The 72,089-nt window shown below is 44.1% G+C and overlaps 1 protein-coding gene across 1 annotated transcript; it reads right to left on the bottom strand.

Moving 5' to 3' along the window:
- Positions 1-17,062: 17,062 nt before the first annotated feature.
- On the bottom strand, positions 17,063-62,766 carry ONECUT1 (one cut homeobox 1). The gene is made up of 2 exons (XM_055319591.1): positions 61,481-62,766; positions 17,063-24,681 (listed from the first exon to the last, which is right to left on the bottom strand). Exons 1-2 carry the CDS (start codon positions 62,583-62,585, stop codon positions 24,389-24,391), a joined length of 1,398 nt encoding a protein of 465 aa, XP_055175566.1. The 5' UTR covers positions 62,586-62,766; the 3' UTR covers positions 17,063-24,388.
- Positions 62,767-72,089: the final 9,323 nt, after the last annotated feature.

The following is a 72,089-nucleotide window of genomic DNA, read 5'->3' as shown; positions in this document are numbered from 1 at the left end:
ATCATTTCCTTGTAATTCCTTCTTTGAAAGTTTAAAAAAACTTGCAAGCCATCCTCTGTTGCTCTTTGACAGTGTGGCGGGCATTAGCGCCCAGTGGCAGCAGTGCCCCAGGCTGGGGACGGGGGCAGGGTGGGGGGTAGGGCGGGGTGGATAATTTGGCTCCAAGCCTTACCTCACTGTTTACCAATTCTTTCCTCCCCGCCTCATCACTTAAATGCCCATAAAAATGGCATCTCCCTATAGTGACTGTACCTCTAAATAATGACAGTGTTACCTTCGGCTCCCGGGTTGGGGATGTCTCATTGTTCCACCTCCCTCGTAGCCACCTCAGGCTTCTTCTGGAGTTTTGCTGAAGAGAACCTGGTTGCGTGCTGCCACCTCCTGGCCAAAGTGTGTATAAGTAAGGAACTGTGACCAGGAAAATGTCAAAACCTGAGGTTTCCAAGACCATGCGCGGCGATGTCACCGTGTTGCTGCTTTTCACGTTATTCTGTTACCAACCTGTAAAGCCAAGAAATCATTCATAACTGACTTGCAGATAAAAATAACTCTAGAAATAGTTGTTTAAATCAGTGTTTAAACTTTTTAGTTGAAATAACTTGAGATTCACAGAAAAGTTGTAAAATAGTACAAAGTTCCATTTACCTTTTACCCAGCTTCCCTTAATTTTAACAGCATAGTGCCATTATTGAAACTAGAGAATTAACATTGACGCGACACTTTTAGCCCTATTATGGACCTAATTTGCTTTTTGAATGCTTTCGCTCAAATGTTCTTTTTTTGTTGTTGTTCTGGGATCCAATTCAGGAGCTCACATTGTCATGTTTCCTTAGTTTTCTCCAAGAGTGATAGGTCCTCAGTCTTTGTTGACCTCCACACTTTTGAAGAGTACTGGTCAGTTATGTTGTATAATGTCCCTTAGTTTCTCGGACACTTTCTAATGAATAGATTGAAGAAATCTATTTTTTGTCAGTTCATCATCATATAAAGGCATACATGATGTTAATATGACTTAGGAACAGTGATGCTAACTTTCTTCTTCTTCTTCTTCTTCTTCTTCTTCTTCTTCTTCTTCTTCTTCTTCTTCTTCTTAAAGAAGCACAAACTTTTTTTTTTTCAAGTAATCTCTACACCCGGCTTGGAGCTCAAACTCTCAACCCCAAGATCTAGAGTCATATGTTCCTCAGATTGAGTCAGCCCAGCAATCTGTCATGATACTAACTTTGACTTCTTACTTAAGGAAGTGTCTGTCAGGTTTCCCTGATGTAGAAGTATTATTTTCCTTTTTAAAATTAATAGGTATCTTGTGCAATATACTTTGAGATTTTGCACATGTCCTGTTTATCATACTTTTACCTACTATTAGCCTTCATCAATGGTTGTCACTTGCAACAACTATTACTGTGATATTTGCCTAGTCCATCTTTCCTACATTTTTAAATTGGAATTCTACTGTAAGGAAGAGCTGTCCCTCCTTCCCTTCCTTTCTTCCTTGTTTCTTCCCTCCCACCTACCTTCCCTTCCCACCCCCTCCTTTTCTTTCTTTCTGCATGGATATCTCATGGATATTTATTTTTTTCTATGGGTTAGAATCCAATGCTATCATTTTTTATTTTATTGTTCATATGGTCCAAGCTTAGGCTTTTGGGAGCTCCTGTGCCCTCCACATGCACCATAATTTTTTAAATAACAACATTATTGAGATATAACTCACATGCCATAAAATTCATGCTTTTTTAAAAAAATGGAGTTCAATTTGCCAACATATAGCATATCACCCAGTGCTCATCCTGTCAAGTGCCCCCCTTTGTGCCTGTCACCCAGTCACCCCAACCCCCCCGCCCACCTCCCTTTCCACTACCCCTTGTTCATTTCCCAGAGTTAGGAGTCTCTCATGTTCAGTCTCCCTCTCTGATATTTCCCACTTATTTTCTCTCCTTTCCCCTTTATTCCCTTTCACTATTTTTTATATTCCCCAAATGAATGAGACCATATAATGTTTGTCCTTCTCCGATTGACTTATTTCACTCAGCATAATACCCTCCAGTTCCATACACATCAAAGCAAATGGTGGGTATTTGTGGTTTCTAATGGCTGAGTAATATTCCATTGTATACATAGACCACAGCTTCTTTATCCATTCATCTTTCAATGGGCACCGAGGCTCTTTCCATAGTTTGGCTATTGTGGACATTGCTGCTAGAAACATCAGGGTGCAGGTGTCCCAGCGTTTCACTGCATCTGTATCTTTGGGGTAAATCCCCAGCAATGCAATTGCTGGGTCATAGGGCAGGTCTATTTTTAACTCTCTGAGGAACCTCCACACAGTTTTCCAGAGTGGCTGCACCAGTTCACATTCCCACCAACGGTGCAAGAGGGTTCCCCTTTCTCCACATCCTCTCCAACATTTGTTGTTTCCTGCCTTGTTAATGTTCACCATTCTCATTGGTGTGAGGTGGTATCTTATTGTGGTTTTGATTTGTATTTCCCTGATGGCCAGTGATGCAGAGCATTTTCTCATGTGCTTGTTGGCCATGTCTATGTCTTCTTTGGTGAAATTTCTGTTCATGTCATTTGCCCATTTCATGATTGGATTGTTTTTTTTCTTTGCTGTTGAGTTTAATAAGTTCTTTATAGATCTTGGAAACTAGCCCTTTATCTGATATGTCATTTGCAAATATCTTTTCCCATTCTGTAGGTTGTCTTTTAGTTTTGTGGGCTGTTTCTTTTGCTGTGCAGAAGCTTTTTATCTTGCTTAATTCCCAATAATTAATTTTTGCTTTTGTTTCCCTTGCCTTCATAGATGTATCTTGCAAGAAGTTGCTGTGGCCAAGTTCAAAAAGGGTGTTGCCTGTGTTCTCCTCTAGGATTTTGATGGATTCTTGTTTCACATTTAGATCTTTCATCCATTTTGAGTTTATCTTTTGTAGGGTGTAAGAGAATGGTCTAGTTTCATTCTTCTGCACGTGGCTGTCCAATTTTTCCCAGCACCATTTATTGAAGAGACTTTTTTTCCAGTGGATAGTCTTTCTGCTTTGTCGAATATTGGTTGACCATAGAGTTGAGGGCCCATTTCTGGGTTCTCTATTCTGTTCCATTGATCTGTGTGTGTGTCTGTTTTTGTGCCAGTACCACACTGTCTTGATGACCACAGTGTTGTAGTACAACCTGAAATCTGGCATTGTGATGCCCCCAGCTATGGTTTTCTTTTTTAATATTCCCCTGGCTATTCGGGGTCTTTTCTGATTCCACACAAATCTTAAGATGATTTGTTCCAACTCTCTGAAGAAAGTCCATGGTATTTTGATAGGGATTGCGTTAAATGTGTAAATTGCCCTGGGTAACATTGACATTTTCACAGTATTAATTCTTGCAATCCATGAACATGGAATATTTCTCCATCTCTCTGTGTCTTCCTCAATTTCTTTCAGAAGTATTCTGTAGTTTTTAGGGTATAGATCCTTTACCTCTTTGGTTAGGTTTATTCCTAGGTATCTTATGCTTTTGGGTGCAATTGTAAATGGGATTGACTTCTTAATTTCTCTTTCTTCAGTCTCATTCTTAGTGTAAAGAAATGCCACTGATTTCTGGGCATTGATTTAGTATCCTGCCACACTGCCGAATTGCTGTATGGGTTCTAGCAATCTTGGGGTGGAGTCTTTTGGGTTTTCTAGGTACAGTATCATGTCTTCTGCAAAGAGGGAGAGTTTGACTTCTTTGCCAGTTTGAATGCCTTTTATTTCTTTTTGTTGTCTGATTGCTGAGGCTAGGACTTCCAGTACTATGTTGAATAGCAGTGGTGAGAGTGGACATCCCTGTCTTGTTCCTGATCTTAGGGGAAAGGTTCCCAGTGTTTCCCCATTGAGAATGATATTTGCTGTGGGCTTTTCGTAGATGGCTTTTAAGATGCTGAGGAATCTTCCCTCTATCCCTTCACTCTGAAGAGTTTTGATCAGGAATGGATGCTGTATTTTGTCAAATGCTTTCTCTGCATCTATTGAAAGGATTATATGGTTCTTGGTTTTTCTCTTGTTGATATGATCTATCACATTGATTGCTTTACGAGTGTTGAACCAGCATCCTGGAGATAAATCCCACGTGGTCATGGTGAATAATCTTCTTAATGTACTATTGGATCCTATTGGCCACTATCTTGTTGAGAATTTTTGCATCTGTGTTTATCAGGGATATTGGTCTATAAATCTCCCCTTTGGTGGGGTGTTTGTCTGGTTTTGAAATTAAGGTGATGCTGGCCTCATAGAACGAGTTTGGAAGTATTCCATCCCTTTCTATCTTTCAGAACAGCTTTAGTAGAATAGGTACTATTTCTTCTTCAAACATTTGATAGAATTCCCCTGGGAAGCCATCTGGCCCTGGACTTTAGTGTCTTGGGAGGTTTTTGATACTGTTTCAATTTCCTCCCTGGTTATTGGCCTGTTCAGGTTTTCTATTTCTTCCTGTTCCAGTTTTGATAATTTGTGGTTTTCCAGAAATGTGTCCATTTCTTCTAGACTGCCCAATATATTGGCATATAGCTGCTCATAATACACTTTAAAAATCATTTGTATTTCCTTGGTATTGGTGGTGATCTCTCCTTTTTCATTGTGATTTTATTAATTTGAGTCTTTTTTGTTTTTAATAAGGCTGGCTAATGATTTATCTATCTTATTAATTCTTTCAAAGAGCCAACTCCCGGTTTTGTTGATCTGTTCCACAGTTCTTCTGGCCTCTGTTTCATTGAGTTCTCCTCGAATCTTTATTATCTCTCTTCTACTGCTGGGTGTAGGTTTTATTTGCTGTTCTTTCTCCAGTTCCTTTAGGTGTGAGGTTAGCTTGTGTATTTGAGTTTTTTCCAATTTTTTGAGGGATCCTTGTATTGATATGTATTTCCCTCTCAGGACTGCTTTTGCTGTATCCCAAAGATTTTGAATGGTTGCATCTTCATTCTCATTAGTTCCCATGAATCTTTTTAATTCTTCTCTAATTTCCTGGTTGACCCATTCATCTTTTAGCAGGATGCTCTTTAACTTCTACATGTTTGAATTTCTTCCAAATTTCTTCTTCTGATTGAGTTCAAGTTTCAAAGCATCATGGTATGAAAATATGCAAGGGAAAATACCAATCTTTTGGTATCAGTTAAGACCTAGTATGTAGTCTATTCTGGAGAAAGTTCCATGTGCACTTGAGAAGGATGTGTATTTAGTTGCGTTTGGATGTAAAGTTCTATAGATATCTGTGAAATCCATCTGGTCCAGTGTATCATTTAAAGCTCCTGTTTCTTTTTTTAAAAAAATTTTTTAATTTATTTATGATAGTCACAGAGAGAGAGAGAGAGAGAGAGAGAGAGAGAGAGAGAGAGGCAGAGACACAGGCAGAGGGAGAAGCAGGCTCCATGCACCGGGAGCCCGACGTGGGACTCGATCCCGGGTCTCCAGGATCACGCCCTGGGCCAAAGGCAGGCGCCAAACCGCTGTGCCACCCAGGGATCCCCCCACTGCGCCACCCAGGGATCCCCTAAAGCTCCTGTTTCTTTGGAGATGTTGTGCTTAGAATATCTGTCATATACAGAAAGCACTGTGTTGAGGTCTCCCAGTATTAGTGTATTATTATCTAAGTATGTCTTAACTTTGGTTATTAATTGATTGATATACTTGGCAGCTCCCACATTAGGGGCATAAATATTCATGGTTGTTAGGTCCTCTTGTTGTTAGATCCTTTAAGTATGATATAGTATCCCTCTTCATCTCGTACTACAGTCTTTGGGATAAACTTTAATTTATCTGATATGAGGATTGCTACCCGCTTCCTTTTGAGGACTATTTGAATGGTAAATGGTTCTCCAACCTTTTATTTTCAGGTTGGAGGTGTCCTTAGGTCTAAAATGAGTCTCTTGTAGACAGAAAATAGATGGGTCTTGTTTTTTTATCCAGTCTGGAACCCTGCACCTTTTGATGGGATCATTAAGCCCATTCACGTTCAGAGTTACTATTGAAAGATATGAATTGTCATCATGATACCTATTCAGTCCCTGTTTTTGTGGATTGTTTCCTTGGACACCCTCTTTCTTTTACAGAGACCCCCTTAATATTTCTTGCAGAGCTGGTTGGGCGGTCACGTATTCTTTCAGTTTCTGCCTATCTTGGAAGTTCTTTATCTCTCCTTCTATTCTGAATGAGAGGCTTGCTGGATAGAGTATTCTTGGCTGCATGGTCTTCTCATTTGGGACCCTGAATATATCCTGCTAGCCCTTTCTGGCCTGCCAGGTCTCTGTGGAGAGGTCTGCTGTTAACCTAATACTTCTCCCCATAAAGGTTAAGGATCTCTCGTGTCTTGCTGCTTTAAGGATCTTCTCTTTATCTTTGGAATTTGCAAGTTTCACTATTAAATGTTGGGGTGTTGAATGGTTTTTATTGATTTTAGGGGGGGATCTATCTCCTGGATCTGAATGCCTGTTTCTCTCCCCAAGTTAGGGAAGTTCTCAGCTATGATTTGTTCAAATACACTCCTCTGTCCCTTTTGGCGCCCTCTGGAACCCCAATTAAACATAGATTTTTCCTTCTGAGGCTGTCATTTATTTCCCTTAACCTTTCCTCATGATCTATTATTGTTTTCCTCTTGTTTCCTCAGCTTCCTTCCTTGCCACCAACTTGTCTTCTATGTTGCTCACTCATTCTTCTACTTCATTAACCCTCATTGTTAGGACCTCCAGTTTGGACTGCATCTCACTTAACTGATTTTTAATTTCTGCCTGGTTAGATCTAAATTCTGTAGTCATGAAGTCTCTTGAATCCTTTATGCATTTTTCCAGAGTCATCAGTAGCTTTATAATTGTGCTTCTGAATTGGCTTTCTGATATCGAATTGTAATCCAAATTCTGTAACTCTGTGGGAGAGAGTACTGTTTCTGATTCTTTCTTCTGTAGTGAGTTCTTCTTTCTAGTCATTTTGCTCAATGCAGAGTGGCTAAAAACAAGTTGTACTGGAAAAAGGAAAGAAAAAAAAAGAAAAAAAAAGGCAAAAAACAAAAACAAGAACAAAAAACAAAATTAAAAAAAAAAAAAAACAAGGAGGGGGATCCTCCGGTTCTATATACTGTAAATCCCTCGACTTCCCCTGGAGCTTTTCCAGTGCTGCTCAGTCCCGAACTTGCTCTTCCCCTGTTCTTCCAGCTGGTCTTCTGGGGAAGGGGCCTGCTGTGCTTATTCTCAGGTGTGTCCACTTGGGGAGCTGCCCCGCCCCCTGCCAGGTGCATGGCTCAGTGTGAGCTGTTTATCCTGTGAGGCCCCTGCTCAGTCCCAGGTACAAGGTGACACCAGGAGGAACACCAGTGGCGGCGGCCAGCTCCCCAGCTCTAGAGTCAGCTCCGCAGTAACTACCGCAGCTCCCAGTCCGCAGAGGCCGGGATGCTCCGGGGGCAGGGGCGCTGATCTGCACAGCTTGGGGGAGCCCGGGGCCAGGAACGTCCTCCCTGTTCTGTGCCCTCCTGGCCTCCGCCTGTCCTGGGGGGCGGGGAGGGCAGGATCCTGATCTGTGTCCCCGGTGCCCTGGGCTCCCGGGCCTGTGCCGCTGGGATTGCTCTCCCAGGGCGCAGCAGCCCCATCTGCCCCAGCCGCCGCCCGAGCTGCTCCTGGCCGCGCCTGGCGCGCACTGCAGCCCTTTACAGCGCTGGGCCCACTGTGTGTGGGACACTCTCCCCCGGGGTGCAGGTCCTCTGTTAGTGACCCCGGGCACCTGGGGGCTCCACTGCCCCTCCTGCGATCCTGCCCGAGCTCCCTGGGAGCACCTTTCTGTCCGGGAAGATTGGTAAAGGTCCTGCTTCTCCGGGGCTGGCCTCCCTTGTCCTGTCATCCCCCGGCCTAGCCCGGCTCCTGGGGGGGCCCCTCCCCCTTGGATGTTTTATTTATTTTTTTCCGTCTTCCTACCTTGTTAGAAGTGCGAACTCTTCTCTCTGTAGCGTTCCAGCTGTTCTCTCTTTAAATCTCAGGCCGACTTTGTAGGTTTTCAGAATGATCTGAAAGTTATCTAGGTAAGTTGGTGAGGACAGGTGACTTGGGGACCCTGCTCCTCTGCCATCTTGCCCCACCTCAAATTCATGCTTTAAAGTGTACAATCCGATGGTTTGTAGTTTATTCATAAGATTGTGCAACCATTACCACTATCTAATCCTAGGACATTTCTATCACTCCCAAAAGGAACATCATACAGATTAGCAGTTACTGCCCATTTCCCTTTCCGTCAGACCCTGGCAACCACTAATATCTGCTTTCTTTTTCTATGGACTTGCCTATTCTCAACATTTTAATTTTTTAAAAGATTTTATTTATTTATTTGACAGAAAGAGAACAAGAGCACACAAGGAAGGGGAGCGGTAGGTGGAAGGAGAGAGAGAAGCAGGTTCCCTGCTGAGCAGGGAGCCTGATGTGGGGGCTTGATCCCAGGACCCTGGGATTATGACCAGAGCTGAAGGCTGATGCTTAACCAACTGAGCCACCCAGATGCCCTGTGCACATTTCATATAGATGGAATTGAAGGGGAGCAGACACCCTAAAATGTGTCACTTTGGCATGTGGATTATTTTGAGCTGAAGTCAATCAAGACTCTGCAGACTCAAGAAAAGCTTTTACCTCTCCCTAAACTACCTAAGAGAATTTAGATAGGAGGCCTGGCCCAGAGAGAGAGAGAGCTATTACCACAAGTCACTTTTTATTTCAAAGACCTATCTATATGGCAGGGTGAACATCTGATTACCAAACATCTGCTCTGTGAAGCCCCCAGTCCATATCCCATTCCTTTGCTCAGGCTGGCATATAAGCCTCAACTACTCCACTTGCCCTTAAGTCTCCTACCTCTGGGGCTCCCATATATATGAAATTAAATTTGTTTTTCTCCTATCAATCTGTTTTATTCAATTTAGTTATTAGACCAAAGAACTTGGAAGAGAAGAATTCGTTCCTCATTCCTTTGTATGGTTGAATCATAGTGTATTATATATAGACATACCACATTTCATTGATCTGATAAACACCTTGTTTCCACTTTTCAGCTATTATGACTAATGCTGTTATGAACATTTGTGCATAGGTTTTTGAGTGAACATGGTTTCAGTTCTTCTGGTTATATACCTACAAATGGTAACTCTATGATTAGCTTTTTGAGGAAATGCCAAATTGTTTTCTGAAGTGGCTGTACCTGTTTACATTCACTTACACCTAGTCATGTGTGAGTGTTTCAATTTCTCTACATCCTCACCAATAGTTGTTATGGTCTTTATCATAGCCATCTCAGTGGGTATAAAGTAATATTTCCTTGTGATTTTTTAAAAAGATTTTATTTATTTATTTATGAGAGACACACACAGAGAGAGAGGCAGAGACACAGGCAGAGGGAGAAGCAGGCTCCATTCAGGGAGCCTGATGTGGGACTCGATCCTAGTACTCCGGGATCACGCCCTGGGGTGAAGGCAGATGCTCAACCACTGAGCCACCCAGGAGTCCCTTATTTGTGGTTTTGGTTTGTATTTCCCTAATAGCTAATGATGTTGAGCATATTTTCACATGCTTATCTTCCATTTGTATACCTTATTTAATTTTAATTTATGTCATTTTAAATCTTTTTCAATAATGAACTGCAGTTTTTAGCATACAGGTCTGGCATTTCTTTTGTTAAATTTGTTAATTTTTTATTCTTTTTGATGCTAATGGAAATGGAAGTTTTTTTGTTAATTTAATTTTCAGATGATTCATTCTAATGTGTAGAAATACAATTGATTTTTGTATAATGATCTTGTATCCTGCAACCTTGCTGAGTTTGTTTATCATTTCTAATATTTTTTTATAGGTCCCTTAGGATTTTCTATATACAAAGTCATGTCATCTGTGAATAAAATTTAACTTCTTTCTTTTCAGTCTGGACCTTTTTACTTCTTATCTCTTCCCTAATTGCCCAGATTAGCACCTTCAATACATTTCAGTATAGACATGTTGATAGTGGACATCCTCATCTTGTCCCTGATCTAAGGAGGAAAGCAGTCAATCTTTTGCTATTAAGTATGATGTTAGCAGTGAAGTTTTTCCTTTTTTTTTTTTAAGATTTTATTTATTCATGAGAGACATAGGCAGAGGAAGAAGCAGATTCCCCACAGGGAGCCAGATGTGGGACTTGATCCTAGGACTAGGATCATACCCTGAGCTGAAGGCAGAAAGAAGCTCAACCGCTGAGCCACCCAGGCGTCCCGAGTTTTTTTCCTTTAAAAAATTTTTTTGTTCTTTATTTTTTTAAAGTAGGCTCCATGCCCAGTGTGGAGCCCAATGTGGGGTTTGAACTCATGACCCTGAGATCAAAACCTGAACTGATATCAGACACTTAACTGAGCCATCCAGGTGCCCCAGCAGTGAGTTTTTCATAGATATGTTTTATGTGGTTGAGGAAGTTCCTATTTCTAGTTTCTTGAGCGTTCTTATCATGAAAAGGTGTTGAATTTTGAGAAACTTCTTTTTTCTGCATCTATTAAGGTGATCATGTGGATTTTGTTCCTTATGGGAGTAATGTGGTATATTATATTAATTGCTATTCAGGGCAGCTTTGGTAGCTCAGTGGTTTGGTGCCACCTTCAGCCCAGGGCGTGATCCTGGAAACCTGGGATCGAGTCTCACGTCAGGCTCCTGCATGGAGCCTGCTTCTCCCTCTGCCTGTGTCTCTGCCTCTCTCTCTCTCTGTGTCTCTCATGAATAAATAAAATCTTTTTAAAAAATTGATATTCAGATGTTAAACCAACCTTGTATTCTTAGGATGGATCCCCCTTGATCATGGTGCATCATCCTTTTTGTGTGTTGCTGAATTTAGTTTGCTAGTATTGCACGGGGGCTAAAATCATCCCTAGTTGAGAATCACTGTGCTAGGGACACCTGGGTGGCTCAGTGGTTGAGCTTCTGCCTTCAGCTCAGGGTGTGATCCCGGGATCCAGGATCAAGTCCCATATTGGACTCCTTGTAGGGAGCCTGCTTCTCCCTCTGCCTGTGTCTCTGTCTCTCTCATGAATAAATAAATAAAATATTAAAAAAAAAGAATCACTGTGCTAGAGGAAAGACTAAATTATCTTTCTTTTCCCTTTATGGTGAATATTTATATAAGGAGGCAATCTAACATAACTGTATGTAGCCAATGCATCAGTCTGATGGAAGGAGGCTTTATGTAAAGAAATAGCCTCCCCAGACACTTCCTTCTGGTGTGCTCTATATGGCAGCTCTAGATGCTATGGAACTGAGAACAGATGGGCTAATCCTTGAGTCAGGCAGAGACTGAGGAGGCAATCAAATGTTTACATAGGAGGCACCTGGCACATAAGGTAGAATTGCAGTTAAGGAAACAAAAAAGCCTTTTTTGTGATTGGATGGCTCCCAGGTTGGTCTTCGCTCTTCCCAAAGGATGATAATATACAGATAACCAAGTGTGCCTCGGATGTTCTGGGCATATGTCAGGATATTCTTTGAGCCAGCTGGTTGACTGGGCTTAGCTGGGTTATTACTAGGTGGACGAAGCACACACACTTAAGGTACCAGCAGTGCTGGGGCACCCAAAATGTGAGAACAAATTTTGTAAAGACTATGATGTTTGATCTATTAAGAAAAGCATGAAAGTAGTTATCATAACGGGGGTGGGGTGGGGTGGAGAATGCCTGGGTGGCTCACTGGTTGAGTTTCTGCCTTCGGCTTGGGTTGTGACCCCAAGGTCCTGGGAACAAATCCTGCATCAGGCTCCCCATAGTGAGCCTGCTTCTCCCTCTCTCTATGTCTCTGCCTCTCTCTCTGTTTCTCATGAACTAATAAATAAAATGTTTAGGGATGCCTGGGTGGCTCAGCAGTTGAGCATCTGCCTTTGGCTCAGGGCGTGATCCTGGGATCCAGGATTGAGTCCTGCACTGGGATCCCTGCAGAGAGCCTGCTTCTCCCTCTGCCTATGTCTCTGCCTCTCTGTATGTCTCTCATGAATAAATTAATAAATCTTAAATAAATAAATAAATAAATAAATAAATAAATAAATAAAAAAAATATTTTTAAAAAGTAGTTATGGGGAAAACGGAGAATTTGTTTAACTTCCTTCTATGTACTTTAGGTTTAGTATGGTCTTGAGTTTGAATTCTACATCAAGGGTATTGGAGTTAGGTGAAAGGAGGTAGATCATAATCTTTTCAGTGCTTAGTGCCTCTAAAGATCCAGCCCTGTTGGTGGGTTTATCAGAATGTACTCTAGTAGGAAGAGCTTCTGAGTTTTATTCCCTGATTTTACAAAAAAGGAAGCTGAGGCTCAGAAAAGTTAAACCCTTGCTGTATGAAGTGTGGTCTGTGGACAGCATTGCCTGGAAACTCAGGTCTCATCTCAGACTTACTAAATCTAAATATGCATTTTACAAAGATTCTAGGTAGTCTGAGAAGCACTGGATTGAGAGACTTATTGAGAGTCATAGAGACAGCAAAGCCAAAAGTGGGACCTGACTCCTATCTACCATTTTGATATCACAATTTACTTCTTTTTATTTTGTGTATTCATTAAGAAGTTATTGTAGCTATACTTATTTTTTTTTAAAGATTTTATTTATTTATTCGTGAGAGACACACAGAGAGAGGCAGAGGCAGAGGAAGAAGCAGGCTCCATGCCGGGAGCCTGATATGGGACTTGATCCCGGGTCTCCAGGATCTTGCCCTGGGCCAAAGGCAGGCGCTAAACTGCTGAGCCACCCAGGGATCCCGCTATACTTATTTTTAAAATATTTGCCCTTTAACCTTTATACTAAAGTTATTAACACACCACTGTATTGCATTATTAATGTATTTTGAATTTGAATATATACTTACCTTCACCAGTGTGTTGCATATTTTCATATGTTTCATGTTATTAAATTAGAGCCCTTTCATTCCAGCTTGAAGAACTCCTTTTAGCATTTCTTGTAAGGCAGGTTTAGTGATGATCTCCCTCAGCTTTTGTTTGTCTGGGAAAGTTTTTATCTCTCATTTCTGAAGGACAATTTTGCTGGACAGAGTATTCTTGGTTGGCAGACTTTTTTTTTTCTTTCAGCATTGTGAATATATCATCTCATTCTATCCTGGACTGTAAGGTCTCACCTGAGAAATCTGCTGATAGCCTTATGGGATTTCTCTTGTATGTTACTTCTTTTCTCTTCCTGCTTTACATTTCTCTCTTTATCTTTGATTTTTGGTAGTTTTATTTTAAATGTGTCTTGGAGAATATCTCTTTATATTGAGTTTGTTTGAGGATCCATGAGCTTCATGAACTTGGATATCTAAAATCTCTCCCCAGATTTGGGAAGTTTTCAGCCATTTTTTCTTTGAGTAAGCTTTCTGCCACCTTCTTCCCCTCTTCTCCTTATGGAACTCCAATAACTTACAGATTGTTTCTTTTGATTGTATGCTACAGATCACATAGGATTTCCTCACTCTTCTTCATTCTTTTGTTTTTGTTTTTTTTTGTTTTTTTGTTTTCCTCTCTGGATAATTTCAAAAGTTTCTGTCTTCTAACACACAGATCTTTTTCTTTCATCTGATCCATTCTGTTGATGATCTCTATTGCATTTTTCATTTCATTCATTATATTCTTCAGCTTCAGAATTTCCATTGTGGATATCTTTTATGGTTTCCATTTTGTTGTTAAACTTCTCATTTTGTTCATGTGTTATTTTCCTAATTATATTGAATTGTCTTTCTATGTTTTCTTATAGCTTTCTAGAAACAGCTATTTAAAAATCTTTCTTGGGTAAATTACAGATTTCCATGACTTTCAGGTAGGTTACTGGAGGATTATCATGATCCTTTAATGATGTCATGTTTCCTTGCATTTTCATATTCCTTCAAGTCTTATATTGCTGTCTTCAGATCTGAAGTTGCAGTCCTTCCCTCCAGTCTTTACTGAATAACTGTGATAAATACCTTCCCTGAGCCCTGCTAGGGATTCTGAGATTTTCTTAGACCTTCTAAGGATACACCTGCTTCAGGCTTCTTGCTTCCTCATGTGACAGAATTCTTAGGCTCTACAGCCTCTCTTGATCCTTGATCAGAACACCAGGTTGAGTCTTGATAGCTTCCCTTTTGCTTTCCCAAAGGTGGTACTAAAGTTCAAGTTTGTGGTCTTTCGCTGAACCACAGATTTGAGCTGGTGCAAAACTTCTGTGAGGGCTCACTAGCCATCTGTCAAAGCTCTCTCTCACCTCTACTGGGAGCACACACAGGGAACTGACCATAGGGCGTGTGGTGAGTGGAGGGGTGAGATTTGAGGAGTGCTGGGGGTGCCTGTGGCCAGCTGGAGGGATCTCTGGGTGAGGCATTCCCCAGTAGATCATAGGTGAACTTTTTGATGGAGTCCATGACATTAGGATCTGTGTCTCTTTAGTGCTCTCTGAGAGCCCTATCTGCCACTGTGCTAGCCACTTCCAGTCCCCCAGTTGCGAGCTCACAATTCATTACTTTTGATGCGGTGAGAAAGAAATGGGCTTCTTTGACCCAGTCCTGTACAGCTATTGAAGCTGGGTGCTTACTTACGTGTTTTTTACTTTCTACTCTGGGAGAAATCATGGGCTAAGAAGGTCCCTCATGGAGGAAGGGTAATGTAGGTAAAGGCAAACTGTTCCTCCTACTCTCTCCAATGCATCCAAATTCTTGTGTGTGTGTGTGTGTGTATGTGTGTATTTTTTTTCTTTCTTTCTTTTTTTTTTTCCTCTAATGGTGTTCTGGAGCCTCTGCTGGACTCCTGGATTTCCACAGATTTCTTGTTCATGGGTAATTGTCTAAGGAAGTGTTCTCCAGGGGCTCCTGGACCATGAGCAAGAGGGGCTGGAGTCAGTTCCTGGTCCATTGCTGGGTCCACAGCAGAACAGAAGTCTGTATGCTTAGTACCCTGTGTAAGTGGGTAAGACTACTTCTGAGTCCCTTGGCATATGGTGTTGGATCCCATAGCTCCCAGGAAGGCATTTGTGACTTTGGACGGATACCAAATTGTTGTTGATGTGGATCCCACAAATAAGATGAGCAAGGAACATCTTATTTGGCTAACTTACTGATGTCATTTCCTGGGTGTCAATTTTTCAACAGCTGTTTTCTTAGACTGCTAGTTAAGAAAAGATGCCACATCCAATGACTGAAATTCTTGCTGTTTTGGAGAGTTGGCTTTTTTTTTTTTTTTTGAGAGTTGGCTTTTGACACCTGTTTTCCCATCAAAATGAAAAATCTTAAAGAAGCAGCAAAAGGCAAAAATATTTCTGCTTAATGTTTTCTAAGGAATTGGCTGATGTAATAAATGCTGTGTGGTCCTGACCATGGCTTAACTAAAATTCAGGTGGAGGGAAGTAAACAACCTGGTTGTGGAGATTTCTAGTGGTAACATATTAAGGGGTTGGTGGTGGGAGTAAAGTTTTAAACATCTGAAAAGAGAGTAAGGTGAATTTTCTCCCATCACCTCCTTCATGCTCATGAACACAATGAGTGTATCAAGTTTTCATGAACGTAGTCCCCGAAAGTCCCTGCCTAGTAGGGTGGAAATACAAAAAACTTTGGAAGAAATTGAAACCAATTACATTGCATGGATATTTATTTGCCATTTGCAGTCAGTATGTATGCTATTTTCAGCACTTTAATGAAATAGAAGAGAAATACTGACCCCATCTGGAAGGCTTCCATTTTTGTTCTGGCTTCTCTCCTGGGCTTCATTTACAATGTCTTCTGCAAGTATGCTTAGTTGTCCTAAGTTCTCCCTGTGGAGCTTTCCAAGTCTACCCCAAATAGCTCTACTCTGCCAAAGACTCTAATATTTGAAGCCTTCCTGGAGACAGTGTTTGGGATGCCTCTAAGAGTCTCTTCCTCTTTGTCAGGGTCAAAGTCCACTTGCCATTCAAAAACCATCTTCTAGACAGGATGTTTTTTCCTTTCTGGTGTTCTGGTACTTCGACATTAAACTGTATATCTCTTCAGGATCAACCCACTGGACCACTTGGAAAAGCTCTATTCATATTTTATTCTATATCTTTGTTGCAAATCTCCTACCTTTAGAGAATATAAAGTAATTGCTAGAATATGCCAAGAAAGCAGTCCTGTTCTTATATTGAAAAAATGGAAAACTTGACTTAGAAATTAATTTTTTTAACTAGAAAAAAATCTGCGTTTTAAGATATTTACCAATAATAAAAATAACTAAGATTTATTAAGGATTTGACATATGCCAGACACTATACTAAGCTTTACTTACTTCTAATTTCTAATCCTCACAGCAACTCTATAATATAGATACGTTTTCCCATTTATGGATGAGGAAACTGAAATTTCAGAAGGTTAAATCATTGAAATTAAGAATGTGCCCAAGGCCACAAATCTAGAAATCAGAACAGCAGGCATTCCAAACCTAGTTTCCCTTTTCTCTGAACTAGGCCTCTTGATCAATCACTACACTCTATTAAAGAAAAGAAGATCCTAATTGTCTAATTCTTGGTTCTCCCCTACCTCCTGAGCATTGTGACCCCCCCACTCCCCACCCCCCTCCCCCACATACAGTATTTTACTGATGAGGACTTTTAAAGGCCATTCTCTCTAATAATAATTTTTATTTCATCTGAAAGTCAATTAGGTTAATATAAATGGCTAACATCTACAATTAGAATGTCCCACTTCCATTTAAAAACAGCCTCCTGGGGCACCTGGCTGGCTTAGTCAATGGAGCATGTGACTCTTGGTCTCAGGGTTGTAAGTTCCGGCCCCTTGTTGGGTATAGAGATTACTTAAAAATAAAAACTTAAAAAAAAAAAAAAAACGCCTCCTGCTTCACTGGAGAACACCATTTTCTTTTTTCTCTTGTAATGAATCCTTCATCAAACCATAACACTGGCTTGAGTTGTCAAATACATTACCCTTTAAGCTTCATCCTTTCTCCAAAGAAAATCCATGAACTACTTGCTGAGAAATGCAGAGAATAAAAACAAAAGAAGGCAAGAATTGTCTAAATTTAAAGTGCTGGAAAATCCAACATTTTATTTTACTACATTTTGGTGACTACATAAATGCTGAAACATTTTAACACTGAAAAGCATGATGGCATCATCACTTGCTTTTTTTTCTTTTTTTCTTTTTTGCTTAGCAAACACAGCAGATGATATTGCACGGCATAAAGTGAGAACAGTAGCGAAGCTTAAAAAAAAGTGAAAGAAACCTTAATGCAGTACAGGAGATACTCATAAACAAACCAGAATAATGCCTAATGCATTACACTTTTTGTAGCTACACACAAAAATACAGAAGAAGCATTGGACAGAGAGAAAGAGAGAGAGACAAAATATTAGCGAACAACCATAACTGGGTACAATAACCATTTAGTCTGAAATGTAGATGCAACATAGAAACTACCACGGCTTTCTAATTGACAAAGAAAATGACAGCAACATTTGTCTTTTATCAAAAATCTTCTAAGCCCCTCATGGTTAGGTTTTTAAAGTAATTAATTATTTATGTTTTTTTTTTTTTTAATTGCTAAGGAAGAACTCCCTCTGCTCTTGGAAGATTTTCTACTCTACTGATCTTTTTAAAATTTAATTTTAATTTTTTTTTTTTACCTGATGATTGTCTTAGGCACCCTCCTTACATAATAAACCATCAAGCTAACTTGAACAGGGAAACTGAGTCACACTCAAACAATAGCTAAGGTCAAAGTGTACTGAAAACAGAAGAAGGGGAGAGACAGGTCTAAGTGAGTGACAGATGGGCTGCCTTCTGAGGGGACAAGAAACACAGGGAGATATGAAGACAACTACCGAAGCAAGTGGAAGACAATGTTTTAAAGTTTATTTGTTAAAAAATACTTGTCACTTGGTTTAGACGGCAAATCTAAAACGAGCCCACAATGATTATGTAATAAATGCAGAACATACCACAAAAAAATCAAGACTAACACAGAAACAGAAAATATGACCTGTGAATACAACTCTGTTCAGCGTTTCATTGCTGATGGTACAAGTCTGCTTCCTCAACAATTTTCCTGGGCTTTCTGTAACTCACTGCTCAGCATTTGTATTAAAAACAAATAATTAGTCAATGCTTACCAATGATCCTGCAACTCAGAGCAGATTTATTGCCCTATTAACATACATAACAAGTATAAAAATGTTTCTAAGAAAATGGAACATTTGACCCAAAATCTAAGCCCTCCCTTTCTTTCCCCACCCCTAATACCCCTGCAAAAGAAAATAAGATAAAATTCTTGTGTTGAGAGGAAAAGTATTTACATCTGTGGTTTTATGCCATGTAGTTGAAGCAACTTATTTCAGCAAAATAAAGCAGTGGGCACCGGCGCTTCTGAGGATGCTGCTGATTGGCTGAGATTTGTGTGTGTGTGCTGACCTAAAGCAGGTCCAAGTATCTGAACAGCCTCAATTTAAGGGGGCCTGGGGTAGGGCCCATCTCTGGTTTGGACAGGAAAAGTCACAGGAAGATCAAGAGTGATGAGAGACAAATTGAAAGAGGGCTGGGTTACATTCACTCAGGACTCACATTTGAGGAGAGCTCTTGCCATTCTCGAGGGAGTGGGGCTAGGGAGTGGGGGGTAATTGTAGGTAACAGATTACAAGAAACAGCTGTGGAGAGGAACATGTAACTGTGAAACATCTTCCTTGAGAACTGGGGCCAAACAATCAAGTCTTGCTTCTTCTATGGGTTGGCCAGACAGGCAGGAGCTGAGCCAGCTGCCTCTCAGCCTTGACTTTCTCTGTAAGTGCATCATCCTTTCCTCAGCTCTCCAGGAGGAATTGCCCCTCTGCCCTGCCCCTTGCCTTGATGCAGTTCAGAAACTTGGTGAAATTTAGGAGGATTTCCAAATTCAAGTTAGCTTGCCTCTTTGAGTTTTTCTTTTCTTTTTCTTTTCTTTCTTTCTTTTTTTTTTTAATACTCTTTACTTCTCATACCCGTGTGAACGGTTAAAAAAAAAAAAAGTAGCAAAGTATCTCACAAATGCCGGTGCTTTGAAACATTTAAACAACTCTTAAATTCTTTGGAATTTCAGGTCTAACCTGCAAAATAATCTTCTCTAAAAATGAAAAAAAATTAATAAATTAAAGGAAGAACACAAATAATGCCTTTCTCCTTTCTAAGTGACGAAAAGACTACCTTGAAACACTCATTTTGGCATGTACAAGTTTTTTTGAGGGGGGAACCTGGCAGTGTTCACAACACACATTGAAGTGCCTGCTAAGAAAAAGCCAAAGATACACCCTGCAGTTAAGAGAAGCTCTTGCCTTCGGCTGATCTTAGCATCAAGAACAAAAAGATTGTAACATAAAGCTTTGGCCATTTCAATTCTACTATATACACGGTAAAAACTACACAGTCATAAATTAAAGCAGTGATTAAATAAGCTCATATAAAATGTAATTAAATTAAAAAAATCACAGCACATTATAGAGAAAAATAGGAACCAGTTTCACAAAAAAGAGGTTATATATATATATATATATATATGTTTTTTTTCTTTTACCCTGTGGAAACAAATTAACTACGAAACACAAAAACTTTGTAAGTCACCAACCGTCAAAAATGATAATCATTTCTTATTCCATTCTTGCATTTTTACACAAACTTTAACCCACCTGGGGAACATTTCCGGAAATTAAGTCTTCCTTGAGCCACAGAGCAGTTCTGCCAAGAAAATAAACCCTAAACCGAAGGGGGGAGGGCGGGGGACATCCCAAACATACAAACTACAAAATAAATAAGAATTATAAAGTTTTTTTTTTAAAGTAACCTTAACAATTATCAAACTAGTAAGTTCTGCCTTATCACATAGACTCTCTATACAACATAACCCTAAAACTTTATTACTATGAGGTATTTGGAGGAATTGGTAAAAGTGATGCACGGCCTGCCTGGCGAAGGGACTCGGGGAGGTGGGGGGACCTCGAGAGGGAACAAGGAGGAGGAGCTTTGGTTTATCAGCAAGAAATTGGGGGGGGGGAGTCATCCTTTGGTATCAAAGAAAGTTTCATTGCATGGTTGCACGGAAAAAGCACCACGGTGAATAATTATTCCTTTTTTTTTTTTTTTCATTAGTGGCCTTTCTAAGAGGCTGAGGTATTCAAAGAGTATAAGGTGAGAGGTCAACAGCGGTTTAACACTTTGGTTCAAGCAAGGCACTCGTCCTAGGAGTTTACAAAGTTTGCAACATGTTTGCCTAGAGATTTACAAGGAGAACTAGCAGTAGTAAGAGTAGTATTTCCTAATGTTGTTGTTGTCATTTCGTATCATTATCATTAAGAATGAAGACAAGTTTACACACTGAGTGAAGAGCGAGGAGGGGGGAGGAGAGGTGGGGGAGGGGAAGGGGTGGAGCTCCCTCTGCAGACCAAGTCCGTGCATGAAAATATCTTTGGTATTCTTTGGTATCATCAATGTGATTAAAATCACCAATGGAAATCGAGTGAGGTAGCGTCTTTGGTTCACACTATAAATAGTAGATCTTTACACTTTTTTTTTTTTTTTTTTTTTTTTTAACACATGGAAGTAGCTATTTCTTACCTTCTGCTTCTTTGTCCTTACTATTTAGGAAATAGTTACCAAATGTACTGTAAAGCTAACCACACCACAAGAATAATCCAGAAGGCCAATCGCATCTCAAAATGGCCTCTGGTGTTTGAATGCACCCTAAACAACTAGATAGGAAAGGGAGAAGTGCTTTCTCTTTGTTTGCTAAATGCATAGTTTTCATCCTTTATGTACAAAGAAGGGAGGACCTTTCTTAGGGAAAATGCCTTTATAGCTCTTGTGAAAATGTCCTAGGACTCTTTGGTATAGCAAAGTTTGCATTTAACCTGCAAAGACGGATCATTCACCTGGGGTAGCAATGGGAGTGGCATGAGTCCAAAAGGAGCATAGTACTTTTACTTTTTTGTCCTGGAAATGTAATTATGTTTTTTTTTTTTTGTTTGTTTGCTTTGTTTTTTAATGAAGAGTGACATGTTCAGTTTGAATGCCTGAATTTCTCCACATTCTCTTTGGGTTTAGGGATCTATACCAGCTGCAACCAGGACTAAATACTTAGTTCCTGACATCCAGAATTCATTTACCTACCTGAACACTTACTGAAATCTGGGCTTTTGGAGAGTCCAAATGTCATATCTCCCACGCTCTCTGTCTTTGCCTCCTTTGAGGGAAGCTTGCAGTCATGAGAGGACCTGAATGATGTCTGGTCAAAAACAGTTTAACTTCCATTCTACCAAAAAAAAAAAAACCCCAAACATGTTATGTGATGTGCAGTGTGGGAAAAAACAAATATACCAATAAAAGTGTGGGATACCTTTTTTGGATGGATTTTGCAAAAGGATTGAGAAATAATGGGTAAGCAAATGGCATGTAATCTGCTCCACGGAATGTGGTAGGTTAAAAAACCTGAGCCATAAATTTATGCTACATGCCAAGTTAGAAGCAATAATCAGTCATACATGAAGTAAGAGTGTATTGCTTGTGAGAAGCTGAGTTTGTCCATTATGATTTCTAAACAGCAAAGGTTGTGAGTATGCTTGAATAGTCTAGTAAAAAAATTGCTTTTCAGGCTCTGATTTGTGCATCTGTTCATGAGAAAATATATCTCTAGGCCCTGAAACTATGTGATGGGTGCAAATTCAATGCTGGTATAAAATTATCTTTGGTGTTAGCAAGTAGGATCACTGGATTATTTTTCAAAAAAAACTATTATGATGGGAATATTAGAGATATAGTAATATTCTTTGAGACTGTGTCTACACAGTACCAAAATAATTGGTTGAAAACGTAAAATGCAATTGGATTAACCTGACGGAGTAATATAGCAAAAACAAAACAAAAAGCATGGTGTTTGAACTCAACTTTTGTTTTTCCTGGGGTGCTGAATTTGGTAAGATTGTGTGTAGACACAGCTTGAATTTCCCTGCATTTAAAACTCTCATGTTTTAAATAAATAAGGCTTTCCTCCCTCCTAAATTATAACTATACAGCTGTACTCCTGGCCCCCTCCATTCTGGAGAGAGAGAAAAAGTTAATTAACTAGTCTTTTCCTTTTGGTTTGTGTCATTGACAAGATCATATGTTAAGCATCTCTCTAAGGGTAGCCATTGAAGTGGTCTCTTATAATAGTTGAGTTGTCATTGTGCCATGTTTAGAAGGGAAAATTTTAAGCTGGAATTTGGTGTGAGATTAAAAGAAAATACTAAAACAAAATGTGTCAAAGCAAATGCGCGATTTCATTAAAGGAGAAGTATGTGTTGGTTTGCTTTTCTTATTCTATAGCAGACATGAAGGAGATCCCGATGGGTTGTTGCTTTAGCTTCCTCTCCAGGTGCCTGTCTCTTCTAGACCTCTACAGACCTAGATGCTCCCGATTTGACCTTAGGCAGTTAGGTTTTTGTGTCAAGGTGGTTCAATATTTTTTTCTTTAGCATTTTAATGAATCTCAATCAACAACTTATTGTGGAGACAACATTTCATTTTATATTTCTAATTAGGTGTGGTAATTAACCAAGAGCACCCAGTTCTTTACCTAATAGTACAAAAGGTATCCACTTCTATGAGTCACAGTTCAATGAATTCAGAGAGAATTTTTCTGAGAAGCAAGTGATTCCCTTAGGTACTACCAATCCAACTGTGTCAGCTTTTTTTCTTCCCCCTTGATTTCTCCAGCTGTAGGTAAGTGATTTGGAAAAACAGAAATTGAAAATTTTGTATTTGGAAACTCAGGTCTAGTGTTTTATCTGTTCCTATTAGAGAGTGGACTTTATGTCAAAAAACTTCCAGCTTAATGCCATAGCAAGAAAGAATGTAGTACACTTTGGAGGCTATGCTTAGTGAAATAAATAGCTTCAAGCCTGTAGAGCCCAAAGTCTTGTCTTCCACTAGAATTCTGTTTCTTTTCCTATGCTGTTACACCATTTCTCAGTTACATCTGCTATTTTTATTGATGTCTAAGTCATAAACTATCCGAGATTGGCAATAAAATCAATTTAACTACAAATACTGGACAGTTTATTTTTATAATAATTTGGTCTGCTCACTTTGTGTGTTTACAAAGTATTTTAAAAGGGTATTTGGTGTCAAATGCAAAAAACAACTTTAAGTCAAATTAACCTAAATATGATATCCTTTATTTAGTGGTCTTTTACTAAAAAATAGCATTACTTAGAACAAATTTTCTAATTTAATTACTTGCTCTGTTAAACTTAGTTTTCTAATTTACAAGTGGGGTCCTACTTTGGAAGAATCCCCAGGTTTTCTCAGCTATGAATAGACTATGGCATCATGTCTACGTGTCTATTTAAGTATCATTTATGGATCCCAAAAGGGAGTGTGCCATCTGGACGTACATGTACACTACATTGAGCTCTCTGTTATGATATTAATTGCTTCCCTGAAGCTACATTCTTTCTTGCCAGTTCTGAAAACTAATATTTCAAATGCTTCCAGAGTCATAAATAATAGTCATGATTCTATGTGGCATGTGTATTACAGCTAGATCAGTTCATACGTATAACTTTACATAGTATCTTGTGTAAAAATAGCTTTGGTTATTAAAATCATTGCAATAAAATACCTGCACTATAATATTGTGTTCTTTGGTGCCTAGGTGATTTTTTTTTTAAATGGATGGACTCTTGTTTCATTTCTTAAAAAATATCTGAACATTCCTTAACAAACAAAGAGAATGCACTGGTTTAGGTGTCATTCAAATTTTCTTTGCTGGGTTTGAATCTGCATTTAGGTTGCGGGCCTGGCAGGTTCAAACGCTAGGCTAGACGAGTGAAATCACACTCCTATCCAATGAACTCAGACAACCCACACTATGTTGGTTGTACTCCTATAGCACAACCCTTCCTGAAGACCAGCCCTGCCTAAGTCCCTAACCACTGGTGGTGTGTGCATATGTGTGTGTATGTGTGTGTGTGTGTGTGTGTGTGTGTGTATGCACTCACGTACCCACACACAGTACTGAGACACCATACACCTTCATGGCATGGTGGAACAGATGAGAAAGTCTGATCTTAAAAGATGTCCACTCAATGGCTCAAAATCACTATGCTCCAAACCACGAAACAGCCAAGCACAGCGAGAATGATCATGGATTGAAGGTGTGAGATCCAGTGGTGCTTTCCTGCTCATAATTTTTCTTGCCAAGTCGTTGCCCCGCTGAAGTGTGTGTGTGTCTCCGAACAAAGTCAGAATGCAGGTGAGCTAAGTCTTTGGTTTCTTTGGACTATAAATAACACTTTTTTTTCTTCTTCAAATATTTCTAAGTATAAACCTGCTATCTTGAGGTCCTGGTCTTTTAAAATTTTTTTTTTTTTTAATTTAAAGCTTTTCCACCGAGGTTTAGTTCGTGGTTATTCCTTCATGCTTTGGTACAAGTGCTTGATGAAGAAGATGAGTTGCCTGAATTGGAGCTGCCCTCGTCCTGCCACTTGTCCAGACTCCTCCTCCTTGCGTTCATGAAGAAATTGCTCACGGTGCTCAGCTCCAACCCCAGCTGCTGGGAAATAGTGATTTGCAATTCTTTGGATGGACGCTTGTTTTCCTTGAATATTGCATGTAGAGTTCGACGCTGGACATCTGTGAAGACTAACCTGGGCTTTTTGGGTGTGTTGCCTCTATCCTTCCCATGCTCTTGTTCTTTCCTTTTGCAAGCTGCAAAACAAAAACAAAAACAAAAACTCACAGCAGATGTTAGAACAGACTGCCTGGGAGATTCAAGAGAAAAAGGCAGAGCCAGTAATATTTGTTTGCCATTCCTTATGGACCACTTTGTGGCAGATGAGCTCTAATTTTAGCACCATGGTGGGCTGGGAGGAAGTGTATATATACGGATGGGGAATTCGGAGGAGGTGGGGTTCTCTGAGTCCTGGGGGTGGGTCCTGGCATTGTAAGCATCTGCTCTTTGTCCGTGGTAAGTGGTAAATCTATTACCCCCACCTGGAACTCAGATTGCTCATCTGCAGAATATAGGGCTCTGGCAAAATACACCTCTTGCATGAATTTTTATATCATCATCTGCGAAATGGATAGAAGAATATGTACCTTGCTGGGTTGTGGTCAGGATATATGAAATAGTATATGCAAACATTTATGTCAACTGAAATGCTTTGCAAATGCAAAGTCTTACCGCCCAGAAGTGGCTGGACCCCTCAAAGGCTTTACAGTCTGCTCCTGGTAGAATACTAAGAGCCTAAGAGAGTCTGAAAACAATATAAAAAGGAATTGCAATTGTTATCCTTCTGATCTTTTTTGTTTCCCAGGCAACTCTGTATGTAAGAAAGTCCTGTAGCTAGCATGCTACCAATGCTACCATGTCCGTCAACTAGTCTTCCACTGATGATTCAGTGGACCCTGGACTTTTGGAGGTGTGATGCCCACTTCCTTGCCATCAAGGCTAAACCTGTCACGTTAGGCACATTCCTGTTTGGAGTCTCTCTGTGCCTCCTTTTTGCTCTTCATGAAGGTTTTTCTGCTGGAGTGCCACTCTTCCCCTACCTTATCTCCCACTCAGAAGGCCCATTCCCTGCTCATGCCTTTTGATCCTATATCATGATTCTTGGCTGCTAGAACTCTTGTGATATATCATCCCAGTGGGGCCCTTGGGCCCCCAGGGTTTGGTGTTGGAATAGGGTTTCTCCTCATCGCAGGTGCCAGAGTTCCCCTTTGTAGACTAATAGGGCTCACTAGCTTCCACCTGCCAAGGAGGCACTGAGGGCCGCGTTGTTGATACCACTCTTCACCCACTCCTAATGCCCACCATCAATCAATCCCTATAGCCATCCCCAAGTAACTGTATCATCTATATAAAAATGATGCCCTGACTCCAATCAGATTGCTGCCTCTCGGCACCCTACACAGGCACTGTGGAGTAGTCAGTACTATCCTTATTTCTGGATGGCTATGCTCTGATGTGAGCTTCAATCACAGTGAGAGACAGATGGGGCATCTTCCTGGTGGAGATAGAGACTGTTACCCACCCTTCTTTCCCTCCTTCCCTTGCCTTGCTTTTCTTTTCCTTTCTTGGGTTGAGTGATGCAACAGCCTTCATTGTATCAGTAACACTGATACAGATGTCCCATTCTGGGTCAGGGCTTCCCCCACCCCACCCCATCCTACCCCTTGGAGCTCATCAATCTGGAACTTTGGGGAGGAGGGACAGAATTCCTAAACAGAGCTGGAGAGAGGCAAGTAGAACTATTGAATGTAGGGGTTATCTGGAACCAAGGGTTCAACAAGGTCAGGATGCTTAAATTTTCTGTCCTGATGGGGGCTGGGAACACTTGCATCCTGGGGCCAAGATTTGGCAATACCCTGATTGGGGCTCAAAGCTAGGGTAGGGTGTGGAAAAGCCTTAGTTCAAGGTTCAAGAGAATGCCTTTGTCCCAGATCCTAGCTTTGGGGCTGAGCATGGGAGATGGGTGGGTCCCAGATTGGGAGTGGGGGAATGTCTCTGGGTCCAGTGTTTGAGGTTGACCATGGTTGCTCTGGCTGGGGTAGTCTGGTCCCCTAGGTAATGGGGGCTGGTAGGAGGGAGATCTCAATTTTGGAACTGGGGGAAGGTCACAGATGTCCTGCGTTTTGAACTGAGAGAGCACTGTATCTTAAGGGCTGGGAAAGGGCTCTGGGTCCCTGGTTCAGAGCCAGAGTGGGAGTGACATTCTCTAGGTCTTGGGTACAGATCCCAGACCCCTAAGATCCAGCCTCTTGCTCTTGTCTCAGCACCCCCAGCTACAGCCCCACTGGCATCTGGTTGAGACCAATACTCTCAAACTCTCAATCTTGTTCTCAATATTTTCTTGAGGTTTTGCAGGTACAGTGAGGTGTGCACCAGAATCAGAAGCCCAGAGACACTGAGCAGGAAGGTGAAAGTGAGGATGAGGAGGCTGATGGCCACTGTGACCAGGTGGCCGGGCAGATAGCGGGTGGCTGCTTGAGTCTCAGCTGAGGGCCACTGTCACTACCTGTGCTGGTTGGAGGGTGTGCAGCATGAAGGTGTACCTGCTCCCAGCACTTTTCAATCACAGCCAAACTCCCTGCCAAGCCCAGAGCCTCCACAAGTCCACCCTCCTAATCGTTCAGCTTGACCATGTCCCTGGCTCTGTTCTTTGTCTGAAGTCCTATCACTCTTTCATATCTCCTCAGACCTCCAGTTAGCTGCCCTGCCTATTACTGTCTCCTGCTCCACCTCCTGCCTCTTTGTATTCTATGTTCTCAGTATCCTACTAGATGGTTCATCAGCTCTGGACAGATGCAGTCTCTGTGCTCTCTTCACATAGTCCTACTCTGCCTGCCCCTATCTTTCATTCTTCATTGCTCCTGGATTTTAGAGTTTCCTTAAGGCGTTAGTATAAATTAGCTCAGCAGTCAGATCAGATGAGAAGCTAATGGGTAAAGGCTGAAGAAGACACCAGTCTTTGAAGTCCAATCTAGAGGTCTCCAGACTGTTTTTAACCATGTGCTACTTAGTAAAAGATATTTTGAGTATGCACTCCTTAATATTATTTATTTATAAATTATATATATATATATGTGTTACTCTAATACTATATGATGTATATCACAAAGCATAAACAAAACATAAAATCTGTGAAAGGAGTAAAATAAAAAAAAAGACACATTCTCTTCTACAGATGAATTAGCTTACCTAGGCCCTAGCATGCATTCATCCCAACCAAGTGACCACTGGTCCAATTCCAACCATAGGGAAATATGAGGATAAGAATTTCAGAATGGACATGAAGGGAAAGCTCAGTCATGAAAGAGATATTTTTAGGCCAGTCAGGCCATACGGTACCTATCGTAACATATCCTGTAGGTCACTGGCTATGCCTCTTCTCAGTATGAGGGGTAGCAACAACATAATGGGAAGTATGTATTAAATGCCCAATCCCTCAGAGCACCAAGCTACGTATACTGAACCAGCTGAATTTACCCAAATAGAATTCCTGTCCCTAGGGACCTCTAGCCCTCACTGGGCAACTAGATAAGTCTTTGAAAAAAACAGCTGACTAGACTGAAGGCATCTCTAGTTTGAATTAGACCATGTAGACCAGCTTTATACAATACTGATGCACATGGTTGATTGCACATTCACCTTCAAAAATGAGTATGACACAGACTTTGCTCTTAAGGGGGTCAGTCTAATGATCACAGAAGCAAATGACTCTGAATATCAAAAGAGTATACAGATATTACTTCTGCCTGAGGATATTAAAGAAGGCATCAAAGAGGAGGGGTACTTACACTGGGCCTGAAAAGGATGTATAGGAATTTGCTAATGAGAGAAGTGGGACAAAATCATGCCCAGCAGGAGGAGCAGTGCTCATGAAAGATTGATAAATGTTAGTAGACAAAGATCAGAGTTGAATTATCTTGTTGGTAAGGAGGAGGTTACTGAAAGAGTTTGAGAAAATGTATAAATTAAATTTAGGTTTAGGAAAACCCTTCCAGTGGTATTTTGGGGGGACAGGATGATATGGTACATCACCCTGGTCCCCTTAGGAGTAAGGCACTCATTCCTCCACCTGCTGCAAGAGGTGGTGGTTGGTGGCTCTCAGCTGAAGGCCATTCTGGCAATTGCCCTTGTCATGGGGTGGGGTGAGAGGCTGCCTACATCCTGTGGGAGGGTGAGAGGAGTAGGGGATGGAGGTATGGAGGACGGAGGCTGAAGAGAGTGGGAATGTACCCCCTCCTCCCCAACCCAATGCATCAAGTTGGGACAATTCTGAAGGGTCATCCAGTCCTACAGCATGCTACAGAATTGGTTGAGGCTATTCTTGTAACTGGATCAAAGTTCATCTGCTTCAACCTGGTCGTTTTTCTTCTATTCCCCCAACAGGGGTTATTCTCCATCACTCTGATAACCTGCCTACATGTAAGTCTTAGAAACCCAGAGTCTGTTTCCCAGAAAACCTAAGAAAACCACTGTAGTAAGGACCCCAAATTAGGCAATGACAGTTGAGGGTGGAATACAGAGACTAAATTCAAGAGCTTCTTGGAAGGTAGAATCAAGAGAACTTAATGACAACTTGGCTGGGAGGGTGGAATTCTAAACAACTCCTAGGTTTCTGATTGGAAGGTGGTAATGAGGTCATTAGGGAATGCAGATGGAGAAATGAATTTTATGAGGTCAGTAATCACTTCTATGTGGGACAAACTGCATTTGAAGTGCTTGTTGGACATTCTGTTAAAGATCTCCAATAGGTGGTTGTCCAGTAGACAGCACAACATATGGGGCCTCCATGGAGCTCTGGGGTTGGGACAGGTCTGGGCTAGGTCTACAGACTGGGAAGTTATTAGAGGTCTAGATGGTAAATTACACAGAACATACCTATGGAAAAGTAAGTCACTGAGCATCAGGTGCAGACTCAACTTATTCACCATTCAAAAGGCAGAGTTAAGGGAAATCACAAAGAGATATCCATTTTCTACCTAACCAGGCTGTATGTTTGAACGAATTCAATCTGGTCCTTGGCATTTGGCAGACCAAGTGGTCTGAAGCTACTTCCAAACCAGCATTTCCCAAATGGTGTCAGGGGAGAGGGTTCCTGGAAAACATGGTTTGCAGGTCAAGCACATTTGGAGAAATCTACTGTATATAGTTTCTTCCTCAAAATTCACAACATGCGTTAGCACATGTAATTGTTTCCCAGATTTATTTAACCCTAGAACCCTGTTTGGTAGGGGCTGTCTATTAATAACTCATACAATACTCATGTTGGGCAAATGCAGTTTGGAAGTTTCTGTCCTGAGCTCTCAAGCATTACAGATGTCATGATGTCAGAGCCTGAGAAGTGAGATTCTCCAGGAGCATGGAACCTGGCTGACTCATGCCATATCTCCAGGGCATCCTGGCATACTGCCTGGATGTAAGAGGAGCTCACTTACCTGTGTGGGTACTATGGAGGGGTGGCCATGACTCAGTGTATGTGGTATGTCTGGAGAGAACTCTGCAGATGTTGGAGTTGCTGAGTAAGAATGCAGGAATAATGACATAAAGAGTGGCCTAAAGCTTGCTGAGGGTCACTGGGTGACCTTTACAAAGAGGCTAGGAGGAACAACCCACAGAAATAAATTCATGCATCTAGAAGCTTGTACAGAACTACCATTGTTAGAACTGTCAAGAGAATATGAATGAGAGCAATGATTTATACATTTTGTCTGGGTGTACAGTTTCCATTAAAAATAGAGAAATATTTATCATAGAACTGGATTATAGGATTCTGCCGTGCTGAAGAAGTAGACATCCTATCATAAGTCACCTTTATAAAGGTGATACATTTGCTGCAGATATATTTGCAGCACACAGTGTGCAGTGGTCTATCCCAGATGGGAGACTTTGATCTTCTCTATGGGTGAGGCCATCCATAGTGAGTACTAAGTGGGAGGTAGAAGTAGGCATGGGAGATGGTAAAAGGCAGATACAACTTTGTGTATCACAAGAATAAACACTATAAAAATTATTTTTTTTTATTTTTAAAGGCAGCGTATAAAGATATGGGTAAAAGGCAGAGGCTTTCATTTTAGGCCTGGGACCTGTGCTTTGCCCACAGCTGGCAAGACTGAGCCAATCGTATTTCAAGAAATATGAATTCTGGGGCAGCCTGGGTGGCTCAATGGTTTAGCGCCACCTTTGGCCCAGAGCGTGATCCTGGAGGCCTGGGATAGAGTCCCAAGTAGGGCTCCCTGCCTGGAGCCTGCTTCTCCCTCTGCCTGCGTCTCTGCCTTTCTCTCTGTGTCTCTCATGAATAAATAAAATATTAAAAAAATATGAATTCTACAGGATGTTGAAAGGTATTCCATGAACAATGAGTCTGTTCAAGAAATGCTGAGTTAATTAATGATTAAACAAGCTTCTTTAATGCAGGACTTCTCAGAGACTTTATTTATTTTTTTTATTTATTTTTTTTCCAGAGACTTTAATATGTTAAGATGCACTGATACTTACAAGGTCTCCCAAAATATGATATACTAATGTGCAGTGATACTTATAGGCTCTCCCTAACTTCTTTGATTAAGGAATTCTTTATTCAGGGAATTTCTCTCAGGATGGTGTTGCTTAGAACAGTGTTTCTCAAAATGTGGTTGGCACACACATGCTGGTCTGTGAACTGTTACTGAGCTGCAGCAAGATCAGTAAGGAAAACTGAGAATAAGCAATTGAAAAAAATTTTAAATATTTTATTTATTTATTCATGAGAGACACAGAGAGAGGCAGAGACACAGGCAGAGGGAGGAGAAGCAGACTCCATGCAGGAGCCTGATGCGGGACTCGATCCCAGAACTTCAGGAGGTCCTGAGCTAAAGGCAGCTGCTCAACCACTGAGCCACCGAGGTGTCCCAGCAATTGAAATTTTTATGGCAGTTTGATATTGCTGCAATATTCAAGTGTGGGCTTATTATTCAAGTAATGCATTTTTTATTGTATTATCAAGACTATTGTTCCAGAGGTGCCTGGGTGGCTCAGCTGGTTGAGCCTCCAACTCTTGGTTTCAGCTCAGGTCACGATCTTGGGATTGTGAGATCAAGTCCCTGTTCAGCTCTGCACTCAGTGTGGAATCTACTTGCCCCTCTCCCTCTGTTCCTCCCCCAACTCACACTCTCTCTTTCTCTAAAATAAATAAATAAACAAAATCTTAAAAAAAACCCTATTGTTTCAGGACAGGCAGAAATTAGAAACAGACAGCTAGTTCTTTACTAGTTTAAGAAACCCTGTCTTAGAACATACTTTATAAAACATGGTATACAGTAACATCCAAGAATCAGCTCTCAGCCAAGCATTTCTTCATCAGCTTGTATCCATTTTCCTGATTTAATGACATAAAGGACTTTACAGCATCTAAAGTGCTGATTGAGTTAGGCAAAATCCTGCCAAGAATTTGTCTAGGAACATGTGGGCACAGACTTATTGGCCTGGGAGATATTTATAAAGCCAGATAGATTTATAATACAAGTTTGTAGATGAACCTGGGCTCAGGATGCAGCTCAAGTCCCAGTTCTGTGGCCATAGTTAGATGTGTGATCTTGGGCAAGTCCCTCACTTTCTTTGAGCCTTAGTTCATTCAGTGGCAAAGCAGAGAACAATGGCCTTCTTTCATCACAGGATATAATTAACAAGGTGATATATGTTGAAGTGATTATCAAAACTATAAACCCTGGGCAGCCCCTGTGGCTCAGCAGTTTAGTGCTGCCTTCAGTCCAGGGCATGATCCTGGAGACCCGGGATCAAGTCCCACGTCAGGCTCCCTGCATGGAGCCTGTATCTCCCTTTGCCTGTGTCTCTGCCTGTCTCTCTCAATCTCTCTCTCTCTGTCTGTCTCTCATGAATAAACAAAATCTTAAAAACAAAAACAAAAAACAAAACTATAAACCCTTAAGAGAGTATTCCAGATATTTGCAAATTAATTTTTTATTCCTTCCCTTCTCCTTAGTCACGATACAAGGATAAATATTGAATTTGCACAGTCGGCTGGAATCTTTGCTCTGATTCTAGCCTGTGGCATGATCTTGGACACCTCATTTGCTCTTTTTTTCTGCCTTCTTTAAATGAGCAGACTATGTTTGAAGGCCCCTATGGATGCAAAGCCCAATGAGTCAATAAACACATGGCAGCAGTGTCCCTTCTGGTTTCCAAAGTCTGTTATTGCTGGGCATGGTGGCACATGCCTGTAGTCCTACTAGCTACTTGGGAGGCTGAGGCAGGAGGATCGCTTGAGTCCAGGAGTTTGGGGCTGTAGTGGACTATGCTGATAGGATGTCCACACTAAGTCCGGTATCAATATGGTGACCTCCTGGGAGCAGGAGACCACCAGGTTGCCTAAGGAGGGGTGAACCAGCCCAGGTGGGAAATGGAGCAGGTCCAAAGTCTATTATCACCTCAAAAAATTTCCAAACATAACCTTACTCTGTCTTTTAGAATATACAGCCACGATGTTGACTCTCCTTTTCTCCCACCTTAAGGCTTCTCAAATAGGGCAAGTAATGGCTCTGTAGCAACATCAGGCAGTGCTGCAAATAATCCCCAACCACGTTCATCTCAATGAAGGTGATAAACATAAACTCACATTCCTCATAGTTGCTTCAACTTCTAAAGTTTATGAACTCTGGGGATTAAAGCAGTTGCAACAAGCAGTACCACAGACACTAAAAACAGTTAAGCATTTGCCCACTTGGGATTCTGTAGTTCTAAACTACAACTGTAGTATATATATATATATATATATATATATATATTAAGATTTTTTATTTATTTGTGATAGTCACAGAGAGACAGAGAGAGGCAGAGACATAGGCAGAGGGAGAAGCAGGCTCCATGCACCGGAAGCCCAATGTGGGATTCGATCCCGGGTCTCCAGGATCGCGCCCTGGGCCAAAGGCAGGCGCCAAACCGCTGCGCCACCCAGAGATCCCTGTAGTTTATATTTTTATTGAGTTGCTACCTTTTCATTACAATTGTAGGGCAATTTATTTAACTTGCTTCCTGACTTCTTGATCATCTGTCCTGGAGTTGGCTGCTTCACATAAAATGAAATTGTGGATTAGGATAAAGCTGTATTCTTGGGGGCAGTAGCTACTGAGAGTATACCATGGGTCCAGGTAGAGTCACAGTGTACTCTATATTTCCAGTTTATGAGTGAGGAAGCTTTTGTAAAAAGCATTGCACTGGTCATCAGAAGTTTTGGGCTGTGGTTCTAACTGTCATTAATTAATTAGTTGAATGAGTCGGTTAGGGCAGTCAAAGTGGCTCAGTGGTTTAGCGCCACCTTCAGCCCAGGGCATGATCCTGGAGACTCAGGATTGAGTCCCATGTCAGGCTCCCTGCATGGAGCCTGCTTCTCCCTCGGGCCTGTGTCTCTGTCTCTCTCTCTGTCGCTCATGAATGAATAAATAAATATTAAAAAAAAAAAAAAGAATGAGTCGGTTAAAGCCCTTAACCAAGCTGGGACCAGGTTCCTCAGCTGTGTACGTATAATGAAAGGACTGGACTAAATAACTTACAGTCCTTTCAAGGTGTAGCTCTATGACTTGATGTGTGTGAATAGCTTTCCAACATCACTCCAGGGGGAAGCAAGCAGCAGGGAGTACAGACCCTGTTCAGGACTACTGGTTTCCACATTATTCATGGGCACCTGGACAAGTGTGAGGGTTGAACTATTTACTTTAGGGAATAGATGAGCAATCCTTCCAGTACATGCCCCATCTTTTGTCAGACTGTCCATGTATCACTACTACTTCCATCTTACTCCTGGCAGGCAGAGATGGTCCAGGGGGTGGGGGGCTTAGGGAGAGATCTTTGGGGCAGTGTACCTTCTAATGAGGTAGGAAGGAAAAAATACCTGTGTGTACAGGAAGTAATATTATCAGGTAGGATTGGAAAATTAGACTTCATAAATTGTGTTATTTTTGACATAATTTATAAAGGTCCTTTAGAAAATTCTAGTTTACCTTAGTTACACTAAGAAGGACTTATGGAGAATATGTATTTTGGAGGGGGTGGATGCATACATAGACAAGTAAAAATCAGGGATGGGGGCTCACTTCTAGGCAATCACGCTATCTGATAGAATAAGATGGGAATGGGGTCAAATGAAGGGCAAATCTTATGTCTGTCACTCTAGAGGCATTACTGAATCCAGCAACTGCTTTATGAGGACATTTAATAGGCAAAAGAAATTTAGGGACATATCCTGTTGGGGAGGGCATTTTTCCTTGAGAACCCCAGAGAAGCAGGGTGAAATGACTGAGGGGTCCAGGGAAGAACCAGACCTATGTGATTCAAACCTGATTCATCTGGTGGTCTGAATGAAATGGGTTGAGGGAAGACTGTACGCCTATGGCTCCCCCATTCATACATGGCTTGTGCCCTGTGACCCCTGTGCTATGGCCAATATTTTCTCCCTCCAAACAACAGTCCGAGTGTCCACTTGTCTCAACATGATTCCAGGGGAGGTGGTTCAGAGAGAAGTAAAGGGGCAAGCTGAGATTTCCAGGGCACCGTGAAACTGTGGCATTTTAATAGGGGCCTGCTAGAGACCCAGTGTCTTTGCCCTAAAGGCCAAGGTTGGTGCTGAAACCTGAAACCTGCTGGGCCAAGTATTCTTTTTTTTTTTTTTTTATAAATTAATTTTTATTGGTGTTCAATTTACCAACATACAGAATAACACCCAGTGCTCATCCCGTCAAGTGTCCCCCTCCGTGCCCGTCACCCATTCACCCCCACCCCCCGCCCTCCTCCCCTTCCACCACCCCTAGTTCATTTCCCAGAGTTAGAAGTCTTTATGTTCTGTCTCCCTTTCTGATATCTCCCACACATTTCTTCTCCCTTCCCTTATATTCCCCTTCACTATTATTCATATTCCCCAAATGAATGAGAACATACACTGTTTGTCCTTCTCTGATTGACTTACTTCACTCAGCATAATACCCTCCAGTTCCATCCACGTTGAAGCAAATGGTGGGTATTTGTTGTTTCTAATGGCTGAGTAATATTCCATTGTATACATAAACCACATCTTCTTTATCCATTCATCTTTCGATGGACACCGAGGTTCCTTCCACAGTTTGGCTATTGTGGACATGTGGGCCAAGTATTCTTGAGCAGGGAAGCCAATGATGCCCCACATCCCTCAGGGGAGGTCCAGCCTGGATTTGGAGGGGGACAGTCCAGGCAGCTGCTAAGGCTCTCTGTCCCTTTGCTGCTCTAGTGATTCCAGGGTCAGGTGGGGGTGCACTGATAACATAAAGGCACACCCTAAAATTCTACCCAGATTCCTGATGGGCTTGCCAGAGACATCCCTGCACACTCTGCTTAGGGGAGCTCAGGGCTTCAGGGGTAGGGAAGAAAGGATAAAAAAGCAGCTGGGCCAGAATAGGCAAATCCACAAGGACAGAAAATGGGTTGGTGGTTACCTGTGGCTGAGTCGGTAGTGGGAGGTAGTGCCAGTGACTCCTCATAGGTGTAGGGTTTCTTTTTTTGGGAGGTGATGACAAGGTTCTAAAATTGTGGTGATTGGGCAGCCCAGGTGGCTCAGAGGTTTAGCGCTGCCTTCGGCCCAGGGCCTGATCCTGGAGACCCGGGATCGAGTCCCACGTCGGGCTCCCTGCATGGAGCCTGCTTCTCCCTCTGCCTGTGTCTCTGCCTCTCTCTCTCTCTCTGTCTCTCATTAATAAATAAATAAAATCTTTAAAAAAATAAAAAATAAATAAAATAAAATTGTGGTGATAGTTGCACAGCTCTGGGAGTATACTAAAACTACTGAATGATACACTTTAAGTGGATGAGTTGTATAGTATGTACATTACACCTTAAAAAAATTGTTTACAGAAGTAGCTGGGCATGCACACAGGACGAGTCCTCTGTTCTCACTCCGTCTGCCACTGAAAAGGAACTTCTAACCTGCGGCAAGGAAAAGCAGGGGTCAGCTGTTCATGTCTACTGAGCCCCCAATGACCCTCTCTTGACAGCTAAAGCAAACTCTACGTGGAGGAGCAAGAATACAAATAAAACAGATTTCAGTAAAACAAGATAGTGATTGTGAGAGATGTAAAAAGTGAAACTCTAGAAGTGAACGTGGCAGGTTCCTGAGCCCATTTTACAGCCCAACAACCACACTGTGAAGATCAGACAGCTAGTGAAAGGGCCACAACAGTTTCAGGATTATAGCTGAGACTCCAGGAGTGCTGGGTCAATGTTGGTTAAGCAACTGCCTTACGCTCAGGTCTTGATCAAGCCCCACATAGGGCTCCTGCTCAGTGGGTAGTCTTCTTCCTCTCTCCACTGCTTGTGTTCTCTGTCTCTCAAATAAATAAATAAAATCTTAAAAAAAAAAAAAAAAACCCACAACAAACCCGGACATTTCCAGCCCAAAATGATCTATAAAATTCATCCCTGTATCTTGTTTACAGTGCTTAAAACATCACCATGGAACCCTCCTATATGTGATCACCACAAAAGTCAAGTGAGGCAGGAGTGGATATTACTTCTTTTTAGATAAAGAAACAATGTCAGAAAGGCTAAGTGACTTGCCTATGGGCACACAGCTGATTGGGTGGGGGACCTTCAACCCACTGTGCCCTGGAGGCAGATGTCAGCCCAGTGGATGCATCATGAGCACTTCTTCAAAAATGGTTAAATGGACAGGAACAGCTGGTGAAAGAGAGCCCAGGGAACCTGAAGCCAAGGTGAGCAGAGCAGGAACAGTTAGCCAGCGGGCAGCAGACCAGTTGTCAGCAGGCCAGTTGTCAGCCAGACCTGTCGAACTGTGGCTGAAAGGATTATACTGAGCCCATCTGGGAAAGTGAGCAGCATGAAAGTTGGACTGGAGGGAGTTTGGGCAGTATGGGGACAGCACCCCCACACTGGCCTGGGAGAGGAATCTAGTTTCAGTAGGGATGCAGAGGAGCAGGGGACAGTTATCTTCATGTGCATGTGTGCTTTGAGAGAAAGCTACACAAAACTGAGCTGACCAAATGGAAAAAGAAGGATGGGGAGCAGCTAAAGCATGTGCTCCATCAAATTCTGGTTGGAAAAGTCACCCAAACCTCTCACCATCCTGTCTCGTTTGCTTCTTTAACAAAGTCATCTAGGACAGAGACCTGCCTTCCCATGTACCTGCTGCCTGCACTCCTTCTGGAATCAGCATATCAAATATTACCATCAACCTACCTTTTCTAGGTAAAGCTCAATAGTCTGTAGCCCAGGAGGTAAAGCTATTGGACTTTATGATCCACAGAGGAGCTGCCTGTGCTTGGGAGGGATGGAACAGGATCAGCTGAAACACATGGCTGCTTCCCCTGTGCAAAGCTCCACACATGTATCGCCTTACAGAGCCTCTCAACAACTATGGGAGGTAGGTACTACTATTATCTCTAGTTTACAAATGGGCAGCCTGAAGTATGGAGAGGTTCAGGAACTGGTCCAAGGTCACCCTAACAGTAAATGGCAGAGCTGGGACTATAGCCTGTGCAGGAGGGCCTGGTGATGGTATTGGAGGAGATGTGGCTCAGGTATTCCTCGGGCATAGACCAGGAGGACACCAGAGAATCACATCAGCTTTCACTCTCTGTGACCCCTCAAACAGCCCTTTATGTGTGGTTCTAGACTATCTTAGTTCTTTCCACAATCTTTGTCTTCTCCCTTTGTTCTGTGTTCCTTTTCTTTCTCCTTCAGGCTGAACCTGAGTTAGAATGGTGAGCTGAGAATCCTCGCTGAATGCATACATTTTCATATCCTTGTTATACTTGTATTATCCTCTTGCTGGCCATTTACACCCACACATTCATTTTCCTGAGCACAAGCTCAAGCTTTTTGACACTCACAGGAAGGAACACCCACTAGTGGACCCTCCCTTCCATGAACCTCTTTCCCTGCATTGCAGCTTCAAAGAAGCCAGTGGGAAGAGCCACTGCTGCCTCACAGTTGTTTGTTCAGTTAGTAGCAGAAGGTAATGTGGCTCTTCTGAAAGGCTGGCTCAGGAATTCTGATTTTTAAATTCCTAAACTTCTCTTCATGCCTGAACCTTTGGAGTTTTACCAAATCTGTATCCCTCATCTTAAAGAGACCCTCAATAGTCTGGACCCCAGTAGTTGGAAATGTGATACTGATGCCCTAGTTTTGATGTTGATTCCTCAAAAAATCAAAACAAATGGTAGACCTGATGAATTGCATGCATATTATGTGTTATTATCTCATACAGGCCTATTGTGCACTACAAGTCTTAGTTTATTGATCCTATTTAATTATAGCCATGTATAATACTGTATAATATTCATAGCAATTGAAAGTTATAAAATGGAATTCCTTTAAAAATAATCTACAGTTGGGCAGCCTGGGTGGCTCAGTGGTTTAGCGCCGCCTTCCGCCCAGGGCCGGATCCTGGAGACCCAGGATCGAGTCCCACATCGGGCTTCCTGCATGGAGCCTGCTTCTCCCTCTGCCTGTGTCTCTGCCTCTCTCTCTCCCTCTTTGTGTGTCTGTCATGAATAAATAAAATCTTTTTTAAAAAAAAGAAACATTAAAAAAACCTACAGTTTTGATTTTTTCATTAAGTTATCAAAAATTTTCCGTAATTAATTTCAAATTTCAATTTAGTGGTTTTCCTTATTTGCATTTTTGGAAAGTTGTCTGTAGAGTCGAATTGTAAATGCTATTCTCCCAATGGCATTTTATAATTAGTCTCACAAGGGTCTCCCAAGAGCCTGAAAGGAAAGCTGTCGGTGGCTATTTCAGGACCTTGACACTGACTGCAGCCACCTCTCCCATCTCACTACCTACTATTGCCTACCCACCACCCGTACTGTGTCTCACTGCTCAGAAGTCAGTCCCAGATCCACAATCAATTTCACACCTCTATTTCTCTCACTCCAGTTGTCCCCTCACCCAAAATGTCCTTCCTTTTCTATACAAAAGTTTCCTTATGTAATCAAAATCCAGCTCCAGTATCTCATTTCCTGCTAAGCCTTCTCCATTCCTTCTTCCATCCAAAGAGAATTGTTGTCTCCTATGCTCAGACCACCTCCCCATCAGTTTCCCAGAAAATTGTTTTTTTTTTTTTCCCAGATAATTGTTTACCTACTCATCTCTCTCCCTAGACCATGAGGTCTGTAAGAGCAGACCATGGATTATTTCTTTGGCATATTCAGCATCTTTGTTGGAAAAATAAGTTGGATATGGCTCCATAGAAAATGGAGATGCCCAAGACACAATTTTCGAAATGTGTACAAGAAATGAAATTGAGATATTTTTAATCCTTTCACTGGAGATATTTTCCATGAGATTATTTTTAATCCTTTCACTGTATAATTGTTTTTGAGCAGTTTAATGGTGCTTCAAAAACTGTGGGGATACTTCTAAGTTGTTATTGAGAAACCAGTAAAGAGGGGCTGGGCCCCTGGTGAAAAAACTGGTGCTGCCACCACTCCTATGATTGAGTCAGAAGGTAGTTCCAGGACAGGAAGTGAGGAGGCTGAAGTAGTAGAGTGGAAGAACGGAAGATGCAGAGGGGCTGAATTTGGGCTGGGGCATTGAAATAAGCTCTAAACACGGCAATCAGCCTTATCCAGATGAAGTGCCTCGGTGGGGGCAGTGGGTATTAGAGGGTAGAAAGCTACTGTGTCTGTCCTTGCTAAGTCTGGTGATTGGCCCACACATATGCCTTTAATCAAATACAGGGATGCATGCAGTCAAATCAAGGGATGAGGAGCTCAGATGAAGAATGCTTTATATATAAGGTGAAATGAAATATCATTTTGTTTCTTTTTCTTCTGACAACTGCCAAGTCATTGGTTTTTTTTTGCATAGGACCCCTCTGGGTATTAGTTCCTTGGATCCAGGGGTGAGAGGTATCATTCCTTCTACCCTGGGTTTCCAGGCTGGCATGAGTTCTGCAGTAAGGCTGGAAGGACCCTCAGAAGTTCCTAGCCTTGGTTATAAATTGGAATCACCCCAAAAATCTCAAAAACATTGCTTCCTGAGACCTATCTCCAGATATATTGACTTATTCAGTGTAGCAGAGGTCCAGGCCTGGGATTTTGAAAGCTCTCGAGGTGATTATAAATAGAGCCAGGTTGAGGACCAGTACTCTACATCAGTGCTTCTCAAATTTGCGTGTACAAACTTGAGTCATTTGGACATCTTGTTAAGACAAAGATTCTGATTCAGCTGGGTCAGGTGAAGCCTGACAGTCTGCACATGGAACAGACTCCAGGTGATGGTTCAGGACCCCATTCTGAGGAATCAGGGTCTAGAGTTCAGAGAATACACTCTAAGCAAGGTGTGGGCCAAATACATCAGCAGCCCCTGGGAACATGAAGAGGACATTTATTCAAAATACATTCCAGAACCCCATCCTCTCCTGACTGAATTAGACTCTCAGAGAGAATGGGATCCACAAACATACATTCTAAACAAACTTCCCAGGTAATTGAGAAGCCCAGTAAAGTTAGAGAGACACTTGCTCCTAGGCCAGTATTTCAGCACTTGCCTAGATCAGAAGAATCACTCTACACACTTGCCAGGAATACCGACCAACTGAATCAGAATTTTAAGAGTGGCCTAGGAATCTGTATTTTAAGAAGAGCACTAGGTGAACCAGTTTGATCTTAGGTTTAGGAAAGCCTATTTGGCAGGATCCTTCATTGGGGCTGGGAAAGGTCTAGGTAGCCCTTCTCCCTTTTTCCACCATGAAACTGTTCCTGTAAAACCGGGCTACAGTGACTGTTGCAGACAGTCTGCAGAGGAAAAGAATTGGGAGGTTAGAGCAGAAGCATCCACAGTGTTCAACGCTGGAGGCCGAGGGATTTTGTATTGTGATTTTGTATTGTGATGCATGTATATAAATATTCATACACATATGCATACATATATTTCCCAGAAAGAGGAGGTTAGGTGAGAGCAGAAAGGAACTGATTAATGGCTGTGAGTTTTTCAGCACTGACGACCCTCCATCTTGAGTGTACTGTCAAATGTCAAATGCAGTGTGGTGCAGGGGTGGCAGATGAGGGATTGGAGGCTACCCCGCTGGCAAGTAATGGTATTTCACACTCATCCACTCTCTGCCTCCTGATTATCCTCCTCCTGGCACCAGGAAGAGAAAATAGAACTGGGGTGTTTATTTTCTTTTACTTTACAGGTTCACATCCATGTGGTGACAGAAGAAAACCTCTTGGTTGGCACTGGACCTGTTTTGTGGCTGTTACATTTAGAATACATTTAAAGCACTATGTTACATAATTACACCTGGTTATGTGCACACACTCATAAGTGTATCATAAACCCAGGCTGCATATTTCCAGCTATGCTTCTCAAACTTTAGCTTTACTCATGAGAGACACAGAGAGCGAGGCAGAGACGTAGGCAGAGAGAGAAGCAGGCTCCATGCAGGGAGCCCCATGTGGGACTCGATCCCGGGACACTGGGATCATGCCCTGAGCCAAACGCAGATGCTCAACCGCTGAGCCACCCAGGTGTCCCCCTCAAACTTTAGAATCACTTCCAGAGCTTGTAAAAATACAGATTACTGGGCTCCACCTCAGAGCTTCTGAATCAGTAGGAATTCTAACAAGTTCCCAAGTGATGCTGGGGCATAGGTATGGGGGAAGAAATGCAAATGAACCCTACCTAGAATTTGTTATAACAGGTTTGTTTATTTTATGGGTATGAATGGAGCAATTTTGAAATTATTTTAGATGTATTATAGGACTGAATAAATGAGCAAGTATGGGTGGTGAAGAGAGAAAGAAAAAGAGAGAGATGTTATGGATGCCAGGGATCTCACTGTAGAGAAGTGGTATACAGACATACTTTGTTTCATTGTGCTTTGTGGCTATTCCTTTTTTTTTTTTAAGATTTTATTTATTCATGAGACACACACACACACACAGACAGAGAGACAGAGAGAGAGAGAGAGAGAGAGAGAGAGAGAGAGAGGCAGAGACATAGGAAGAGGGAGAAGCAGGCTCCATGCAGGGAGCCCGACATGGGACTCTATCCCAGCTCTCCAGGATCAGGCCCTGGGCCGAAGGCAGTGCTAAACTGCTGAGCCACCTGGGCTGCCCCCCCTCGTTTTTTTTCTTTACAAGTTGAAGGTTTATGGCAACCCTCACAGAGCAAGTTTATTAGTGCCATTTTTCCAACAGCATTTATTCACTCTGTGTCTCTGTGTCATACTTTGTTAATTCCTAAAATAGTTCAGACTTTTTCATTATTATGTTTGTTATGGCAATCTGTGATCAGTGATTACGACTTGCTAAACCTCAGATGATGGTTCACATTTTTTAACAATAAAGCATTTTAAATTAAGGTATATATCTTTTATAGACATAATGGTATTCCACACTTAATAATATAGTATAAACATAACTTTTATATACACTAGGAAACCAAATAATTCATTTGACTCATTTTATTGCAATATTTGTCTTATTGCAGTGGTCTGGAACTGAACCTATAATATCTCCAAGGTATGCCTGTACAAATATGGAATGGGAGGAGGTAAGAAGAAATCTTATGAGTATGCATTACAATTAGATATGGAGGTATTGGTGTGAACTGATGATTCAAAAATATGTATATAAGCATGCTATGTGTATGTATATTATATATGTATGAACATATATGTTTATTTGTATGTGTGTATATAATATGCATACATATATTTCCTGGATTTTTTTTGAGGGAGCCCAAAACAAAGTCACTGTAGCAAACACACCTAGTGTCCAGGACTTCTTGGTTTCTAATATTATTCCCCACTGTAATATACCAGCACTCATTAAAGTGGCAGATTCTAGGGATGGGACAGGATACATAACAGATAAGCCTGACAGATCTTATTATAATGCCAGAAAGTTTAAAAAGGGGGAGGGAGAATGTCATAAGAACAGAGGGCTATTAAATCTGAGATAACCTGAGCACTGAAATAGGTGAGTACAGTAAGGAATTATAAATCATTTGGGGGGCGGGAAGGAATATCTGAGTCTATACCAATAATAAATGGATGAATAAACGAAAGAGAAGGGAGGTCTTACTCATGAAGAAAGCTGAGAGCTGTCTGCTACACCTGGCAGGACTGCTGGAAACAGAAATTCATTCAGAAACCATTGTGATAAAGACTAGATCAGGCAAGAATCTGTAGAAGCTAAGTCTTAGGGAAATTTTGAAAAGAGATATTTGCATGACCTTAAAGTGTTTCCTCACAGATTGCTTATTAGTTGTAAGAAAAAGAAAACCCCACAACAGTGATTATACACCAGAGAAACTTGGCAACAGCTTGGCTGGGTGATTGAAATGAACTCACCAGTTAAGTGAGGGACAGATAGACTTTGTGGGCCTCTCGACATGAGAACACTCCTCACCCATGCAGTGTTCTGGGTAAGAAAGCATCACCTCAATCCATTCATGAAGAAACATCAGTCAAACACAAAATGAGAAATATCTTTTTTTTTAAATGGGGATCGTATGTTTCAAACATGTCAAAGTTATAAAAGGTAAAGAAAGGTGTGGAATTGTTTCAAATTAAAGAAAAAAGGAGAAATGATGACTGAACCCAAGACTGTATCCTGTCTTGGAGAATAATGCTATGTGGGACATTACTGGATCAACTGACAAAAGTGAACTGTAGTTGCATAGGGGCATAGCCCTACTCCTGGAAACATACTCTTAAGTATTTAGGGGAAAAGGTCCAGATGTATGTACCTTACATTCAAACAGTCCATGAAAAACATTTCTCCATATGTGCGTGTATGTATGTGAGAGAGAGAAAGAGAGTGAGCATGAGTGCCTCGGCATGTGTGCTTACCCTTCAGCAAATGGGGTAAGATGTTAACAGTTGGTCGATTGGTCCTGTTAACAATCAGTCCTGTTAACAATATATGGATGTTCTTTGTACTATTTTATTTTTGTACCTTTAAAAAATTTGAAATAATTTCTCCCCAATTTTTACTTATTATTTTAAAAAAATATTTTAATTTATTTATTTGAGAGAGAGAGAGAGCATGAGAAAGAGCACAAACAGGGGAAAGGGGCAGAGGGAGAAGCAGAAGCACTCTCCACTGAGCTGGGAGCCCAACGTAGCGCTCCATCCCAGAACCCTGGGATCATGACCTGAGCTGAAGGCAAACGCCCAACTGACAGAGCCACCCAAGTGCCCTCTCAAATAAAAATTTTAAAAATCAAGCTTTTGGATAATATTTAACGACATTGAGATACCTTCAATAGTAAATTCTCTATCAGCTCAATTTTGTGAAAAATAAAAAGCTTAGATGTATCTTTATCTTTGTACTTTTAAAAAGCTAGAAGGGAACAAATCAACATATACACAGGTCCTCTCTGGATTATGGAATGGATAATTTAATTTTGTTGTATTGTTTATAATGTTTCATATTTTCCAAAGCTTCTACATCTAGCATGTATTACTTTAATAACTAGAGAAAAATTATTTTTGAAGGAGTAAAACAAATGTTCAGTAATGTTTTATGTTTAATGTTTCTGACTGCTGTGTCATTCATTAGTAATAGCAAAAACAAAACCAAACCAAAACCTCTGAAGTCACTGAAACGTCCAGTGATAGAAAAGGTTGTATCAGTTATGATACTTTTAAATATTATAATGATGAATTTTTTTAAATTTTTATTTATTCATGATAGTCACAGAGAGAGAGAGAGGCAGAGACACAGGCAGAGGGAGAAGCAGGCTCCATGCACCGGGTGCCCGATGTGGGATTCGATCCCGGGTCTCCAGGATCGCGCCCTGGGCCAAAGGCAGGCGCCAAACCGCTGCGCCACCCAGGGATCCCCTTTTAAATATTATAAAGTCTTACAAATGTATGCTTATCAATCAATTTATGGACCAACCCAAGTGTCCAAAAATATGTGATTGCATAAGTTACCACATAGATAGGAAGCACAAAATGTATGTTTTCTAAAATTGAGTATTCTAGGAATAGAAGGAACTATCTTTGTCTTTCTCTGTCCATTTCTGCTATCCTGCAAATCATAAATACCTTATCTATTCATATTTGTTAAATGAATAAATGCTAGTCATGAGCTATTTGGGAGGGGGAGGGATGATGGAATTATGAGGGATTTTTTATCGTGTCCATTATTATTTTATGTATATTCAAATGTTCTACCATAAATTTATTATTTTTTATATTTATTAGAATAATATTTATTGATATGCTCAGTGCTACCTTGTTAATACTGTCACATTGTCACCATAGCTGACGTAATAGGGACAGACCCTCTGAGCGCCAGCCCTGGGTGCCCACAGGAAGCAGTGTGGGGCCTTGGATGGGGGGCTGGTGGCCTGGGTGGGGGGACGTGGTTATTGTGTTGGACTCCTTCCCTTGCATGCTGGGTCCACACCATCTCAGCCCCATGCCCAATCACACACTCGAGCATACACACTGGTGCCCTAGTCCTGTCGCTCACGCCCATGCACACACCATCTTGTCTCCGGGTAATACGTACACTCAGTAGTTACAGTAATCATAGTAAAATAAAGTACGGGTATGTTGGGACTCAAGGAGAACGTGCATGTTGATCGATGGAGGGTGGACCCCGGTGCCTCACGCTGACCTGAGCATGGCCCCTTGGGCCAGCAGGCATGGTGCTGTGACCGCCCCAGCACCTTCCCGGGCTTGGACCAGAGCTGTCCTGTCACAGCTGGGCCCTCAGGGCCAGCATCCCAGGCCCAACACAAAATCACCTAAAAAAATAAACTATTCAGCTTGCAGCCAACGCCTGATGCAGGGTGGCACTAGGCCTTCTGCGGGGGCTCCACTGGGGTCAAGGCCAGCCCGGGCCCAGCCAGCACCTGCCATAAATTTAATAATATGGAGTTTTTAATTTTAAGAGTTATAAATAATGTGTATATATCATCCTGTTGAGAAAAGATTAGAAGGATATTCATAAAAAGGGGGAGTTATCTTTGAGTGGGAGTGTCATGGGTAAGATTCTTGTCATCCTTTTCCTTGTTTAATACTAATATTTTTACAAAGAATCTTTTTTAGAGCCCTGGAATTATTTTATTTTTTTAAATTTAATTTTATTTATTCATGATAGACACACAGAGAGAGAGAGAGAGAGAGGCAGAGACACAGGCAGAGGGAGAAGCAGGCTCCATGCAGGGAGCCCGACGTGGGACTCGATCCTGGGTCTCCAGGACCAGGCCCTTGGCTGAATGTGGCGCTAAACCACTGAGCCACCAGGGCTGCCCAGAGCCCTGGAATTAAAAAACTGATTATAAAAATAAGATACAAGGCACTTGGACATGGTAGGTATGCATCAAATAACAAAAAAGCGTATTTATTAAGGCTATGTCATGACAAAAGTGGGATCTAATAATATACAGTAGAATAACTCATGGAAAAAATTCTACCTTTGTGTTGAAGGTAGTATTCTAAAATGATACAGCAGTTGTATTCGGGTATTGTATTATTTTAAAGCAAGGAGGTTAGGTGGTAGATAGCATATATTTATAAACCATAGACTATCTCTAAAAGATACACAAACGGGTACAAAGTTTACCTCTAGGGGAGGGGAATTGGGAACTGAGGGACTAGATGAGGAGGAGAGCCTGGTTTTCTCTGTATACCTTTATATGTTGTTTAACTTTTAGAACATGATATATACATAGTACATACTCAAAAATAAACAATTAAAAATAATTCTAAAAAATTTGGGGCTCATGGAGTAACAACTGTGTAAACTAGATTAGAGACAAGCAAAGTTTGACTCTGGAATGGGTAGTTTCCATCCCAGACTGATGTGAATGTGACAAAAATCAAGACTTGCCAACACCTATCTGCCCTCCCACATTTCTGTGCTTCTATATCCTCCCCTATTGTCTTTGCTTTTAGACAGAGGGCTCCTGATCTACTATTACAGGAGATTCCTTTTGTTTCTCTACCAGCAGGAACAGATTTGGGCTAACCTCTGACACTGGTTCTTCAAGGCTCTTATGTACCCAATGGCAGGCAGCTGGTTGGAATGAAAGCACCCATCACTGCCCACCAACACTGGGAAATAAAAACCAGACCTAAAGGACTGAACGCACAATCTTCACCATAGCACGATGCTAACATCATGTCTCCTCCATTAAGTAACATGTTCCTGTGAGGAAGAGGCAATTTACCCCATTTTACATCTCAAATTTATGTGGATGCTAGAGAGCTCACCTCTCTTAAGAATAGGCTTGAGAGTTCTGAAATGTTCTATCTTTATAAAATTCACATCAACATAGCTACCCTATGGCTAAAGGTATACCTAAGCACCCAGCTTTCCAAATCAGAACCATATGAGTCAGTTCCTCTCTCACTTTTGCTCTCCACAATGTCTTCTCAATTTTGAGAGATAGATCGCTCAAATTTTGCTCACCCATTTTTTTCAACTCTGTTGACCATGACATACAATCAGACCCTCATAACCTATTTCCACCCTTCCTAGATAGTTTCTTGTTATTGATAGTCTATTATTTTACTCAAGTTTGCTTTTAAAAGCACACATCTGACAACTTCATTCCACTATATATTATATCTGTATCTATCCATTTCTATCTATCTGCCTATGTATCTATAGAGTTATGGAACTATAGATTATTTCAGAAAAATGGTAAAGTAAAGGGGCAAAATAAAAGTCATTTGCCCTTAAATTCTCAGTATCAATGTTCTAATTCTCAACTTGGAGTTATGTTAGAATCACCTAGGGGCATGTGAGTGGCTCAGTGGTTGAGCGTCTGCCTTTAGCTCGGGTCATGATCCCAGGGTCCTGGGATTGAGTCCCACATCTGGCTCCCTGCAGGGAGCCGGTTTTTCTCTCTGCCTGTGTCTCTGCCTCTCTGTGTGTCTCTCATGAATAAATAAATAAAATCTATGGGGCAGCCCAGGTGGCTCAGGGGTTTGGCACCGCCTTCAGCCCAGGGCCTGATCCTGGAGACCCAGGATCGAGTCCCACGTTGGGCTCTCCATGTGGAGCCTGCTTCTCCTTCTGCCTGTGTCTCTGCCTCTCTCTCTCATGAATAAATAAATAATAAAAAATTTAAAAAATAAGTAAATAAAATCTTAAAAAAAGTAAAAGAATCACCTGGGAAGCTTTTTCTTAATTTTTTTTTTTTTTTTGTGAAAGAAAGAGCGTGAGGGTGGGGGGTGGGGAGAGGGCAGAGAGAGAATCCTCAAGCAGACTCTGGGAGGAGCAAGGTCTCAGGAACTGGAAGTGGGGCTCCATGTGGGGGGCTGGATGGCAGACTGGGGGGGGGCTCCACACTGGGCTTGAATTGGGGCTTGTCAATCTCATGCCCCATAAGAGCATGGCCCAAGTCAAAACCAAGAGTTGGATGCTCAAGCACCTGAGCCACCTAGGTGCCCCTCACCTGGGAAACTTTTTAACCAATGCACATTTTCTTCCCCCCTTTCTCCACCAATCTGATTTGCTCCCTTGGAGGAATGTAAAATCCTCTGCCCACTCCTCCCCAGCACTAAATACCACAGCCTTGGAGAACACTTTTGTTACTGATGGGAAGGTATTATGTCACTTAGCTGTGCTAGGGAAGAAACAAGTTTTCAGCTATGTAATAATTCAGATTCTAGAAATCTGCAAAAAATATTTCAGCCAGGACATCCACACATACTGTCATTCTCTCTGCATGGGGGCCTTTTCTTTCATTTCTGACTCCGGTCCTATTCATTTTCCAGATCTTCAAAATTGTCCTTTCATCACATCCCAAACTTCTTTCTTGGAGTGCTCGTGCATACACACACACACACACACACACACACACACACACACACACACACACCAATCAAGAAGGAAATGAACAGCTATTTGTTTTCTTCCCCACTAGACTGTGTGCCCTCAGGGACAAGTCTGCTGTATATGCCATTCCCAGTACTGAGCACATTAGTGCTGTAGCTGGTGCTCAAAGGAATGAAAAACAAACCCCACTTTCCATATCTAATGAAATTTCCTCTCTCACTTTTTAAAAAGTTTTAATTTAAATTTCAGTAGTTAACATACAGTTTAATAGTAGTTTCAGATGTACAATATAGTGATTCAGCACTTCCATACAACACCTGGTGCTCATCACAGCAAGTGCCCTTCTTAATCCCTATCACCTGTTTCACCCATTTCCCCATCTGCCTTCCCTTTCGTAATCATCATTTTTTCTCTAGTTATGAGTCTGTTTCTTGGTTTGCCTCTCTCTTTTTTCTCTCCTTTACTCATTTGTTCTGTTTCTTAAATTCCACATATGAGTGAGATCATAAAGTATTTGTCTTTCTCTGACTGACTTATTTCACTTAGCATAATACTCTCTAACTCCATCCATGTCATTGAAAATGGCAAGATTTCATTCTTTTTTATGGCTGAGTAATATTTCATTGTATGTACATGCCACATCTTTTTTTAAAAAAATATTTATTTTTAGAGAGTGCATGAGGAGGGGAGATGCTCAGTATGAAGCCTGGCATGGAGCTTGATCTCATGATCTGAGCTGAATCAAGAGTTGGATGCTTAACCAACTGAGCCACCCAGGTACCCCCATACCACATCTTCTTTATTGATCAAAGAATACTTGGGCCATTTCCATAATTTAGCTATTGTATATAATGCTGCTATAAACATCCTCTTTCACTTATGTCCTGTCCACAATTGGTAGAACATAATTTCTAAGAGGGCTGACATGTAGTACATGCATGGCTAGGAACTGTGTACAAATGCTGTGGGGTTTGTTTGGGCCAAGCTGTTTAGATTGGGAAACCAGAGGAAAAAACAGTCTTTTTCCTCCTCAATATTAAAATTAAATAGTATTTACCTCCAGGAATAATACATATATTTAAGATAGGAAGCCTAGTAAGAAAATGAACATTTGTGAAGGCAGGATCCAACAAAAGAACCACAATATAACTGCCTTATAAAGCTGCTTATCTTCTGACCTTCCCCTAATAGTACATAGCCATATTCTGGAATGTGAGTTTATTAATTCATTTGTTTTTTTAAAATAGCTTTACCATGTGCTTATGTATCTCTAAACAATAAATTGTTCAGCACTGCTTGCTTTTGGGCTTTGGAAAAGCAATATTGTTCTTATGAGATCTTCCACAGCTTTTTTTGTTTATTTTATTCAACAGTGTTCTTGAGACTCAACTATGCTGTTGTATATAGCTGTGTTTATTCATTTTCATGGTAGTATGCTACTGTATCATATGAATACATCACAATTTATGCATTCCTTGTCAATGGACATTTGGGATGTTTCTGGCTTCTTTGATCTTATGAATAATTCTGCTACGGTCTTGCAGACATTTCCAGGAGCATCTCTGAGTTTACCTAGGGTATATACCAAAGAGTTAAAACCAATGGATAGGTGTAGGTTCAAGTTTATAAGGCAAAACCAAGTTATCTTTTGAAGCAATGGTCCCAATTTACATTCCAGCAGTATATGAATTCCTATTGATTCAAATCCTCGCAAAAGGCTTGTATTATTAGGACACAGGAATTGTGATCTTAAACTGCAAGATATTTGTGCCATCCACTCTTGACTGGATGGGCTGCTTTCTCTTGACCATCTGACAGTAGAGCCTGATCTGAGACTTTGCCCAAGAGATGAGCCCCTAGACCTTTCCTTGTTGAATCTGGACTTTGGGACAGAGCACTAATAAAGACAAGAGACTTTACCATGGACACACAGGCATCATAGAAGGCAATCAATCATAGAATGGGACCTAGAAGGACCCTGAAACCACATCCTTCATTCTATATTTTAGGAGACTGAGGCCCCAGAAAGGGTAAATGAGAAGTTCTCTGAATTAATTAGTACAAGAAGAACTTGCCTCTGGGGCTTTTGATTCTTAGCCCAGGGCTTTTAATTTTAATTTGTTTGTTTTAGTAATGTAATATAGTATAATATAATCTATTAAGTTAATAATAACTGTAAGTATCCAAATAATTGCCAATTTCTTTTTTTCCCTTATTTATTTATTTTTTTATTTATGATAGTCACACACACAGAGAGAGAGAGAGACAGAGACACAGGCAGAGGGAGAAGCAGGCTCCATGCACCGGGAGCCCGACGTGGGACTCGATCCTGGGTCTCCAGGATCGCGCCCTGGGCCAAAGGCAGGCGCCAAACCACTGTGCCACCCAGGGATCCCCGCCAATTTCTTTTTTAAAGGTAGTGGTTTGACTTATGTGACTGATGAACTCAGTAACTTTAGCTTCCTTACATATGAAAGAAACAAGGATAATACTGAATTCCAATGGGATAGAGGGGAAAGATGCAATTTCCACAATTATGATTTTGAGTATGCAAATTTAATAGTACTAAAAGACACTTATCTCTTGGCAAAAATAATCCTCAATTTTATGACTGACCACCTTTGTCCTCAGATCATCCTCCCCACACCAGGCAAATGCTGAGCACTGCCTTAGGAAGCCATTTTTTCGAAGAAGGCAAACTTCAAATTCAGTTGTTTCAATTCATCTTCTTCTTACCAGCACTTATAATTTTTTAAAAAAAGATCTTGTTTATTTATTCATGAGAGACACAGAGGGAGAGAGAGAGGCAGAGACACAGGCAGTGGGAGAAGCAGGCTCCATGCAGGGAGCCTGATGTGGGACTCAATCCCAGGACTCCAGTATCATATTCTGAGCCAAAGGCAGATGCTCAACTGCTGAGCCACCCAGGTGTCCCAACCAGCACTTATAATTAAGCCATCATAAGAGGCTGGGAACTGTTTGTGGGCATTACAGTAAAATAGCCTCAGTAACCCAATGGTTTATAATCTCAGATGGCTTTACATGAGCATGCAGAAGAATCCTGAATAAGACTTATTTGCACCTGAGATATATTCAGTGGTCTTCTGAGTGTGCATAATAATCAAATGTGGCATGATCCTGTGCAGAGGAATCTGTCCTCCTGCACCAATGGCAGTAAGCAGTGGAACTAGGGAGGTGGGGAGGGACTGCTTACTATGAAGGGTGCTTACATGAAGGGAGCTGGCCTCAGAAACCTTCAGTGGAAATCTTCATTCTGGAGGTGTGTGCTCCAGGAGTTCCCTCCCCAGCCCATCTGACTAGTTCCTCCCTGTGCTGAGCATCCACTTAGCTCTTAAAAATATCCTTTAGCACTTAAAAATAACAATGTCTGTAGGCTCACAATAAGGGCTTTCTCTGAAATGCTCCTTTTAAAATGCCATGACAGGGGGATCCCTGGGTGGCGCAGTGGTTTGGCGCCTGCCTTTGGCCCAGGGCGCGATCCTGGAGACCTGGGATCGAATCCCACATCGGGCTTCCGGTGCATGGAGCCTGCTTCTCCCTCTGCCTGTGTCTCTGCCTCTCTCTCTCTGTGACTATCATAAATAAATAAATAAAATGTCATGACAAAACTCAGGAGTTGCTTATTACTTTGGGATGAGGGACATGGAGGGAAAGAACACCAAGAAATTTTGCTTGGGATGCTAACCAAACTATTGAGGCGCTCCTGGTTCAGGTTTTCCTCCTAGCAGTCATTTTAATCAGCACTTCCCCTACTTAATGAGCTTGTAGTGCCATTACATAATCACCCGGCTCGCTGGATTAATGATGAAAAGAGGAACTGATTTTTCCAGTTGCATCATTTGAAGTAAATGTTAACTTTCTTTCTGAGTCCTTAGTTAACCGCATTAGTGTGACAAATATGTCTTTGTCTAGCATAAGTAATTAGAATTTAATCACTTTAACTGCATCTTAATTATCCCAAATGAATTGAAAGGACATTTAATAGCAAAGATTAAATTGCCTTAATGAACGATTTTTGTGACTCCATCAATACTTGAATCGCGTTAGCCACTCGTCTCACGCACCTCATCTGCAGTGAGCACAGAGGTCACTAGGTGGCGCGCTTTGCTCGTTTATTTATTTAATTTCCCCTGCCATTGATCTGTTTTAGAAGACGACAGGAAAGAAAGCAAAAAGCTCATAGTTTATTGTGTTCCTTTGATAACCTCTCTTTGGGACTATGAGATCATCACCAGATGCAAAAACGAAAGTAGTGATTTCAGAAACTGTCGATTCTGAGTACCCTATGGCATATGCGAAGGAAGATGAGAGACATGGATAACTGGAAACACCCAGTGTTTGAGGGAAATTGTAAGTTGTCCTCTGGATGATTGCCAATTTGTGCACAGTTTTACTTAAATTATTATTTTTTAGTGCGGAGTCCTAAAACATGAGTAGCAGGCAAGCGTGGAATAGTAATATAGGCACTGATCTGAAGCAAAGAAATGTAATTGCTGTGCAAGTACAGATCTCAGAACACCAATGCCCTGAAAGTATGGGAGGTTTGGGCCTTTGGGCCCTCCTCCAGGCAGGAGTCCCAATGGACCAGTCCTACCCACAGAACACATCTAACCATTGGGACTTGCCCATCAATAATTGTTTAAGTGAACAAATGGATACGGAGACTCGGGTTCCACGTCTACCTCTCATTCTGCCTTACATTTCCTCTGGCTGCTTCTTAAAAAGAGAGCAATAAGAAGTGTCTCTTATAAGTTTTGAGTAAAAAATAAATAAGTTTCCATATGTAACTTTCCTTGAGAGTACCAGAGGAAGACTCTCCAATTTCAAGACGTTTATTATGCAGACACTTTCTAGATCAGGTGTTTATGACAGTAAGTCAGACATCTCCACATTTTAGGTCCACTGATCTGGTGGGTCTGTACTAGTAGGCACAGCGTGGAGAGTAAGAGGGTTCTAGGGTTTTGAGCTGGGAAAGGTGAGTTCCGGGTACCAGTGCTTTCCAGTTGTGTTACCAGAGATAAGTTATGTAACCTTAATGAACAGAGAAACAGGGAAAATAATAGTAATTACCACATAAATTAGTGACTCCTCAACTTTGCTGCTCATTAAAATCACCGGAGTTCTTAAAAATCCCAATGCCTAGGTCAATGCCCTGGGTTTTAGCTAGGAATCATATTTGTAAAAATCCCTAAGTTATTCCAACATGGTTTAAGATGTGGGAGTCACTGAAATAGAATATTAAAGGAGAACATTTATGTTCTAGTTCAGTACCTAATGAACATACACAACAGACACAAGCTCCTTCTTATCAAATGCCACGAAAAATTGGATGGGTAGTATTTCAAGGACTGGTTTCTGTTCAGCTGTTGTTTTACCAAATTGTTTCATCTAAAGGAGAAGAAAAATTCTAGAAGCTATTTTTTCCCAACTTTATGATAATGTAACATCTTTTGAGAGGAACAATAGATGATTCTATATTGAGACTCAGTGGTAAAACATAAATTCCCATGTTTGTATCAAAATCATCAGACTGTCTTATGACTGGTCTAGTCATGTAATCCAATCTTATCACTTCAAGAGGAAATTAAACCTTATTAGTATTAACTTACTTGTCACAAAATAAAAACCTGTGCAAATCTATTGGTAGAAGATAGGGATTTATGATTGTGCAGTAAATTCATACACATTAGAAATCCGCTTTTTCTTTTTACTGAACTGTAGGAGGCTGACACTTTTCATGTAGAAATAAGGTGGTTTTCTTCTCCCAAAGGTGCTTATTCATCTTATTTAAATAGAGACATGATGAAAATAGTATTTAATGAATACTTGTTGAACGCTTTTATTCAGAATTATGAGAAATCTATCCTAACTGCCATGACTTCAATAAGACCCTTCTTCTATTTCTACCCTAGGCTGGGGACCATTCCATTTTACCAAGAGTGTGGGAATTCTGCTGTTTTAACTGAAATGAAACTAGCCATTTCTCATCCAATCCATCAAGGCTCCTTGGTTGATTTAAAGCATTAAGTTAGTGTTTATTCCAAAATGCAGAGTCCACAAAAAGCACTAAGCACTTACTTGAAGTACAAGGCTTCTAACTATGGATTTTGAGGAGCAAAACACAGAGAACCTCTTTTTAAATTACCCAACTCCATCAGACTTGAGGATTTTCTTTCTTACAAGGAAATCAAGAATAAATTTTACAGTTACACTCTGTAAGAACTATTCCTTCTAAGAACTTTGGGTAGCAATGTCTTTTTGATTAGCTGAATTTGCCATGAATGTGGAAATGATGACATCAAAACAGCTCGTGTAACAACCTTCTTAAAGACCTCGTAGATTAGAGATGACTATAGATTTTCCTCAGCACGGATCAAAGTGACTGAATTGAACGTTTTAGCTTAATGATCCAACCCCTGTCACACCCATAGGGACTCGAATTCCGATTTTATAAGCAGGTGTGAGCATGTACTCAGACATACATAGAAAGCTGCGGGAGAGGGAAGAAAAGATCAATCATCTGATCGACGAGGATAGGTTTGATCTTTTTGATTACTTGACTGTGCTGGTGTATATTCCTGGCGGGGCCTCGAGATTTCTCATAAACTTCAGAATATTAGCTGTTAGTTTTTGCTTCCTTAGTACAACTCTTCAAAGGCATCCTACCCACTTTCCAGCAGCGAGGAGACACGCGACCAGGCTAGCGCTGGCGGGGCCCTGTCCAGGGTCCTGACGCCGCACCAACGCTCTGGGCCGGTCGGCCTCCGCAGGCCCTTTCACCCACCCCACCCCAGAGGACACAAAGCCCTCCAAGCTCAAAGCCTCAGGGCAGCCTCCCGACTCCCCGACTCCCCTTCAGTTAGCTAGAGGGGGAAACAACAAAACAAAGGAATCACTAATCCCGGTTCCCAGTACTACATCCTCCAGCCGCAACCTCCAACACAGGATCGCCTTCTCTACGCTGACCATGCTTTGCTCAGATAAAAACATGCCAGCAAAAGTATAATTTGGATAGAAAATCCAAATACACATCTTGTTGTGCTCGCTTCGGCAGCACATATACCAAATACACATCTTGTTTAGAGAGGTCAGAGTTGGGGTGTACTTTGGCGGGGGGGGGGTGGCGGTGGCAATTTTGTCTCATCAATGGGGTAATACCTAGACATCAGTGAGGACCAAGATAGATTCCTCCTTCCCACCCCTTTTCTATCAAAAAAATAATTGTTTTTGCTAATCACTAGGACAACGATGTAAAAACAAAGCCATAGCAAGCATCCCTTTCCTCTCCATAGCATGTTGAACCAAGAGCTTGCTTGTGGCAGCCCACAGGGGGCGTGTGGAGCTACTGCAGCACACAGCCCATCAGGCTACTGGGGGAAGGTGAGCCCAATGGAGGGCATCTGGGAGGACAAGATTCCAGCTCCCTGCAGGGCACTGATGATCAAAGCTTGAAGATGAAGAAAGATGCAGCCTGGGCTTTGAGTTGCTTTGCTGCTACAATATAACTGCTTTGTTGGCACAGTCTGTTCCAAGTCTCAGGTGAAACATAGCTACGGCAGGGCCTGGGTCTCTAGTGACCACTACAGCCCTGGGGCCAGTGGGTCACTCTAACTGACTCTCATCACCTTTTGGGCATTTCCAAGGGGTTTGGGATTGCACCCACTGGCAGGACAGCCAGCTGTCTTCAGAATGTGGTTATTTGTCTCAGGCAGTCATCCTTCATGTGCTGACACTAGAGTCCCCACACAATAACCACCAGGTCTCCTCAAGCGTCAGAAGCAGGTCTTCCTACTCTCGTCAAACAGTCAACTCCAAACTTCACCATATGCACACTTCTTAACACTAGGCATTCCTTCCTCCCTTCACTGGGGTTTGTGCTCCCTAGTGGGGACTGCAGGAAGGAACTATTGACCCCCAACCCTCAAGGTGTCAGGCATGGGCTCAGAGAAGGGCCCATGCAGAGTTTTTTGGTGACTGGGGTGAAAATTTTTGGTATCCTGCTGTGCTGGTGTGTGTGTGTGTGTGTGTGTGTGTGTGTGTGTGTGTGCTGGGGTGGGGGTGCCCAGCCAACTCCCTGGACACATGGCCACCATTCACCCTGAGAGGATGAAGGTTCTTTGGGACTCTTCCTGATAACTGGCTGCCCCACCACTGCACATTCAGGAGGAGGCCACACCAAGCCTCTGGAGGAGGTGCATCTTCCCCTCCACCCTGGGCAGTCCCCCTGGCTTCTGGGCTGCTAGCGAGCGGATGTGGTTGGCCGCGCCCCACAGGCCCTTTGTTAGAACCGCAGCCGCTGGGAGCAGCTGCACTGTGTGAGAAGTGGGGCATGAGGGAACCAGTCTACTTGGTGCCTTCTTTTGGGCCCAGGAAACCTCTCAGTTCTGGAGTCCCAAATGCCCAGTTCCGGTTTTTCTCCTGGCTGGGGAGTCTTTGAGATTTGGGGAAGTGAGGTTCCCAAGGCCCAGCACAGCACTCCTTCTTGGCTCACTTGGCCTAGGGAAGGGGGTGGGGAACGGGACAGTTGAAATGTCACCCGCTGGGATAAATATTAACAAAAAGCAAATGGACTTGCGTGGAGGCCAGTTATCAATCAACCAGACCACAAGGCCACTTATGGCAAACACAGTCCAGGTTGGTCCCTGTGAGACTTTCTCATGGTCACCTCCTGGCTGGACATCCCTTCCCCCACTCCCACCCTCTCCTAGGCTCAGGCTCTCCTTCAGGCCATTCTGGGGCAAATTCCGGACAGGAAGGGGGGCACAATCCCGGGTATAGGCTCTCCAGTGATGTTTGGAGGTACCCTTCCTTCAGGTACCCTAGGGTTAGAGAGGCCCAGCACCTGCCCCTGCCCAAACCCACTGGGCCTTGCCTCCTGCGTTCTGAGGTACCGGTGCTGTACTCTGTGGTGGGTGTGTGTTGCAGCCTCTTCAAAGACTGACAGCTCCCCTACTGTGGCCAAAGCCTTCTGAAATCTTTAATTGAAAACTAATCTCTTCAAGTCTTAATAGATGCCCACGTCAGAGGCCAGGCGCCCACCCACCCATACAGTCCAGCCCATCCACCCCACCTCGGATGAGATGCGGCAGGGAGCCTAGTTGTACTGTACTTTAATGGGGCAGCAGCAAGTATTACACTGAGGGAACACGTATTGATTTTTTTAAAGGTAGTTAATTTAGTGAGAATTTCCTCCTGTCTTCTACCAAGCTGATATAATTTTGTAAGGAGAAGGCACCTCCCCAAGCATCCTGCCCAGTGTGGAGGTTTTGACACTCTGCAACAGGCTTCGTGGCACCTGGTGTAACCAGAAAGAGCATGGAGAAGCCATTCTTCACCAAGGAGTGAAGGAAACTCCCCACGGGATAGGGACAAGGTTGAGGGGTCCTTAGTGCAACAGCGAGCCGAACTGCAAGGAGCACCTCTGTAGGTGAAGGCTGAAGGAGGGGAGGTCGAGGCAATGTCCCACAGCCTTGGCCAAAGTAACCTGAAATGCGATTAAGTTTGCAATTGGATTCGGAGAGTTCAGGAAACAGCCTCACTCCCTCCTTACCCCATCCCCAAAGGAAAATGTTAAAGGACTGCTCAGTGATTTCAGTGATTTTAAAGTAAGTCGTGGTTCCTGCAGGGTAATGGATTGCTCCCAGTTAGGCTCACTCTGCAAAAACTCCCATGCCTTTCCCACCCCTTCAATTAAGTTAAAGAAAGGAAAATTAAACATTCGACGCTCCATCCGGGTCTTAGGATGCGGATTCCACTTGGGGTTGGGCGCCAAAGCTTGCCCTGCTAGAGACTCTGATTTTCCTTTTTTCTACCCCCAAAGAAAAGTCACGTGCCCCGGGCCGAGCATGACCCGCCTTAGGCTGCTGGGTGCCAGACTGTCACCCCTTAGATGACCTCCTGGGTCCAGGGAGTACGCGAGTGCCGGCCCTGGCCGGCAAGCAGCCCATGCCTCCCATAAGAGGGTGGCAGTACTAGTGCTACCCCTTCAAACGGTACTGAGGCGCCCACTCGTGTAGGTCAGAGGGCTCGCGCTGGTCGCCTAGGCCGGGTTTCCAGGGCTGCCGGTCATCTCTGAACAGAACCTGTCAGTCTGACTTTCCAGGGCATGACAGGGGGCAGTGGGGAATGGCAGTCATTGAAGTCTCCATCAAGTGCCTTCACTAGGTGTGGGGAGGTGGTAACATACTTCCCTGGGTGGGAAATCCCTCTTCATTTCCACCCCTTTCCTCCATTTCTCCCCACCCGACTGGTAAGTCTGTGTGAGCACTGCCTGGGTACAAGGTTCTGAAGCGGGGCCCTAGACTGACGTGAGCCAGCGAAAAGCACTGACTACCTTGGGCGCCGGCAGCTGCGGAGCAGTCGGGGAGAAGGGCATCTGTTTCTCCCACCCCTTCTGGAACCTGAGCTGCCCTTGAGTCTCGGTCAGCTCACAGAGGTGGGAAGCGATAGGGTGGATGCACACAGGGCTCGGGAATGGATTCGTGGGAGCCCCAGCGGGCACCTCGGTCAACCTCTCCCTTATCCTTCCTGTCCTATCACCACTTCACTGACTTCCAGGCATAAGCTGCAACAGCCTGCGTGGGGATTTTGCTTGGAATCAGTAGGCACGGGGCCAGGACTGCAAACTTGGCGGGGCAGAGGCTCCTCCAGGACGGCGCGCGGGAGGGAGGCCACCGGCGCCCTGACCCACGGAGCGCTTTGGGGTGGCTTCCGCTCCGGCTCCGGCTTCTGGCTCGCTGGCACGCCGGCACCTGCCTCCCTCTAGCTCCTCATTGGCCCGCAAGAGGTGGGGGAGGGGGCTCTCGCCTCTCGCTTTGATTTTAGACTGTGAAACGGCTCAGTGCCCCCGGCTCTGAGCGGATTGACTGTCTCTCATTCTCCAGGGACGAATTAATGGAGAACGATCAGTTAATTAACAAACCCTCATTCCGGCTTTTACCTTTCTCTTCACCAGGACTCGGGCCAGGGCACCAGGCTGAGACTGGGGCGGGGGGAGTAGCACGGACCCAGGAGTCAATCAAGTCGGCGGGGTCTCATCAAACCGTGTCCGCCCTCCACCGCCCTTGGCTCTACCTCCCCGTGTGTCCTCTGCCCTCGGGGGTCGCCGAATCAGCTTGAAATCTCTGGTGTGATTCAGCCGGGGCTAAGCTGTCCCCTCGGCTAGCTTCCCGGAGCCTCCCTTGCACCCTGGCTTAGAGAGGCTGAGAAGGCGAGGCGCCGGCGGGCTGCTAGCGCCGCGGAGACCTTCCCGCTCAACTCGGAAACGCCCGGACCTCGGGGTTTCGGGCCGCGAGACCTCTGCTCACAGACTTGGGGGCCGTGTTCACATTCCCATCCCCATGCATGGGGATTCATTCGAAACATCGTGCAGAGGAATAAAACGAAATGTGAAGTGGTAAAGGAGTCGGCAGCAAAGGCGGTCCGTGGGCTCAGCTGTAAGCTCCCTTGCTGCTCCGCTGCCCTCACCCTTACCTCGGAACCGTCTGCCTTCCTCTCCTTTCCACAGCCGGTTACCAGGGCTGAACGCGTGCTAACTCTTAAACAGCTTCGTTGCCAAACACACATCTTCCCGCGGCTTCGGAGCCTTATACTGGAACCCTCAGAGTGTGCTCCCCATCCCTCCCACCCCTGCCCCGCGCCAATAGAGTGAGCGCGGGAGGGGGTCACCGCACCAAGTTCAGCCAAACGTGGGCGGGCTGCTCCGTCACTTTCCAACCCAACTCCGGGGTCTGCGCCAGGGGAACTAGCTGACAGCATTTGCGCGCAATTGCACACACGCATCGCCTCCCTCTTCCCAAACCCGGAGTGCCTAACTGAGACGCGACACACAGACCGTGTGCCGCCAGGTGCCGGGGGGGGGCGGGGGGGGGTTCTCTTCGCTTCCGGTGGTGACCGCTTCCAGCACCGTCTCCGAGCACACATGCGTCCCCGCACACGCCCAGGCGGTACCATTCAGCTCCCGGAGCCTACCACAGCCCGATGCACTGAGTCCTGGAGGAGGCGGTCTGCTCCTGGGAGCCGTGCGCTGGCTTTTCCAGGCCCGGGGAACTACTCCCCCCGCCTACCCTGAGGGAAAGGAGAACGGAATGATGCGTGCCTAGCTCTCTTTTTCCCTCCTAACTTCGGTCTCTTCACTTCCCCAATCCCTTATCTCCCCACGCGCCCAGCTCCTTGGCCCGCTCACCTGCTAAGCGGAGCGCAGACATCCGCTGGAACTCCGGCTCCTGCAGCCACTTCCACATCCTCCGGAAGGTCTCCCGGCCGGACTTGAGTTTGCTCCAGGGTTTGGGGTTGCGCAGCAGGTCCGAGAGGGTCCCTTGGGAGCGGCAGAGCACCCTCTGCGCGAAGATGGCCTGTGGGATGCTGTAGCGCTTGAGCTCGGTGGTGATACGCTGCGCCACCTCTTTGGTATTGATCTCTTCCATCTGCCCTGAATTACTTCCATTGCTGACCTGTGCTCCGGTCACCGAAGGGTTGGGCTCCCGGGCCGTGCCCAGGAGCTGCCCGTGGCCCTGGGCGTTCAGGTGGGCGTGGGGGTGGTGCGGAGGAAGGCCGTTTATGGGCACCATGCCGGCCGAGGTGGGCGTGAGGTGCTGCTCCCCGTGACGGCCGAGCATGGCCGGGTGGTGGGCTTCAAAGCCGTTCGGGGTGAGCATCTTGTCAGTGGGCATGGCGGCGCCCGGGTGGGCATAGTGAGGGAGCCCTTGCTGGGAGTTGTGGATGCCGCTGAGACCGGAGCTGGAGAGGGGCGAGAGGCTCTGGCCCATGCCGGCCACGTCCTTGTGGTAGGGGGTATAGAGGTTATTCATAGAGGCCAGCCCGCGCTCGTCCCGCATGAGCGTGAAGCTACCGCTCACATTGCCCGCCAGGCGCTGGTGGTGGTGCGGATGGTGATGGTGGTGGTGGTGGTGGTGATGGTGAGGGAACTTGTCCGAGACGGTGGAGATGGGCGGCAGCGGCTGCAGAGGGGTTAAGGTGGTGTAGGTGGTGGGCATGCTCATACCTGGGGGAGTCTCGCAGGCCATGGTCATGGTGGGGTGCAGGGGGCCAGCCAGGCTGTGCTCGGGGGCCCGGTGGTGGTGGTGGTAATCGCCGCCGCCGCCGCCGCCGTCCAGCAAGGACGCCATGCCCATGGAACGCGGGTGCGCGGGGGCCAGGTGGCTGCCACGGTGCGCCACGGAGCTTCGCGCGTGGGGACTGCCGCCCAGGAGGTCGGCAGGAGCGGGCACCGGCTCATGGCTCACCCCGTGCAGCTCGCCGATCGCCTCCATGGTCAGCTGCGCGTTCATCGTGATCCGGGCGAGCGGGCGGCGGACACAACATCGATGAGGCCGGGCAGAGGCGGCGAAGGGCGCACGCAGTCCGGTCTTCACATCGGCTGCTGGCGACTGTTGCCTGCCTGCCTTCCTTCCTCTCGCTCTGGGGCTCTGTCTCCCTTTCTGTATGTCTCGCCTTCCCTCTTGCCCCCACCTTCCCCTCTGCGTCCTCGGCTTTTTTTTAAATATTAATTTCCAAAAAGGATCCGTGCCGTTGGGCGAGCGCGGCGCCCCCAGCCCGCCCGCCCCCGGCCCCCTCTCGCCCCTCTCCTTCTTAGAATGCTGAGGCTCCCGGCTCCCCTGACGCAGTCCGCGCGTCCTCCGCGGCTGCTGCTTGCCCGCGCCGCTGGCCAGCTCCAGCCATGGCTCGGTTACTGTTGCAGACTCTGTGGCCGCGGTTCCGCCGCCGCCGCCGCCGCCGCTGCCGCCGCCGCCGCCGCCGCCGCGGCCCGCCCTCACGCCCGCCGGGCTCAGTGCGCAGGCGCGCGGCTCGGCCCCGCCCCCTCAGCCCCCGCGCGCGCGGCCCGTGACGTCCCCGTACAAAATGATGAAGGGGGGCCCCGCGCCCTAACAGCGGCGCCGGGTGGCCCTGGGCCGGCGCGCACGTGCGGAGGCCTGGCGTGGAGCGCGACCCGGGGCTGCCAACGCAACCCCCGGAGACTCGCGCGCCTCTCGGCTCTGAGCACCCGCCGGGCTCCCATCCCGGGGGTGTGCCAAGGCTGGAAAGTCCTCACCCTTTTCTCCAGTTGCTGCCACTCGGCGTAGGCTGCCCGGGGAGCCTCAGCTTGTGTCGTTACTCCTTCCACCCTGACCTACCCAAGCTTTATTTCCCAAAGGGCTTCTGGGAGCCCCTGCTCTCACCTTCAGGTGCTTGGCTGTTTTGGAGGGAGGAGAAGCAAATATCTTGAATGTCTTGGTCCGCTTGGTGACTGTTGACCCTTTGCCCACCCCTCCTCTTCTGTGAGCCGGAGAGGGGAACGCTCGTGCCAAGAGTTCTGGCCCCGGCCATACCTCGTAGTCCCCCGCCGCCTGGGTCCTTCTTCATCGCAGCTGATAATTAAGGCGACGTGCCGCTCCGCGAGTACCTGGGCGTGTGTGTCGTGTGTGTGTGTGTGTGTGTGTGTGTGTGTGTGTTGGGGGTGGGGAGCGCCCTGGCGGGTTCCCACGCTAACTTCTGGGCGCTGGTGGGGCTCCCGAGGCTTGGGCTGTTCCTGCGGCTTCTCTGTGGCCCTCCTGGTAACGCACCCAGAGGCCGCTGCTTGAGGGAAGGACTGACGCCGGCAGAGTGGACCAGGCGCGCTGCTCTCCGCTTGGCCCGTAGGGACGCCCTCTTCCCGGCGTCCCCGCGAGAAGCCTCCAGATTTGAAAATCAATTCAGCTTTGGGAGTAATTGTCCGCTTCCCACAATCACGCTCCAATCTGGAATCGAACCTGGTCCTTGCGCTCGGTGGGGACGCAAGCGGAGGCCCCCAAAGTGGGACGCACACCCGGCTACCACATGCCGAGGCTTTCTTTCATTTACAAAAGAAAGGAAAGAAAAAAACCGTAACAAAAGGCAGAGCCGTGTCTGCTTAGGTGCTTTCATCCCTCAGAGAAAGGACAGATGTGCCCATTGTCCAGCCCTTGGCAGTTACGACCCGGTCAGCGCCGAGCCTCAGCCCCGGGCAAGCAGTGGTCACAATGGGGGGACAGCCTCTCAGAGCCTGCGTATCGGGACCTGGATGTGGAACAAAGTGTGTGTGGCCTTCGCTGGGCCAAACTTGGGCTGTAGGTTCCTTTCCTGGGGCAATTGGAGCCCTCCAGTAGTGTTCCTGCTGAAAATGTTCTTAGACTCTAGGACAGGCCCCGGTTGGGGTGGTGGGAGTAGTTGGTGGCTAAGTACCCTAGGCAAACACTTGGGCCAGCCAGTCCTTGGGGGACACTTTCAACCAGCTAAGGCATGAGCAAGCTCATCTCTTTATCCAGTTCCCTGGCACAACCAGGGCAACATCATGATCCAGTAGGTCAAGGCCAGTGGGTACAGTCCAATCTGACTTCCTTGAAAGTGGCCATAGAGATGTAACATGTAACAGAGATGTAACATATGGTCCTGAGATTGGTTAATCTGGCTGGCTTCATCACTGGAGGCATTCCTATCTTGTCCAAATAATGCCCATAGAGGCCCAGGAAATGGGAGTCCCTCTCCCAGTGGACTTAGTGTCTACCTGAACAGTGAACATTTAGGAATTTAAGGCCCCCAAAGAAGAAAAATGGGGGGGGGGGCACTGACATAAAGGCTACAGAGAACTACTCTATTTAAACTTGTAGCTACATCTAATTATGCATACACATAGACACAAAAGCATAGAACACATTTTCTGCCTAGTGGATCACGACGATATATTCATGGAAGCTGCAACCTTGGTTCAGTATTGTTTCTGTTCTCTTTTCTTACAACATAGAGCATGTAGCTCTCACATGAGACCTAACAATGGGTTTCAGGAGTAGGCTACCTGTGAGTTAAACTGTTGTGTCCCCCCCCCCAATTTTAATCACCTCTGAAAGGATTGATTTGCCCTTATGACAACTCTTTTCCCAAAAGGCAGTTTGTTAAGAGAAAGAAATAAATACCACCAAGTGCACAAATTGTTCATGGTTTTCTCTTTGTGTTAGTTATTACGGACTTGATCCTGGAAACCCTCCTTCCTGTGTGGTTCCTGGCTGGGCGGCTGGAGCCTATCTGAAGAGGGCTGAGATCAGGTGAGCTCAACACGGACTCCCCCATGAAAAGGGGGTCTGGTACAGGGTTGGTCCCTAAAGGAGAAGCCAAAGGAGAGATCTTTGTTGAGCTAAGGTGTTTGCAGGACTTGCTTTGGTTTGCAAATCTCCCTAATCTTTCTTGGCTTTCCATGCCTTTCATTACCATTGTTTACCTGTGGTTGACGAAATTGCAGTGGTTTTTAAAGAAGCATTATATTCTTATTTACCCTTTTGGAAAATTTTCCTATTACTAAGGATGTGTGATGAGTGGAAAGGATGTTCTTGGGCCTAAAGATGAATGTGTGTGTGTGCGTTACACTAGATGGACTGCCAATTGCTGGAGGGCTGGGATAGCTTTTCATCATTTTATTCCTCTCTTCCTTTCCCCCTTCCAGTGCCAGCACAATGCCTGGTATCCAATAGGTGCATTATGGGGAATGAAAGAATTAGAGTCCAAGGAGGGAGTCTCTTAAAACTACTTGGTTGATCAGTCTATGTAATTACAGGATGCTGTTCAATTTTTTTTTATAACAGCCAAGAAGTTTGAGGGGAGGGATTATTGTCAGCTGGTTAGATTTTAAGTAGCTGCAGGAAAATTAAAGAAAGAAAAATAGGGTCAGTTACCATCACAAAATAACATTTGTGAATATTTTTAAGAAAACAAGGATCCTAGACTACTTATTTTGTAAATGTTGGGTGGTGGTGGCTGGGCAGGTACAATCCTTCCTGTACTGAGTGGACTAGAGCTTGCCAGGAGACTCCACCATATTTAGAAAAGAGACTGAGAATAAGGTCATTTCTCTAAATGCTGGCCACACAAAGCTCTCAGAAGCTTCCATCAGTTTCAGAGTTCCTTGGGTTAGTTCTTTTTTGTGAGTAATAGAGATGTAATATCTGGCCCTGTCCCAGTTTTCAGTACCATTCCAAAGAAATGTTTCTAGCCCCCCTGAGCCATCAAATGTTTACTTGCTGCTTGTTGACCACACATACAGCAAACCTGGTGTCAGGGCAGATTCCCCCATTCAGGGTTCCAGGGGGAGGCTGACTACCTGGCCAGAGTATCAGAATGGAACTCACCAGAATTTCTGATGCCTGTAGCAAGTCTAGGATTAAACTCCTGGTGAGAGACCATTTCTTTGGTGTCTAGCGATAGTAGAGAACTTGATAACTGTGGGATGAAGGATTTGATCTTGGGTGCTTCCTGCCAGCCTCTCCTGTCCATCTTCACATCTCTGCAGAAATTTTATTCAGAAAATTACTGTTAGTTCAGAATAGAACACCAAAAAATTCAAAGTGACCTGGTGATTGATTCACTATTGGAAATAATTTTAAAAAAATTAGTCAATGGCTTCTCCCCATCCTCTGGGGGACAAGAAAGTGGTAACCAATTATTCTAGCCCTTTTCGGTAGTCTTTGATCTTCTGTTTAGCATATAGTTTTTATTCATCTGTTAGGTTAACTTTTTTCCCTTTTTAAGGAAAAAGGAAACCTAACAACATAAATTACGGTTTTGCCCATGACATAAGTATATATGTGTATGAATAGATATAGATATATAGATATCTATACTATATATAGATATCTGTACTTTTGCAGTCTTTTTGTTTCATTTCTTCCCCCTTCCCCCTTTAAATCCCAAAGAGAAGATACACTGGTGAAGGGTTCATGCCAATGCCTCCTGATGCTGGGTTCTAGAAGATGAGAAGATTGAAGATTGCATTCTGGGAGATGCGAGAGGCAGCGGTCTCACGATGTCAGACCCCTCTTCGAGCATCTCGGATTACTACTTCATCTCTTGGGTCATTTAATAAACTAGAGGCGGTTTCTCTTGGGCTTAAATCCATTCCACTTCGGCAATGGCTTTTTAAGGCCTCAGGTCAAGAGCGCTAAAGGGATATGGTGTGTCCTGAGGCGGAGGCCGGAGAGTGGGGGTGATGGTGGTGGTGGGCTGCCAGAAGGATTCAAAGCGTCCTAGTGATGCTCTGGCCAGAAGACCTGGCACTGGACGCAGTTAGCAGTCAGCTCTATTCTGGGAGACTTGGCCTTTTCTCACCAACCTTTCAGTGGATTTTCTTAGTCTTATCTCTAAAAGGTTGAAGCGTATTACAAAGCAGACCTATAATGGCTGCAGAGGGCGACAAATTTTTTTTCAGTTTTGGGGCAATGGCTAAGGCTCCTCTTCCGTTGTCACCCATCTGGGGCTCTGTTTTGGATTAGCTGAATGCAGGGGTAGAAAGCAGCAGGGCTAGGGGCTAGAGGGACAGAGGCAAATGAGAAAGGTCCCTTGTGGTGCAAGTCAAAGCAACCCGAAGTGAGTAAAACTCAGGACAAAGCGGGCAGGTGGAGGGCAAAGTCGGCTCAGGACGGTCCCCGGGTGCACCGTCCTCCAGCCCTGATGGACACAAGGGCAGAATTCCCAGGTCTCGGTCCAGCCCGTGGAGCCTCAGGCTGGAGAGGCTTGGACCAACCACCCCCCGACCGGGCGTAGGTTGCGGGCTCTGCGGTGGGTCGGCGAACAGCCCACTTGGCGGGCTTTTCCGGGGCTTTTCCGTAGCCTTGCAGGATAACGTCCACCCAAGCCAGAGAACAGCTGCACTTGGGAAGGAAAACTCTTTAAACAAATCATTTTGGTGTCTAATCAATTAGTGTTTGCGCAGTCAAGTACCATAGATTTAACAGAATAATCGTTACTGCCCTTGTCTTTATTTGACCTGCAGACACCTAGAAGATTTAAAAATGAAATGCCAGTGTTCCGGGCTCTCCACCCCTTGCCTGTGCTTCTCTCCAGGGTCTGGTGGGCCCCTTGCTGGGTCCTTTGTTTTCTCCTGGCCAACTCTTCTCTTTCCTTCCCTTCCTTCGTCTGTCCTTTCCTCTTGACACTTTCCGCACTCTTCTTTCTTTTCTTGCTCATGTGGCTCTGTCCACCTTGCTGGTCTCGGCTTCATGATCCCTTCACTCCAGTGACTGGCACGAGAACCCATCCTCAGAGTATGGGACCCTTTTTGTTCTGGGCGAGCACACCTGCCTGTGGCCCTTAGGGCCCTTGGGGCACAGGAAGGCCCTGGGGGTCCTGTTCATCCACTTTAGCTTTGCTGGAGTTCGGAAAAGACCTTCACCTGCGCTGCAGGGCATGAGTGCTTCTCTGAGACTTGCCACATAAATGTTGAGAGCCTTGGCCCTCAATCCACGAAAGCCCCAGAGAGAAGGCAGGGCCTGAGACAGGTAGTGTCCCTAGGGATTGGTGTGTGTGTGTGTGTGTGTGTGTGTGTGTTGTATCCTCTCTTCGTGGTATGCTTTTCTGAGCTGGGTCCTTGCCCAAGGTCTGGGGGGTCCCAGTTCGGAGGGTCTGCAGGTGCTTGTCAATAGCTGCTCCTGTGTCTCCCTCTCTACCTAGTGTGTCTTTTTTCAGGCCTAACCTGTGCGTGTATTTGTGTAGGCATGTGGGCTGTGCACCCTGCCAAACCTCCGGCCACCAATGCTGGGATGTGGGAGCCCCTAGCCCTGGGTCAAGACCCAAGAGTGTTGTAAGGTTGGTTACCAGGCCCAAGACATCTGGAGGCAGGGCTAGATGGGACGGGGAGGTAAGGAATTTTGGGGGGATCAGGGTAGTGAAGAACACCTCCACCTCTCATTTTCTCTATTCATCATTTAACCCAAGCAGAGGGGTCAAACCTCACACACATGGGTAGTAGGCTGGTTAAATATAAGGCTGTAATTTTTTAAAAGGGGAAAATGAATGAACTGGAGGTAAAGCCACCTCCTTCTCCCCACACTGCCAAGCCCCTACGACTCTGACTGCCCCAACTTAAGCCTGGGTGGTCTTGAGGTCCCTGGAACTGCCTCTTGAGTCTCTGGCACTCACCTGAGAAATTTTGCTCTCAACAATAGATGATTATAATGTACTTGACTAATGCCTGTATTTTCCTGTTTAACATACATTAATCCAAGTAACAAAAAAAATCAATATTGCTAACAATATTGCAAACAAATCCTAGTTTCTCTCACACAAAAATTGCATCCGATTTCAGTCACTTCTACCCACTTTTTTTTTGTTGTTTCTCCTCACCTACTCTACTTCCTGGCTAACCTGGAATCCAGTTCTGGATTTCAACAGCCTTTCTCTAGAAATCTTGATTTATTATTGTTATTATTATTATTTACCTTGGGGAAGAACCAGGAACCCTCCAAATCCCAGCCTCCTCTCTTCCAGAGGCCCTTTGAGGACTCTTGAGTTTTCGTCAAACTCTGTCCCTTCTGGTACCAGCGAATGCCCAAAGTCACTGCTCAATACTTTGGATTTTGTTGTTTACCTTCCCTAACAAAAATCCCTATATGGCAGCCTCCAACTCCTCAGAGAACTGGAGTCCATACTGGACTCTCCCGACCAATCTGCCCCCACCCTTGACACCCGCAGCTAATTGCAGCCAGTGGTTTTTGCTGGGAGATTTTTATGGTTCTTATTATGATTATTTAAAAAAAATTGGTGTTTTCCACCTGGTAGGAATAAACCGGAGGGGCTAGCTAATGAAGGAACTTAGGTTTGCAAAACACCGTAAATAATTTAGTATTGTATTTCAAGGAAAAAAAATAGCTTTCTTAAATCATCCCCGCAATATAAATTGCAGACTTACAGTATGGTCCTGGTAGGTCTAAATTTTTAAAGGAGCAATATTCAAAGAGACATAGATGTCTGTATTAATTATTTATTCGCCAGTGCCTTCCTTCGTTTCTAACTTATTATTAATTAGGCGCCTCTAGTCTTTCGCAGAGCGCTCCACCGAGCCGGTTGCAGCTTTAAATATGAATTAAAAGCAAATCCAAGCTACTGTAATGCGAAAATTATTCCGTGTCTTGCATGGCAGAGATGAATAGCTGCGTGGATCAATACCGTGAAACTCGGCTCCGAACGACAGGGTTATTGATAGCGTATATTAATGATGTTAATGATGGAAAAAGGAAAACAGCGGCCCACACGACTTAGAAACTTTTTAGCCGCTGAAACCCCGCAATAAAAATGGGTAGGGGGCAGGAATCGGGCTTAAGTGTAATAAGAAAATTATTTATGAATCCGGATAAATGACTTCAGAGTCTTGATGCATTTGAACCTAACGCTCTGGCTCCTGGCGGCCCCGGCTCCAGCTGGGGAGACCGCGAAAACCCCAAGCCGCGGGGAGCTGGGGGTGGGGGGCGTTCCGCCCTCCGCTGCGGCCTCCGCTTGGCCGCCCACCTTCCCCATCCCCGCGGGGTGAGCCCTCTGGGGCGCGGGTTGTAGGCGCTTTTGGAAGTTAGTGGAATGAAGCAGGAGCGAGGCTGATCTCTGCTTTCCCAGAAGGGACCGTGAAGCGGTCGCTGGGGTCCGTCAGCCCCGACTTTGGCCCGATTTCTTCACTGGTACTCTTGGCACCCGCTCCCAGGTCAAATACTTCGGGCTTGAAGGCGGGGGGCGGGGGGTACCACTAGTCTCATTCGGCACTGTCGAATCAGTGCATCTGGCCCTGGCCCAGTCTTTCCGGATTCCCAAAATGCAAACGAGTGGCTCGTGTCTGAGAGGAGAGTCGTTTGGATGAAGGGAAACTGCTTTCAACGGGGCAGGAAAACTGGGAAGGACGCTTATTCTGGTCCTCCGTGCCTCAGCGGGCTCTTCACCAGACACCGGGTGTCACCGGGCCTTAGCGCGCCAGGCGGGACAGGCGCGGGATCCTGGAGGCTCGCTTCCCTCAGCCTGGGGAGGGGAGCGAGCGCTCGGGTTAGGGCCTCGGTCTCGCGCACTCGGCCTGGGCGCCGCCCGCCTCCTCCCCGCCGGTCCCAAATATCGACCCGCTTTCCCTTTCTCCCCAGCCGGGGACCAGGCACTGGGAAGTGAAAGGTTAAATACTGACCCTGGAGGACCGCGGGAAAGGTCAAAGCCCGAGGGTCACTCGCAGGCCCGAGGTTCCAGCTCCCTGTGCGGGGCACGAGGCGCCCGGCTCCCTCTCAGGGGCTGGATCTTAGGCCCCTGGAAGCGGTGGCGCGGGAGGGAGGGCGCGGGCTGGGGAGTGGGAGGAGAGGGCGACCCCTCCCTGCAGACTATGAGGGCGTCGTTAGAGCGGACGAGGCCAGGGTAGTGGGTGGGTCCCCCTGACGTCTCCGTCCTGAGTTTAGTCTTTTGGACTGGAGTAGGAAGTTGGGGAGCTTTTAATTTATGCTTGGGGCTGTCATTTGTTCTCCGTTTCTGGAGGGAGTAGGAGCCACCTGGAGCTGTAGGATGTGTTCCAGGTCAATTACAGTTTCCCTGCCTAGGATGGGGTAATTTTGTATTTTTTCTTTGTTTGTTCTTTTAAATTTTGTTTTTACTTCTTCTTTTCCTTCCTTCCTGTCCTTCACCATCTTTTTCACTAATCCTTTTCCTTTTCCTTTCTTTCCCCCTTTCCTTCTTGTTTGTTCTTTCCTCTCCACCTCTCCTTTTTTACTTTCTCCTCCCTTCCTTTTCTTTTTTCTTCCCTCTCCACTTCTTATTGTTTTCCTCTCTGTAGCTTTCCTCCCTCATTTCTTTCCTTCTTCTCTTCCTTCTATAGTTAGGTGGAGGCCTGGCCCACCTCTCTTCACCTCAAGACTTTCTCATGAAAGGTGCCAACTCCATTCTGCACTGAAATCAAATAGTCTTTGTTTTTTAAAAAAGAAAGAGGCAAGTGAACTCCAGAATGCAGAGGAAGCACCCTCTAGGCCCTTTTGCTGTAACTGGTATCCCCTGACGCTTTG

The sequence above is a fragment of the Nyctereutes procyonoides genome, unplaced genomic scaffold, assembly GCF_905146905.1.
Source record: "Nyctereutes procyonoides isolate TBG_1078 unplaced genomic scaffold, NYPRO_anot_genome, whole genome shotgun sequence".
In the NCBI taxonomy this organism is placed as follows: domain Eukaryota; kingdom Metazoa; phylum Chordata; class Mammalia; order Carnivora; family Canidae; genus Nyctereutes; species Nyctereutes procyonoides.
This window is presented reverse-complemented; position numbering and strand designations above follow the sequence as displayed.

What these genes read in the sequence shown, in the direction of transcription:
- ONECUT1 (XM_055319591.1), bottom strand. Translation starts at nt 62,585, where the DNA reads ATGAACGCGCAGCTGACCATGGAGGCGATCGGCGAGCTGCACGGGGTG. An exon ending in GTCTGCGCTCCGCTTAGCAG is followed by an intron (nt 24,682 to 61,480) that starts GTGAGCGGGCCA and finishes TTTGTTTTGCAG; the next exon opens with CTTGCAAAAGGAAAGAACAA.